Source organism: Gambusia affinis, linkage group LG03, assembly GCF_019740435.1.
Source record: "Gambusia affinis linkage group LG03, SWU_Gaff_1.0, whole genome shotgun sequence".
Classification (NCBI taxonomy): Eukaryota; Metazoa; Chordata; class Actinopteri; order Cyprinodontiformes; family Poeciliidae; genus Gambusia; species Gambusia affinis.
Genome location: NC_057870.1, coordinates 1,831,419 through 1,897,122, shown reverse-complemented (window position 1 = coordinate 1,897,122; position 65,704 = coordinate 1,831,419). Strand labels below are relative to the sequence as shown.

The window sequence follows — 65,704 nt, the reverse complement described above, 5'->3', positions numbered from 1 at the left end:
TCAAGGAGGGAGAAACATACCATCAGTGTTTGTGTTGTGTTTTTCAGATTAACAAAACCAAGCAGGAAACTATGGAAGCCTGTTTCTGCCATTCTGATAATAAAATAAAATGGTGAAAATGACGTTCCATAGAAAACAGAACAAAGTGTTTAGAAGAAAAAAAATTGTGAAATGTGTGGAATACATTAAATGTGACCAGTTCATCCTACACATAAGTTCATCTAAGAAATGACACATAATGCTCAACTTTGACACAAACCAAACAAATGTAACTATTCTGCGAGAAAAGGCTATCAACAAAGGTGTTTCCATTTAATATATAGCATGTTGTGAAAAAAGAATAAACTTGGGAGGTCAGCAGCAAACATACTTGTTCTCTGGGGGAAAAAATATGTCTACAATAATAATACAAATATTAATAATAATACAAATATAAAGCTGTGGAAATCAAAAAACACAATAGGCGTTCAGTTTTTTGATATTAACTGATTTCATCAGGTCCAGTTCTGAGCATCACAGATCTGGCAGCTTGACCTCTTTGACGATCCAGCTCCATTCACCTCACATTACAACACACTGCAATCATTTGCTCTGCTTGGAGGTAATGTACTATATTAGTACGAGCATTGGGTATCAAGCTGTGCAAACACAGCCGACAGGATGTGGAGGGATTGATCTGAGGCTAAAGGTGAGGAAGTGGTGCCAACAGGTCTGGACCCCACAGAGTGGAACCAGTCAAATTGACTAATATTTGAGTTTAAACTAAGCAAAGATTAGCACAGTTTGTGACCTTGGGAATGTCACTTTATTGTTGATTTTTTTCCCCATGATAGAGACACTTACTGATGGAAAAACATGAGCTGTGAAGCTTTCTCCATGTTCATATGGAGACATTTGAAGGTTTCTTTCTGCTTGTGTTTCACATATGCACTCACACTTTTCATCTATTGTCGGCAGGCAGATGTGAAAAGACAATATAATATCCATAATAATATAAACATATACAAAGTTCTTGTTCTGTTCTAATTGTCTTCGCATTTAAATTTGTTCATATCCCAAACTAATACCATATCTCAGAGGAAATACCAAAATGTGTTCAAAATAACCTTTATTATCTGATGAAGAGATTTTAGGGTGTAAATGATACAACAAAGACCTAACTGTGCAAACGTCTTCAGCAAACATAATGCTGGAATCAAAAAATAGTCAATGTTCAAATGTTTACTTTTTTCTCATGTTAAATCCTTCAATATAATTTAGTCTGATAAGACATAATGTACATCAACTAGAAGAAAAGTGATAAATGTTTTTTTATTATAATGTTTTTAGTATTAAAACCCTGTAAACTCTGAGTGTGTGAATTTGATAGGTACTATTAAAGTGTCTGAAGAGTCCAGTATGAGTAAAAATGTGCTACATAACTTCAGTTTGTTCACTTCCTTCCACTGCAGTGCTAGTTGCAAGTCTACTGGGGGTCTTTTAGGGTCCCCGTTATTCAATATCTACATGCTCCCACTAGCTCAGGGTAGAACAAAAAATATAATTATCTACCATAAATACACAAATGACAGAGCTCTACATTACGATGTCCCCAGTTTATTCCCATTTGTGCACTGAACAGATGCATAGAACAGATAAATGTGTGGATGTGCTATCCTTTTCTCCAGTTGAACAAAAACAAAACTGAAGTTATTATCTTTGGACCTAAAGCAGAATGATCTAGAGCAGAGGTCTGCAACCTGTGGCTCCGGAGCCACATGTGGCTCTGTGGACTGTCTTCAAGGACACACACAGAGGAAAATGTGCCCAAATTATTCTTATTATTATTTTTGAAGAGTTACCAATTTCCTAGAAGAAATGTATCAAGACTACGTAACATTGTGGCTCTAAATGAAAATATCATCCAGACTGAGGTCAAGAATGGGTCTCTGTGCTGTAAAGGTTGAAGACGCACAGCTTAATTTATGACAGCTGGAAAATAGAGATGAGCCAGAAATGTGGGTGTAGTGATGGACTCTGACCTGAACCTTCATGTTCACATGAAAAGAGTTATAAAGTCAGCCTTTTATCAACTAAAAAATATTTTCAGGATTAGAGGACTAATGTCTCAGCAAGTTTTAGAGAAACTCATCCATGCGTGTCTTTAGTCACATTGATTACTGCAACAGTGTTTTCACAGGTCTGACTGATAAAATAAATCAAACAGCTGCAGCTGTTCCAGAAAAGCCAGAAAGATAGAGCACATCACCCAGTTCTAAAGCCTTTCCACTGGATCCATGTCTGTGGAACCTCTGGAGATGATGATGCAAAGAATTATTTTTTAAAACTTTCTTGATTAGAAAAGCAAGAAAATTAAGGACAACCTGACTGTCCTCTTCATGACACTGACTTAGGAAAACAGAATATCTTCAGTCAAAAACTTTTTCAGGTTTGCTGTAAGACAGACAGGAGATCCTTCCTGTGAACTGCCATCACCATCTACAATAACCCTTTGAAGACGTTTAAGTAATGAGTTACAACAGCATTTAATTTGCCTTTGGGATCAATTAAACAGTTTTGAATTTTAATTTGAATTTGAATGGACATTGAATACTGCTGTTAGTTTATTGTGATGTTAAAAGGTTCAGCATCACAATACATTAAAGATTTGCTGTTGTTGTATCAACCTTCCAAACCTCTGAGATCATCTAGTTCTGGTTCTGCTCTCCATCCCAGAACCAGAACCAAACATGGAGAAGCAGCATTCAGCTTCTATGCACCACAAATCTGGAACAAACTTCCACAAACCTTAAAAACAGCTGAAACTCTGAGTTCCTTTAATTCTAATCTAAAAACCCTTCTTTGAACCATAAGAAATTGGACATTGACCAACAAATATGAGTCTTGCTGATTTTAACAATGGCACTCACCAAACCATAATGTTTCTTGCTGGTTTCTCAGTGTGTATGCTGTTTTGATGACTTTTTATTTTTATGTTTTTATTATGTAAATCACTTTGAACTGCCTTGTAGCTGAAACGTGCTATAAACTTCATTTGAGAAACGTAACTGATTGTGTTTCTACCAGTTTTTTTTTTTCTTTTTCTTAACTTTCCTAAATCTATTTTTGCAAAAACAAACATCAATCAGATCAGATGCAGACCATCTGTGAATTTACAAATCTTGCAACACATTGATTAGATTAGGGCCATTTCAATACATGAATATGCCTTGATCTAAACCATCCCTTTGTATCGCTGCTGTATATTGAGAGCTGCTGTGCTGATGGAAGGTGAAACTTCAATCAAGTTTAAGTCTTTAGCTAAATCCATCTTCCTACAACTGCATGTATCCAGCAGTCACTATCATGTTTCACTGTGGTGACGGTGGGAACACTATCATTTTTATATAGGCAAATGTTGAACTAAGTTTTTATTGGTCAGGGCCGCCATCCTACACATGTTTGCTTGGCACCTTACTTGACATGTGACAAGCTCTACATGGAGCTTCTTATTATTGTTTATTTTTTTTCTTCTTCTTCAATGTGAAACAAATCACACCAAATAATAAAAACAAAGTCCACTTTTGGTCCAGACCAAGGACCAGAACTAAGGATTAGGAACCTTCCTGCTCTTAATATTCACTTACACTCTCCAAAGCTTTCTCCCTGATCTGTCTGTGGTGTTTCTTGGTCTGCATGATGCTGGTTTTTCACAAATTTTCTCTAACAAACCTTTGATGCCTTCACAGAACGGATGAGGATAAACTACACACAGTTAGAAATCAGCACCTGGCAAAGCAAAGGGTCTTCCTCTGACCCGCCACAGCGGCAAACTTACTTAATGTTGTTGTGCCAAAAGAAAAATTCTTCAATTTTTCTAATAATTCATTCTTTCCTATCTAAGGAATTACGTATCTACACTCCTGAGTCAGAGTTTACTTATAATAAAGCCTTTAGGGGACGGCTTAAGTGTTATTATTTACAGCTGTAGGTGGAAGCAGAACAAGTTGCATGTTATGAGTTCATCCTTGGTGGTCTCTATGGTTAGCAGAGGCCTCAGGCTGAGCCGAGTGCTTCCAGGGAGGTTTTCTCCTGCTGCCTCTCCCAGCATCAAACCCAACCAGATGGGTTGAATTATGGATAATTAGCAGTGTGATGTAAATGGAGCGCCACTCACACACCTAGCTCTGTTATTATTACAGCTTTATCTGAGCTGAACACAGACTTGAAGCCTACCAAGTTGAGCTTTTTTAACACTTGTTTGACCACAGACGCATGAGCAAATTGTAAAACTAGATCTGAGAGCTGTAACAAAGACCGAACTGAATAAATTGTTCCAGCTCTGTGGCTCAGGTCTGGAAACAAGACTAAGGTTTGGTCACCAGTAACAGATGTGAGAAGGCTCTGTACCTCTAACTGGATAAAGGCAACAAGCAGAGACAAGCGTGTCCTGTAACTGAAAAGTGGGATCAAGTCTTGCACAGGAATGTTGCTCTTGCCCTCCCACCTTCATTTACTCTCCACCTTGCTCCCATCTAATCGTTCTCTGCATTACTTCCTTGGCCTTTTCTTGACTCCGTCTGTGATGGTCCACTTCACCCTGCTCGTAAACAATGCCCACAGTTCCTTCCACACCTTCATTTTTTCTGCCTGACTATCAGTGCCGACCTGCAGTGCAGTGGAAAACAATTTGTCTTTTGTTTTTGTTTTGCTTGTTTTTTCTTTTTTTGGCACACACATTTCAGACTAAATATATTTTAATACCGAACAAAAATCCAACTATCAGACAATGACTGTTGTATTTCTTTAAGGACCTCATGAATTAACTAAGAAAGATCAGTGATCCACCAAAAAGTCCACCAAGACCAGAGCATAAATAAATCACTTATTCTTTGCATTGAGGCCTGGTTACTTTAGAATCAAGAAATCACTGAAACGAAACCTGGAGAAAATTCCCTCTGTGACCATTCTGAGGAGTGGCCAGCCTCACAAAATCAGCACATCAAGAATTCATCTAGAGATCACCAATGAGCCTAGAACACCTTAAGCATTGCATGTGCCATGTGTCTTAATGAAGGTCAGTATCTTTCAATAAGAAGAAAGAGACTGAGCAGACATTGCTGCCATGGGAGAGCTCCAAGGCCTGAGTGTCCAGGTCCTGGGTTGTTTAAGTTGTTTTGGGGTTTTATTATTGTTCTATGTACCTTAGTGTCTTTCTATGACAAAATAAAGATTGTTTCGGTTTTACCTTAGCTCAGTTCTTTTTAGCTTATTATGTTTATTATTTCTTCTTTCTTTATTACTCTTGGATTCATTTTCTTAATTTCCTTATTGCTCTTCCTCACCCTTACTGCCATTCTCACTCCTCAGTCTGCCTTTGGCTCTCTCTCCTCATACCTCCAAGTTGTTCAATTGTCCAGCATTCACCCCAATATGACTTAAACACATCTCCTGTTCTCACTCTTCGCTGTTTTTTTCTGTTACTTCCCTTTGCATTCCCACTGTCTTTAGTCCTGGATTCCTGTTTTTTGTTCTGCTCTGGCTCCCCGTACTTCTCGTCATTTTGTTTGTTTTTCATCAAATGGATCCACCACTACACATGGGCTGCACAGTGGTACAGTTGGTAGAGCTGTTGCCTTGCAGCAAGAAGGTCCTGGGTTCGATTCCTGGCCCGGGGTCTTTCTGCATGGAGTTTGCATGTTCTCCCTGTGCATGGTGGGTTCTCTCCTGGTTCTCCAGCTTCCTCCCACAGTCCAAAAACATGACTGTCAGGTTAATTGGTCTCTCTTAATTCTCCCTAGGTGTGAGTGTGAGTGTGAATGGTTGTGTGTCCTGAATGTCTCTGTGTTGCCCTGCGACAGACTGGCGACCTGTCTAGGGTGTACCCCGCCTCGCGCCCGGAAGATAGACACCAGCAACCCTCCCGACCCCATTAGGGACAAGGGTGAACAGAAAATGGATGGATGGCTCCACTACACATTATGACAGAAGGAACCCACCTACAGGACTCAGCTGATCGGCATAATTCCCAGGAATTTGAACATTTGAAACAGACTGTCAGACACAGTGACAAGACCCTGCTGTGCCTTTTAGTGCAGCTATGATGTGCAGGACTGGACTCCTCTTCTTCCTTGATGGAGTTGATGGAGGAGGCAGAATTGGACCATCATGCAGCTCCAGCCTCTTACCCTTCGTCCTCCTCCCCTGCTGTTCCTTCCTGGTCTCTGCCTCCAGTGTCTGCGTTTCCAACCTCTGCTTTTCCGATTTCGTCGTCCTCCCAACGCAGACGTGTCGCCACCACTGCAAGCATGCCTCTACAGCTTCTTCAGTGCAGCTGCCAGCTGCCCCGACAGCCTCTCGTTGTGTTTGTAACCGTCTCCATGACCCTCAGCTAGCTCCACAGCTAAAACCTTTAAAGCCTATTTCTTGGCTCAGAGCTGCAGCAGCCTCTTCTCCATCCGTCTCAGCACCACCAACACATCCAGCAGCTTCAGTCACACCAGTCACAGACTCTCAGCCTGCTGCATCAGAACCAATAGCAGCCTCTCAGTTGCATGCAGCCACAACCAAAGCTCCAGATTCCTCTTTGTTGGTCGCTCCATCAGTGCTGGCACCCTCCAGAGTTCAGGGTCCTCCCTCGCCAGCGTCCTCCACGGTTCCTGCTCCTGCACATTAATATAACATTGACTGGAATTTGTCCCAAACACTTGATTTGTTGTAAGCAGTTGTTATGTTTAGAGGGTGATTACTTTTCACATAGGATCAAGTTGGACATTTTTTTCCATTTTGAAAATTGTCATCTGAAAACTGCCTTTTGTCTTTATTGAGGATATTACTGTGGAAAAAACTACTGGGTGATCTGAACCATCTGTGTGACAAAGCAAAGCAAAAAATATTAAATGTAAAAACTGTTAATGGGTGCAAATACCTCTGCCACCTTCAACAAAAGAAGCACAGTAAATCATATCAAACCTTTCAACAGTTTTCAGTCAGGAGACAGCAATCTGTAACAATCTCTGGAAGATGGAAAAGGCCAAGGTAAAGCTGCAGTGCTTAGGCCGTGCTGAGATAATGAGAGTTCATCGTCTAGTTTTAAACAAAGCCCAGGCTGGGTGGGAAAAATAATCACTGGTACAACCAAAATTACAAGAGAACTGTGTGCAAAGAAACAGAAAAGGGAGCAGCTATTGTACCAGTCAATTGTCTGAGTAGAAACTGATGGGGAATGCTGTTCAGATCAATGCAATTACAAGTATGAAAAGAAGGTTTTCTTGCAAGGCTGTTGCTGCACCCAGGCAGTGCACTACTTTTCTGTGTTTTCACACTGCAGAGGGAATCGTTTTCAGCTCGCTGCTCCGTCCCAGAGGGCACCAGCCGCCAACAATGCTTCAACAACGTTCAAAAGCCTCTCATCGAGAACTCCTACCCCTAATTGTCCCTGCAATGCTTATCAACGCTGCCAATCCCAACTTGAGCGGAAAGAGAGAGCAATTTCCGCATTACGGCGGGAGCAGAAAATGGAGGGGAGACAGGGGAGCCCGGTGTCTCCAGAGAGCAGCACAGATGGCTTCATCTCCAAGTTCAAAAACAGACAGGAGGGATGGGGCCGAGGGACGCCACACACACACACTCACTTTTAATGTCCTTGTGTGCAGATATGCTGCAAAGGAGGAGCTGGAATTCATGCACTCTGATAACATGAAATCAATTAGAGTCTAACCTTCTTTTTGCATCCGGTTTCTTTAACAGCTGTAGTAATGCAGAAGTAAAGGGTTCACTGAAAACGCTGCTGCGAGCTGACCGACCTTCTGCCACAGCAGCCTGTCTGTCTGACTTCTATCGGCTCCATTCCAGCAGCGCTTCTGAAATGTCCAGAGCTCCTCTCACTACAGAGCTGAAATTAATTTGATTCAGAAACTCCACTTCTTCTGCAGGCAGAAGTCTGTGCAGGAATCTAGTGTCACTGTGGGGGCCTGGTTGGAGCAAAAAATGATGTCCAGACAACATCATTGGATCAGGATTCAATGATCTGCAATCTCAGCTCTGACCAGACTCAGGTTTACTGGCTCAGACAGACAGAAATTATGGGACAAATTCTCCAGGTGGTGCTTAACAGATCCTGGAGCATAAGGAGGGGTAAAGCTCTGAGGAGCTATGCTAAGTTAGATTTATTCTTTGATTGGCTTTAGATTTGTTTGGTTGTAATAAATTGTATGTATGTAAATATTTATTGGTACCACTTATTATTTTGGTGTTATGTTTGTGTAAATAATCATTATTATTATTATTATTATTATTATTATTATTATTATTATTATTATTATTATTATTAGGTCAAGAAAAAGGGTTGACCAGGGTATAAAAGCCAGCTACTTGCTGTCATTGTGTAATGATGTTGGTGGAATTCTTAAATAAATCCATCTCAAGCTCTTTTTGTTATGCCTCCTCTTAAATATTGAGCCTCAAAGTGACACCAACCTTTTGAGGAATCCCTCATCAGGAAAGGAATTGAACTCATATTTAGAATTTTGAATTGCCAAAAGAAATCTTCTTCACTTTAGTATATCTGCTATTTTTGTGGCAAAAAACGAGGACGTCGATAAACTGAAGCAAAAGTAGGTATGAGTTTCTCTCTGCTTGATTTGATGGGCAACTTTGCATTTGGATGTTTCTGCTTTTTGTTGATGTGGTGCAGAAATGAAACAATTGGTGTAAAACAGTTGCAAAAATCTAGACTCGATTGCCCTGTTTAGTGAATTCCCCTCTCAGTGTTTGTGTGTCTTTGGAGGAGGAGAGGCAGCCAACACTGAACCCTCCCTTTATTATCAATGCAGTCATCTTTAAGAGTCTGCAGTCTGGCTCCACAAGGCTTATCATATCCTCATTGGCTTACACAATTACAGAAGACACACAAACATGCCTAGCCGCACATACAGCCAATCTTATGGCTCTGCACTTGCAGGCACATAGGTACAAGGAGGCATTAAGGACTCCAGTTAAGTCCAAAATAGGCCAAGTGAACCTTCTTGAAGCAGCAGAGTGGCTTCGCAGACCACTATAGCACAAGCATGCAGGCCTCTCAAACAAATACTTGACAAAAAAACATCAAGTGCTGACACAAACAGGGTTAACCTTCTACTCTCTCTCCTTTCTGAGGTCAGGACCAAAGATGTAACCGCAGATTAATGGTGGGCTGTTGGCCTGATTTTTTATTTTATCTTTATCTGAGAGTAACTTTGCATAAATTTAGATCTACAAAGAAAGCTCCATGGTCAGAAGTGATCAACGTTAAAACTTTCAGAGCTGCTGTATTTGTTGATATTATTTATCAAAGACATTCTTCAAATGGAACAGCTTCACCACATTGTCTGCTAGGCCTGCCTTTCTCTCCACCAACCACACACACAGAGAACACACACATCCTGCAGGTGTTTGGATGCAGATAAGAGACAGAACTGCCCCATGGTTCATGGAGGTGAGGCCGCGTTCTGCTGAGCTCTGCCCTCACCTCCATTCTGGCATTTCCACGTTGAGACCGTTCCACTGAGGAAGGCAGAAGTGACAGCGCTTATCTGTGTGGTAGCTGAAGACCAGTCACAAAGCAGAGCCAGGGGAACTTGAACTTCTGGCCTGCATCCCAGTGACTTGGCTGCCTCTGTCTGGAAGCAGGGTCACATACAAGCCAGTGGAACCACAAGTCTATCACTCCAATAGTAAGACTGAACACCCACCCCTGCTCTGAAACCATGCTCTGCCCTCCAAACCCCGCTCTGCTATGATATCTCTGTCTGAAATGCCAAACCTCACACCCCTCACTCCCCACCCCCAACACTTACACTCACAATCACATGAACAACACACTGACATTTCAGACTCTCTTCCTGCCATCAACACAACTGTTGTAGCAGTCAGTTTTTCCCAATAACAGACTGCAGAGTAGCTGGAGGATGTGGATGAGGTAATCCTAAGGTAAGACTATGTTGGGGTGAGTAATAATGTTGCCTCATCAACCAGAGGAACGGTCAAAATAAATAAATGAGTACATCAAACTCTTCAAGCTTCGTAATCACTGGCAAACAGTGAATATCATATGTTTCAGTTGAGAAGTAAAATGCCTCGACAGGATCTTTTATACTTATTTACCTCTGATCCACAAGACCAAAATGATACAACAGGTTCAAATAAATACAGTACAGACCAAAAGTTTGGACACACCTTGTAATTGAATTCAGTTACAAGGTGTGTCCAAACTTTTGGTCTGTACTGTACATCCGTAAAGATGTTATCAAGTGTGCAGGGAGGTTCTAAGTACTCACTTACTGACCAAGACTATAACATACAAAACTGTCACATTCCTAAGATTGGATTTTGGCTTTTACCTTGATCTTTTTCTCTGACTGATACATGTTCCATAGATCATCATCTAGTGTTTCATCAGTGTTCAAACCCATTGCTCAATATTTTGTTGAAACACCATTGGCGCCAATCCCAGCCTTAAGTATTTTTGATATTTCCTCCTTTCTGCTCTTCAGATCCTGATAAGGTGTTGGTAGGCAGCTTTTTGTTGGTCCTTCTCTGAAGGTTGATTAAACAAAGTTTATTGAAGAGTCTGTATCTGGCTGCTGTCATCTTATACCCTGCTGCCACAAAAAAACATCCCACACCATGATAGTGCCTCCTCTGTGTTTTACATTAAGGATGGTTGTTAGCCAGTTGTATGCAGCGTCTTTCTTTCTCTCTGACGAGATACTTGGAATTCAGGCTTTTACATTAAAATGTTCAAATATTAGGGAAATGGTAAGAGACCTTCCAAACACAAAGACATGCAGCTTGTAACCAAAGATCAATGGCCAAAACACCAGTAGAAACATGTAGAACCTTGCCTGACACTGGTTCATGTAATGCCATTAAATACTTTATCACTTTAGAAATAATTGCTGAAATCATTCAATAAATATAATATCTGTTTAAAATTGGTACTCCCTTTACCTTTAGTTTGTTAGATTTGTCAGATGCATGTTTCATTTAACAAACTTATTGTTCCAAGGAAATTAATTTTAAATCTTTAAAATTTGGCTTGACTGTTTGAATAGTCATGGTTCTTCTTTCAGCCCCTGTTATGGAAAAACCTTGGATGTATTTGAAATTATACATGTTATACATACTATACATACAGCTGAGACAAGCTGTCTTGTGATTATTAACATGTGGGGAAACATGTCACCCCAAACAAATTTCCTGCAACTAGATGTGTTTGAATGAATTTGTATTTAGAGACTCGGCTGTAGCTAACAGGTGATCTTAGCACCTGCAGGCATCTGGAAACGTGACCCAGTGAAGAACCAGACTTATAGAGGTACCATAATTGCTGGTATTTTGCATCTTGTCTGTTGATTTTAGTCTCACTAAATATCAAACAGATAACTATGCATCTTTTTATTAAGAATACAACAAACTGTTTTTAATATTCTGGTAAGTCCACTGGCCTGAATATACATAGACATGTGACATGTATTTGCTTTAAAGCATGTGACTAATTTTTTCCTAAAGCATAGAGTATAAAAGCATGGGAGTCATGACTGCAGAGGCACTTTTTTTTTTTTTTTTTTTGCATCTGTTCCTCATTAAAGCTTGCTAATAAACAGACCTGTGTTCCACCTGGTCTGGTGGGGGGAGAACATTAGGAGGGTTTGGCCTTTTCTAGTTCACCTATCATATCGACTGTCTCTAGACAAACAACCCAGTTTGATCCCCAGACATTAATATGACACCATTTTCCCTGATCCTCATCAAGGTGATGCATCAAGTCTTGCTGGTGACGACTGTGACTGTAGCTTACAGAAGAAGATTTCACCTGCAGATGAGGATTTAAATACATAGAAAAATGTTGATGTGTTGCTTAAAGCATGCTAAGTTTATCAGTGAAACAATAATTTAAGACAAACTTTAGTAGATGGTGCATTTGTTAGGATTGTTGTTTTGCAGCAGGAAAGTCCTTTTATTGAATCCTGGATTGAGGTCTTTCTGTGTGGAGTTTGCACGTTCTTCAAATAGATCTATTGGGTTCTATTCATGGCCCAAAGACATGCATGTGGCCTCTCAAACATTCTGAGAGTACTTAGAGAACATCAACATCAACGAACAAAACAGGATCATAAAGTAACACACCAAGCAGGTCAGGGAAACGTTATCAGCTATGTTACAATGAAGTCCACCAACCATACTGAAATATGGTGGTGGCAGTATCATGTTGTGGGGATGCTTTTTGTCACCAAGGACAGTGGAACCAATTTGAGTTCATGGGAGGTTGGATTGAGCTGAATACAGAGATTACTGACCAAACTGTGCCATGTGGGTTGTTGTGACAAATTTTTAAAATGCATTCTTCCTTAATGATGCTTAAGGAAGAATGCCTGCTAACAGATGAATATACTTAAAACCTGGCATCCCAGAGGTTTTTCTGAGTAATTCTTTCTAGATCCAATTCCAGGTTATTCATCCCAACCAATCTCAAAGCAAAGTGGGTTGAGGGATTTGGCTTTGGCATCAATTAGAATGCGACTTCTTTTTGAAGAGGTTTGTGTCTCTACAAAGGAGAGTGACTGAGATTGCAACAGACTATCTTACTTTCTCAGGTGTGGAGAGAAATAGAAAAGACCAGCAGGACGGCTCAGAAGTGTGATGTACGCAGGATGGAAAACAGAAGCTCAAACGGCAGCCGACATAAGACATGTTCAGGTGGACATGTGCAGCCCAGAAAGTTGAAAGTGCTTTGCATCCACATGGTCTCCAACAGATCTACTCAAGGATGTGCAAGCGTCACACTGTACAGACAGAACACACACTCTCTCTACCCAGACGTCTTTGTTAATATCAGACTTTAGCTCTGGCTTTGACTCCATGTGAGTGGCGTTGTGCACTCAAACTAAGGTGAGTGTGTTATTGGGAGGGCGGGGAGGTGGGTAGCAGGCGGTGTTAAGTCAAGCAGGAACCCTCAATGTTGCTAATTTATTTACAGATTTAATTAGATGGATAGAGCCCTCACTGATATAAGAAAGAGAGGAGAGATGTTGCCAGCGTTACAGCACTTTAATTATGGTAGCAGGCTCCTGATCCCTGCGCTCTGCTGTCTGGGGAGCCAGTTAATTAAAATCCTCATTATTTTACTTTTAATTAGTTCCCCCCTCTTTTGTTTCCTTTCACCATATGGCCATGTTCCGTGGTCAAATTAACGTAATTGAGCTAATTAAGCCGATCACTTTAATTATTCAAAGCGTTCCGATTGGCCAGGAGAACTTTTCTCCCTCTCCCCTCCCTGACATTCCTGAATGAGGCTCTGAGTTGAAAAGTCGCCCTCTTTGTCATCGCGCTCCTCTGCTGTGAATTATTGCTGCAATAGCTCAGTTCCTCCGTGTTCCTAGACTGTCTCATGTTTCACTGCCACACAATAAGGGGTGTGCAATGCAGCCTTGTGGCTCTCAGGGTGTTCAAAAAGGATTCTGAAATATTTGGAACATTTCACACACTACGGTATTTGCTACAGCAGTCATCTGGCGCTTTAGAATTGTACGTTTCAAATAGCTGCAGCAGCTTAAGAAGCTTTGTGAAGGGTTGTCAACACAGTTAAGATCTTTCAGCAACATGCTACCTGCCGGATGGTGTTTTTAGAGGATGTTAGGGAGAGTGCAGTGCCTGAGGGTGGATGATGCCTGTCTGTCAGCATTCTTCTAGGGTTAAAACAACACTTGTGAGGTGTTCTTTGATTGCATCATTTCTTCTCAACCTGCTTGCTTGCTTTGTTTTGAGGGAAGTATCTGACTGCAGGGCCCATTACCTCTTCATTCATTCTTTTCTCTCTTTTCCTTGATAAACCTAATTTTAAACTTGACACCTACTTCTAACAATAACAGATGAATTCTATATTACTTATTAAGCTTCGCACATCTATGAACTGTAACAGATAATGGATAGGAAGGAATGCCATGCTTGAACCAAAAGAGAACCAGTCTCAGACTCTATTTCCCAAAACAGGAGATATGATCTTCTTGTTTAGGGATGATATATGTTATTTGCTCCAGTGTGATTACTCAAAGTGTTTTCCACCAAAATATTCATGAGAAAGATCCTCAGACAACAAGCTTTGGACATCTAGCATCTCTGGATTGTTTGCAGGATGAAGCTGGAATGAATCGTAGTACATCATCAAAATATAGTGTTGATTTAACTCTGCAGAATTTGCTGTGCAGCATCACAGCTGTGCGGACACTCAGAGGGTCAGTCCAGTCCATCTAAATATGATTAAAGGTTTCCTAAATCTAGTCATTTTTCTTAAAGGGGTAGTATTATGTAAAATTGACTTTTGTGAGCTTTATGTTATGTTCTTTCCTCATCCTTGCAGTAACATTGCTCAGGCTCTGCTTGTAACACTCTTGTTGGTCTGTAGGGGACCTCAGTGGTGACCTGTGAGTCTTACATCAAGAAGTTAGCGTTCCTTCTAGCTTACCTTTTATACAAGGTGGCACAACAAAACTTTTGTTGTGCCATCTTGGTTTTAATGATATAAACTCAACAAACATTCACATGAAAGACCTTAAGTTGAAAATTTCAGTTCTAGATTATTTTCTTGGGACATTTGTTAATCAAAGTTTCTTTTTTACAATTTAATTTACGTTTAGTGACAAACTAATCACAGAGGTGTTGTCAAGGCCGGGACATCTCCTGGTTCACTATAACCTAGACTCTTCCACTCACACAAAGGAAGGCAGAGATGTTGGCTCTTCATCACAGGAAGTGCTACCGAAAAAAAAAGGAAGTGTCACTGGTCTTCTTCTTCTTCATTATAAGCACATAAAAATACCCTGGCATCTTCTCGAGTCTTCACACGGTGTGAGGTGAAGGAGCTTCGGCAATTACACTCATGCATGTGTTAATATGATTAATTAGCATGAATAAACACTTTCCTATGACACAGGCTACATGGTGAACCACACACCTGCAGAAGCTCTGATAAAAGACAACGCCTCGTGGCAGAGAGCTTTTTCATGAGACCTGCTAATTGGCATGTGAAAACGGTCTGGCTAATTAGGAGGAGGCAGATGATGCTTGATTAGTTTGAATGCAAAGTGTAACTTGTGGTGCGTTGGGAGTGTGCCGAGGTTGTATTTTTTCACCATCCCGATACAAAGATAATTGTAATTGTGATCATTTGCATACGTTAATGAATTTGCGTGACGCTTCTTGATCAGACGTGGAATAAATAATTGATGCAGCATCAGCCTAGACCATGACAAGTGGGACGGTTTGAAATAGCTAAGCGCATTAAAAGGGAAGTTTGATGGCAAGCCGCACACCCAGGCAAGGTGTGAAAGTAGAGCAGATGCTATCGCTTGGTTTCCTGCACGCAGTGTGCTCTACCACCGCTATCGCCCAAAGATTAAGTCGCAACCTCGGATGGTATGCTGGGGCTTTAACGTTTGCACGCAGCATTAGAAAGGCACAAAGCTGAATTAGGTGCAGCTCTTGGAAATCATTTTTCAGAAACCATGCAGAGAGTGGCACAGACCAAAGGGCGCTGTGCGACCAACCAAGCCAGGCTGTGTGGGAGTTCTAATTGAAACAAGATAAAAAGTAAATACATCAGATTGTTTCAAATGCCCTGGCTGTTGGGGGGACTTTGGGGCCCTCCCCTTTAATTAGCCCCCTTTCAGATTAGGCTTTATTAGAGGCAGCCAGCCAGTCAGCCACACAGCATATGCCCCAAGATCAGGCTCCCAGGAGCTCCAGTAGCACAGATACAGGGCTCATGCTTAATTGTTTCTGTAAATGGTCAGAGCTCAAGCCCCCTAAATCCATTCCTCGGGGTAATCAGGCATGTTTTCACCATACAGGGCTAAAGAGGGCGAGAGAGAGAGGGAGAGAAACATCCACCATGCCAGGTACCAAGCAACACAATGGCGCACTAATGCCGCAATGACCTCAGGTCGCTTCGTGACATGTTACAGGAAAATTGTTTTAATAGGATTTTTGTTTTCATACCCACAGCCCCCACCCCACCACCCATAAACACATTACACAGGCATCTGATAGAGAAACTGTACAGAAGGAAAACAGTAAAACCATCACAGGGATATTGCACGTCTTTGTGCAGAGTCTGAGGCATGGATGAGCCGTTTATGGTGAGTACAGCTCTGGATTACATCCTTTAATGGTTCCCTACGAACGATCACTTTCAGTTACACAAATCATAGATCCCATTCTCAGTGCTTGGATCTCATGACCAGCTAGAAAGATTAAAAAAAGAACAGAGGAGGCATAATATGACATGGCAAATGTATTCAGTCACTTTCTGTAAGTTCACAGCAGTCCATCACACTTCTACAGTGATGTCTTTTGTTCCCTCTGCAGTTTTATACAGCTTTTCTGAGTCACCATTTTCCTCCAGCTTTGTTCAGTCCTGAAGGAGACTTTTTGCCACCGCAGCCCCCACATAGTCTCAAGTCTTTACACAGACCACTTTGCCATTGAGTGTTAGCAGAATGGAGATGCTGTTCTATAGAAAGCCTCTGAAATAGCGAGGGAGAAGACATCTTACAGGAAAAAGTGGAGCCTCGCTGGGAAAAGTGAGACTGGAGGAGGAGAGTAATGAGGCTCCCCAACAACAAGTACAACAGCGACAGTAGCAGTGGAGGAAGAATACATGGAGGGAAGGAGAAGGCTGAGAAGGGAAGGAGACGAGGTCGCTCTGGATTCTTCCCGCTTAGCATACCTGGAGATGGGACAGGAGAAGGGGGAATGGGTCACAAAACGCAGCAATGCTAATCTGTAAAGCTCTCTGATTGGATACAGTCATCTTTATTTAAGCAAGATGAATTCAATCACACAGAACATAAAAAGTAAAAATGTGATCCAAAGAATACTATTTAAAGCTTAAGATGACAGTACACAATTTTTTCCCCAAAAAAAAGTAGCTTCCAAGAACATCCATAAAAAAGGGTTTCATAACAAAATAATGGTAATAATTGAATATTACTTCTGACTTTAAGGGTCAAGTAGTCCCTTCACCAGTTTGAACCCTCAGCAACAATTTCATCCCTCCATTCTTTGACTTGGTAAACACCAATTTGGCAACCATGTGTTAAAAAGTGGTTCATTGTATTTTCCAGGTCATCGGACTTATGAAATATGACCGCTGATTAAACCCAAATGAGGGGCGCATGATTGATCTGAAAGTCATTTGGTAGTTTTTAATACAAGAAAGAGCCCGGTGCTGCATTACCAAACCGGCAAAGGAGAAAAATGGCAACGAGGACAGAATGCAACCCACTGTTCCAAATAAACGCCTTGCTTTAGATAAATGGCTCCTGCCAGAATGTCGCAGCATTGTGAGCTCAGTACTGGAACCAGTTAGCAGAACAAGACTGCATCAGGTCAGGATGGAGCACTATCTTTTGTTGTGTTAATATGTTTAATCTGAACCAGTGGTAGAGGGAAGGGATGACGTTTCTTTGTAAAGTATAAAGAATAAATGTGAGAGAAAAAAAAAATCATTGAGTTCCAAACTATGTTCCTTGATATACTTTCCAAACTCATGTAAAAGTTAGTTTTTCTTTCATGGTCAGTGTTAAAACGTGCATCCAACAGACTTTTCTTTCCCACTGGCGTTAACTTAATGTCTGTTAGTTTTCTCTTGCTGCAAGGCTCTGAAGAATCATCTCAGTAACCCTTTTATTTACCTTCTGGTCCGTCAGCACTGAGCTGCTCTGAAGTGGGGCCAGGTGGCTGTTGTGCAAAGCAGCGCCAGGCCTGTCATGTTCGCAGAAGATTGTACCGTTGATGTAATGGAAGCGATCCCCGGGAATTAGTCTGTTTCTACAGGTGGCACAGCTGAAACACTGCAACGGAGTATTGGGGGGGGGGGAGAGACAGAGTCTGAATGAATAATAATAAAGTCAGTAAATATATTACCAGCAGAGCTTCATCGTAAATGAATCAGAAAAAAAATGGAAACAGCTGGTCTGCAAAGTCAGCCAAGGTGAATCAGAATAAATCAGACGACTGAACGTCACGTAAAATACAACAATAAGTCCGACCGTTGGAAGGATTAAGCCAGGGAAAAAAGGAATGCTGTTCCTTTTGTGTTCGCACTAAACGCGTGTTCTATGTAGCAGGAAGCAGAGTAATGCAGTTTAGAGATTTACCTTGATGTGGTAAACATTCCCCTGTGCCCTCATCACCATCTCGTTTGCTGGGATGGACTGACCACAGGCGCTGCATGCCCCAAACAGCCTGGAAACACACAAACACACTGCTTTACTTCGCTGTACGACTACTGAAACCAATCTAAAACAGGCAGCACCATCTCTCCTCTGCCTCCTTCTTCTCACTTGATGTAGTCACTGCGACACAGAATCATGCCCCCTTTGCTGTAACAGGTGGTGCCAATGTCCCCCAGCTGGGCCTGGCAGCAGGAACATTTAAGGCAGCGTGTGTGCCAGTAGCGCTCCATGGAGAAGAGCAAAAAGCGGTCTGCGATTTTCCCCCCGCATCCGGCACACGACCTGGGAGCTGGTGGGACACTTGACGTTTGGCTGTTCACCATCTTGACGGGGCCCTCAGGCTCCTGGAAGAGTTCAGACAGGTTGATGACTCTATTAGGTTTACTTTACAAGGATTATACTGAAAATACATACAGTAAGCTCATCATCCTGTGAGAACTGTTTCATTACAAGTTATCATAACTTGCAAGGATGACTAGTAGATTAACTTTTAAATTAATCTTAAATTTTTTAAGATTTTTGATTAATGGCAGCAAGGATTTAACCTTTAACCTTAAACATGGAAAGCATTCCAAATGACTGATATTGCTCCAGTGAGAGGCTGATTTAAACTTCACAAACCGATACAGCTTTTAATATTTAGCCTTATGTCAATCAGTAAATGCACTAATGTAACACAAGAAAAAGCTATAAACCAAAACCTATTATTATTATTATTATTATTATTATTATTATTACTACTACTACTACTACTACTAACAAACCAAACCAAACCGGAGAGACGGGTTTTGCTTGTGTTTATGACCAGATAATTGAGTGTTTTCTTTCCATGCTAACAGTACGTAGCTTTGAAATGTGTGGAAATTTCAGTTTAGAAGGAGTGCGAGCTCGTAGAAGCTGCACGCTGGAATGCGCGCGAGGACTGAAAACAAGAAAGAGCCGCGTTACCTTATTAGGACAAAGCGTTTCCTTCTTCCGTCACAACTTTACAGAAAGTAGAAAAGTGTTGAGATAACCTTTGGCACGGTCACGGGTGAGTTGCTTTAAGATTCCGCATCCACAACTGTACCCACAGACTTCCATATAAAAAATGAGACAAAAAGGACAAAATATATAAACGAAAAGCACGACAGCGTTGAGAAGAGGATGACGCGGTGGCGGCGGTGGTTCAGCTGCTTCTCCGTGGCATCCGGCTCTACGGATTCAGAACTAGATGGAACTAGGCGGAGGAGCCATGCCGCGGCTGCTCTCCTCTCTCCCAGCTGCCTGTCTTCTACAAGCCGTCCTCTTTCCACGCATCTGACAGCGACTCTATTCATCAAATTGCGCAAGGGGCCGTTTAAATGACCAAAAAGGAGAGGACAGCCTATAGAATGAAAGCTGCAGCCAATCAGAAAGCAAGAGGCGTGTCTCCAGTCAAAATGACTTGTAGGTTTATAGTAGCCGTTTAATGTGAACTTTAGATCTCTTAAACTTGGCTACATGACTTTAGTGAGACTCAGTAAACATCTATTAAATATTATCTAAATGAGAGAACAAGATTCTAAAACAAGTGATGGAAAATTGTTTGAATCGTTAGTTTAAAACAACTATTAAATCATTAAACTAAGTCGTTTAGTTCTAATTTTATTGCAATTCTATTAACTGAAGAAGGAAATTTTATTTTCCACCACACTCAGCAGCACTTATCTGACCTTTTTTCTCTGTTTGACTACAAAGTAAATATATAGAGAATAATCACTAGTTACTTGCAAAGCATTGTTTACAAATAGCCTTTCTTTCTTTTCTATGACTTGTGGGGTTTTGTGAAGCACCCAGTGCAATGCATCTGAAACACATCAAATTCTCTTTTCATGAAACATATGAATTGTTATGGCATTTATGGGGCTTAATCCCTCTTTTAATAGATAAGCTTTTTCTTCTTGAGGTCTAACCGTGCCTTTGGTTTTCAGTTTCCTCAGCTCTGGAATCAACACCCTGAAAATAACAAGATACACAAACTGTCTATTCCTTAACATCAAAACTGAAAACATTGTTTCCTGCAGCTTTCCAGTAAATGTCAAATATAATTTTATCAGTTTATTCTCATCATATTGTAGGTTTTAATTTCAAAACAACACGGATTGCTTTGAAAAAATGTATATCACTTTTCATAAAAAATTGCTGCAAAACAACCAAATTTGGCTGGCTTATTGTTATAAAAACTTGTGCATTTGTCATAAATGTGTATATGGAACAAATTTGAATACTTTTATCTCCTAATTTTTAACAGTTTCTTGAATGTGTGGGGATTTTCTAAAACAGGGATGGGGCACTTTAATAAGTGATCAGTGTTGGAGGAAGCTGAAGCCGGTCCACACAGTTTGGCTGTCAGAAGGGCCAACAAACACACAAACAGCCGTACGTCCTGCAAAGCCAAGTATAGAATCACTAAACAAGCTACCATCCATTTTCTGCAATACAGACAAAATCCACAGATGTAATTGTGGCTTTGTTACAGCAGTGTGAACTAATAAACAATTTTATTTCAATCATTTCTTGTATAATATGTATGAAGGCGTATTAGGGGCCAAGTTGTGGGAATTTTTGTTTAATTATGAGGACATAATCTATTAGCAGAATAAAGACAATTTTACCTAATATTATGATGTTATTCTCTCATGTTTTACACAGCTATAACATTTCAAAAATGCCTGTCCCTAATATTTTGTCATAGAGTAAACCTGAATTCAGAGTCCAAATAAATGGAAGTAAAACATCTCAAACCAGATGGTGGTCTTGGGCATGGTGAAACAAATTCCTAAATTTTCCAAAAAATTTAATCTTCAAAGATTTGATTAATCAGTAAAATTGATTTATCGGCCAGGCCTAGCAGAGTTTTATTTACAGGTCCAACATGAATCTTAAAACCATAAGAATTGTTTGAAGATTCTTTTTCTTCTGTGATGAAGAAAATTCCACCTGGTGGAGCAACACGTTGCCTTCCATGTGACACCTTCACATGTTTTTATAGTTATAACTTTAACACAAAGCATTACATTAAAATAGTGTTTATTTTAATTGTCTCCCTAAGGTCAGAAGTATTTACAACATAAGCCTGAGAACTTAAAAAATGAATCTTTGAGAACTTAAAAAAAAAACTTTGCAGATCCAAAACATCCCTTCTTAAACAAGAAGGGATGTTTAATTTTAATAATTTATTTGCTAAATTTCTTTGATAGGGAAACTCTAACATAGACAAACTGAATAAAGCAGCAGTCCCATGCCTGTATCATGGTACTTGTAGTGTAAGCTAATTTGCAACACTTGTCTCTAGATGGACTATTCTAAACACTACATCTAAAGCAGGAAGTGGAGCAGTAATAATGGAGTAAAATAATAAAAAATTTATATTAACAACATAAACAAAGTCACACACATGAAGTAAAAGGATTAAAATAACTGTTGGAATTTAGCTGAGGAACTCATGGCATTCAGAGCTTTGGCTCCATCCAATCTATCTGTACTATTTACATTTTTGTGAGAGACTAAGGATAAAATTGGGATTCATCCATCTTGAAAGGTAAATTCTAATTATATACTAATTAGAATTGGTTTTATGCTTTGAATTGAAATAGAAGGTGCTGATGTGTTACAGTTCCCTATTGTTGCCTCTAGATGGGAGTGAACATTCCCAATAAAACAATCCCACATTCAGACTATCATGATGATGAAGGCATGCTGAGTGAAAGAAAAACTCTAATACCCAGAAACCTCCAACAAACCAGAAGAATGCCTTGTGCTCATCTGTGTCAACCTGGTGTACTGTATCAGTGTCTTATGTATGATATGGAGGGCATGCCAAATTACAATAAAAATACCTTTTATTTGTGTATTTACTGTAATTCAGCACTGTTCACGCTCTTTACTATGCTGCCACCTGAGTTAGTGGTTTATGTGTCAGCACAATGAGGAATCAGAACTCCAGACCCCTGCCTGTGTGGTACTGACTACAGGCATCACTGCCAGTCTGTATTTCTGTTTTACTCTCATACTAACGTACAGCATGACATTTAAATGTGCTTCACTAACAAGTGAATATGATTTTGATGTTAACTGTCTGTTTATGAAACTCATGGTGAGATATGTGAACATGTATTTGATTTTGTGACTTTTGGAATAACTCTCAATGTCGATTGTCATCTAAACATGTTATCTTAACAGACAATATAATGTTTGGGCTGGATTACATAAGTAAACATGAAGAGTTTAAAATACATAAATAGCCAATTTTGGAAAATATTTAAGAAAGGCCCATTGCTATTCAATATGCAAACTGGATATATAAAAACATTACTTTACTGTAATAATTAATAGTTGTTAGATTTTCATGCAGATATGTTTATTTGGTTAGTTGATTGTTAGCTGGGTGAGCAGTTCACACTACCTGCTCAAAACAATTCTAACATGTTTGTTTGGCTTAGACTGAGGACAAACATGGTAGGCTCCTGTCTCACTTACTGACTTCAGTCTTCAGCCACTTTCACTCTACCAGATTGTATTACAGACTCACAATGCAGGGGAAACTTTCTGCAGTGTCATTATAGCTCTTAGCCATGTTTTATTGAGCTGTGAGAGGACCTCATGTAGAAAGACCCCAGACCTAAAGCCTAGTCAAAGTCAGGACCTTTATGCCACAGGACAACAGGTGCACTGCCTTCACATTTATCCCCATTTAAAGGGGCCATGTTAGTTTAGTAAGACCAAATTGAAGTGTGGTGTACGTGAGTGTTGGGGGACTTAAGATTGTTATGAAATTATTGGGGGAAAAAGAAAAAGGATGATACAAGTCACAGCTCTCTGGCTGAGATAAGACTTTACTTCAGTGAAACCAACATGGGATCAGCTTAGTCTCTACTTCAGAAATTAGGGTTGACACAAAAAAAAAAAAAAAAAAAAAAAAAAAAAACAACACAGGGGAACCCTTGGAAAACTAGTCTCAACCAAGCTGTTTTGGTCAGGCACAGAGAAATTAATAATTAGACAAAAATCTGTAATTACTTTAGATCCCGAAATACAAGTCATGAGAAGCAACTACAGTAATAAACAGAGCAAATAGTTTTGGTATTTTCTACCAACAGAAACTAAAAGTTTTAGAAATCTTCAAAGATGTGTATTTTTTCTGTGCCTAAGTTAACTGGATCCATCTATGGATGGTATGCAAACCCATCCATGGATATAATGAAGATAGAAAGAAACTCTGGTCATACAGGAACTGTGTTTTGTGCTTTTATGGTCTTCTTAGATATTGGCTATTTAAGGATTAAGCTGAGATGGAGAAACTCTACAGAAACCTTTGGTTCTTCGCTGGTCAGAGCTTTATGGGAGAGAGGCAATGAGAAAAGCTGAAATTGAAAACTCAAATCAAGGCTGGACTAGAGGTTCCCTTAAAGCCATGTGGGAGACTCCAAAGTCAAGTGGAGCAGATTTAATGATGAGGATGGGAGTACTGTGTTTTTTTTAAAACACTACTACATATTCAGCTGCATTAGACTAAATGTTATTTTGAACTCATAACATTCCTCAAAAGCTGTTGGAAAAAAATAATAAAAACTTGTATTGCAAGAATCATTTAATGACATTTTGGAAAGACAGGCTTACCAAATAATCAGAAGGGTGACATCCAGTAGCTAAATTCCTGAAGTCTCCATTATGAAAATGCTCACATGGAAAAGTTTAACATTCAAAAACAATACAAGGTCGGGGCGATTACTTCTGACGAGAGCCGTTGTTAGTAAAACTGTAAAAGTTCTGTTCTTAAAAACTGTATTGTCACTGTCGTTTAAAACCCTGGGAAGGTCATTGATGCTGATTAAAAAACTAATCTGATCTGCTAAGTGCTATGTAAAAAAGAAGATACTCAACAATTTCTGTAAGAATTAAATAAAGGGATTCGATTGTTTTCTGAAGTGTTTTGTGGACCAGAACCAGAGCTTCTGAGGCAGCAGCTGAACCACGGAGACGTGCCGCCTGCTCTGCTCAGTCCATCGGTACAGCGTCTCATCACATCTACAATCACGGCTGATTCTGGCTTTGGGAACCAGGACGGGATGGTGAAGTCAGCTCAGCCAGTCCAGATCCTCATCTTCATCGTCCTCACCGAACAGAGGCGCCGGAGGCGGACGGCCCTTTAAGCTCTAAAAAAAATAAAGAAGGAAACAAAGTATTTTTACTCCCGAGTCTTAAAGACAAAAGGTTGAGAAGATCTGTTCTTCCTGACCATGTCATCCTCCTCTTCCTCTTCGTTTGCAGAAGCAGGGGGCTTGGCCGGAGGGGTGGTCTGAAAAAAGGATTCCTCTCCATTTTCTTGTCCTGATCCTCCAGCCAGACTGAGAACAGCAGAGAGAGGGTGAGACAGAACACTTCACCTGGATAAAAGGAACTTAGAGACCAATTAGCTCTATGAGTCAGTTAACAGGAGGAAAGACACGGCCAGCTGAGGTCAGAAGATTCCCTCAGTCTGGGCATGAATATTGCTCCCTATCTGGGCTTTTCATGATTTATGTGGAAAATTCTTCTGCCAAATTGGAATGATTACAGAAAACAAGAGTTGGAATGAATTTTAGAATCACAAAAATGAAAAGACACAAAGACATATATATATCCACAAATGACACATTTTCTTTTGTTCCAGCTTTATTGCAATTTTTTAAAATCTTCCCTAAAATTTCTCCATACAATTAACCTGCTAAGACAATGTGGTTTTGGCAGAATTTGTGGTTTTTGGTAAGTTTATTAAAAACAAAAAGCCAAGAAGTCCCATTTGTAGAGATATTCACGACCTTTTGAAATGAAGCTCCAATTGGAGCCATTTCCACTGATCATCCTTGTGATGTCTCTGTAGCTTAAATGGAGTCCACCTGAGGTCAATTCAGTTAATTGGATTTAATTTGAAACGACTCAGATAAGCCCATATGAAGTCCCAAAGTTAACAGTACAGGTCAGAGGTCAAACACCAAGCATAAAGTCAGAGGAACTGTCTGTAGATCTCAGACACAGGATGATCTTGAGGAAAACCCAGAAACATTTCTGCTGCTCTGGACACAATGATGGAGGTCATTGGTTTTACTGACCAATGACCTCCATCATTGCTCAGTAGAAGATGTTTGGAAGCAGCAGGACCCTTCTTGGAGCTGACTGAACTGAATGATCGGGGGGAAGGGCTTTAGTAAGGGAGGAGACCAACACCTGATGGTCACTCTGTTAAAGCTGCAGGGTTCCTCTGTGGAGAGAGGAGAAACTTCCAGAAGGAAAAGCAGGTGAATTAAAAAAGTACTAAGGTTGATAAGTGATCATAGACAGCTTTGATCAGAGGCCTCAGGTGAGGTAAGGATATTTATGACCCTTGACCTTTAGGTTACTTCGGGATAAGTATTCTAACTTTGCTGTTTATTCAGTAAGTCACTGGATTGTAAATGAGGAGCACACGTCATGTGAGGAGATCCTTTGGTTGTTACGGGTGATGAAACACATTCCCTCTAGTTTAGTAGAGAGGTTTTCTGACATCACTGTCATAACTTGGATTCTATATCTGGACCCAAAAAGATGCTAGCATTACTATATGTCTCAGCTACATTGTGTGTGTGTGTGTGTGTGTGTGTGTTGCCTACAGCTCTATCTTAGTGAGACCCAGCATCCTCTAACTCACAGGTGTCAAAGTCCAGTTCTCAAGGGCCGGTGCCCTGAAGTTTTTAGATGTGCCACAGGTACAAAACACTGGAATGAAATGGCTTTATTACCTCCTCATTGTGTAGATCAGTTCTCCAGAGCCTTGATAATGACCTAATTATTCTATTCAGGTGGGGTGCAGCAGAGGCACATCTAAAAGTTGCAGGACAGTGGCCCTCGCGGACTGGAGTTTGACACCCCTGCTACTAGTCCGTGGTTTTCCATAAGTGGCTTAGAGTAGGACTGTGGTAACGGAGGACTTCTGGTCGTAGAGATCAGACAATGCCACCAGAACTCACCTTGTGTCGCCTGCAGAGCTGTTCTGTTCAATAGTTGGAGGTGGAGGTGGGTTAGTTGGGGGTCCAAATGCTTTCGGAGGAGCAGCAGGTGTTTCTCTGACCTGATCTTTGTCTTCCACCTCACTGCTCGCTGCAGCCTCCTCCTCTTCCTCAGGTAGAGGGCTCTCACCAGGTCTAGTATCAGCACCCACACACTGGTTCACTTCTGATTCTTTAGTACATGACTCAGAGGCAGCCGGCTGCTCCTGGTGCTGCTGGACTGCAGGTTCTGCAGGTTCTGGTTCTGGGCACTGGGATGCAGGCTCAGCACTGGAAGCTACATGGAGATCCAGAGTGTCCAAAGTCTCTGAGTCCGCCACCTGGCTGGACGTCTCAGATGTAGATACCGGTTCTGGTTTCACCTTCTGAATCATCTGGGTCTCATTGTCTTGGTGATGATCTGCATCGGTCACATGTTCCTCCTCTACAGTCTCTTCCTCTTTCGCTTCCTGTTCCCCGTTCACATGGACATGAGATCTGTGCTCCAGTTGTTTCCCATCCTCCCCTTCACCGCCTTCATCATCCTCTTCCTTGTTATCCGGTTTCAGAGAGGAGCGATCCGCACCACTGAGCAGCTGCAGCGTTACATTCTGAAAAACCATCAATCAGCCATTATGAAGGAAAGGTTTCACTCATACAATAATTACATTTGGTTATCCCTCGAGTCTTTATGAGTTGACAGATTAGGTCAACATGATAACATGTTTGGAAACCACCGCTTTAGGCAGTTTGCACTGAAGTATGAGACGTCTATATGGATCCAAGAGAACTTCTTTGTTCTTAAATTTCTAAAGGTTAAGCAGTTATAGCTTGACCCCTTTAGGTCTGAGTTGTGATTCGTTCTTCTACTACTTCTTGTTTAATAGCAGATGGCAAAATACTTAATAGAGCATTACTGCCACCAACTGGTAAAAACTGTGAACTGAGGGTGGGAATTTTTCACATTATTTATTATCATTTGTTGTGAAAATCTTTATAGCAATTTAGATTTTTCCTTTCAATAAATTTTCATTAATGCTCCAGTATGTAACATTTATAAAAAAATATGTTTTTTACATATTTGCTGAACCTGTCACTATGTCATGACAATATGGCAGGCAATCTAATAACACTGTCATGACATGGCGACAGTTTTAACAAATATGCAAAAGAATCCTTCTATATAAAAGTTACATTCTGTTAAAAAAAAAAAAAAACAGACATCAAAAATGCTATTTTTTTCTTTTTATCCATAGTTTGTTCCACAAGAGCATCAGTAAAAAGTGAATTTGAAAATATGATTCAATGTAGCCTAGTGATATAAATGATACTTCTTTAACTGGCTTTATGAAGAAGCCAGTTTAAAATGGGAATGTTTCTCAAGAGCAGTATTTGAGCCGCTCTCATTGCTGTGCCATGCATTCACAGCCATACGGTTACCTAAAAATTTATCATTATCACATTACTACCACAAAATATTGCGTTAAAAATATCACCACTAGCGTGAACCAGGTTGCCAAAAATAACACCTCATATCCCATCATAGAAATTAAAAAGTAGAATAGGTAGATTTTACTTCTCCAGTCTTTCTGAAACAAAATCAATAAGTTCTAGTTTTTACTGGTGTAACATGCCTAACTTTGTTCATATCAGAGAAAATTGTCTGGATGGACTAATTTCATTGTGTCTGTTTCATTCCACCATCACTTTACACCAACAGAAACTCTTTGTTAGTAGATTAAAGTGAAGGTTTACCTTTATAGTGGTGACGATGACCCCCAGCACAGCCTGGCCACTGTAGGACTCACTGAGGTCAAACTCTGCTCTGAGGGAGTGAAACACTCCATTCATCACTCGCTTCACCTGCAGCAACACAAACCTCGTGTTCAGCTCCATAACCTGACAATTTAATGTACTTCAACTCACAGGCCTTCATCTAAATAAATAAAGAATGCTTTACATTGACCACACAATTGCACAAATTGGAATTACGGAACTAAGTTTGCTTAATCAGAAACATGCCAATTTCAAGTAAGCTCAAATTTTTTAATTTTATGTTTTTGCACCAACAAGGAGTGGTTTCTCCAGCTTGTGTGCTTTGCAAAACTGCAATTAGAACACTTGTTTGTTTGTAAACAGCAGTAATGAACTTATTTGCAGGCACTAGTCTATTTGGCTCCACTATAGAGCTCACTACAGAAGTTATTAACTGACTTGGAAATAAATTCAGGAGCGGCATCTCTCTATAACCAGGCAAGTTTTATATCACTTTCCACCAAGAAAGTTTTCTCGCTTAAATAAGAATTTATTTCTAAATTAAACTCTTCTCTCAGCATTGCACAGTTCAAACATTAACTTTGTCATTCATTTTTGATCCATAGCTCTTCTGTAAAATCAGACACTACAATTTGCCCAAAACGCAGGATATATATGTAGCCACATATTATATATTATATATTATATATATAATACATTATATATTATACATTATATATTATATATGATGTCACTGCAACACCTGAATAAAACGCCTGATCTTCTCTGATGAGTTCTAATGCCATGGCTGAAATATAAATATATCTCATGAGAGTTTACATCCGTCTCCTTCATAATAACAGAAGCAGAATATCAGAAAATTTTTGCACACATCTTTAATGGATTCAGTTGATCTGCAGTTTAGAGATGGAGCAGCAATGGTCAGTAAATCTTCTGAATCCGTCCACTATTTTCATCAGTGGACGGTCCTCCAGAGAACCAGTTGTGACTCCCTTTATGGACGTCTCTCATCAGGACAGAAATCAGAGCAGCTGTATTGAGGGAACTCTGGTTTGCTTAGTTTCTTCTGTCGTTTAGGACTCCTCACCTCTGCTGCTGTGTCCTTTGAACTCTGCTGCTCTTCCACAGTCCTCTCCAGGTCAGCCACTTGTCTTTGCAGTTGTTCCTTCACAGCGCCTCCATGCCGCTCCAAGGCTGAGTACTTCATGAGAACACAGAGATGAAAGATAATCAGGAGCCGCCAAGTTTCAGAGATTTAACAGCAAAGCCAACCATCTGTTAACAGCATTGCTGCATCAAAGATATGACGTGCACCTTTTCTTGCAGTCGAGTTAGCTGATCCTGAAGTGCTTCCCTGCTCTCTGCTAACTCAGACAGCTCTCTGCGGTGCTGCTCTTTAGCTACGGCCAACATCTGCTCACTCTTCTTCCTCCATTCTTCCTCCAGCTCTGCCTGCAGCTGCGACAGCTGTGACATAAATCAGGACATCTTAATGGAACAATGTAGTGGAAACATTTTGGTCACCTGAAAGCATTGGTCCCGCCGACTCGATATACGACCAGATCCCTCCTCCAGGACGTACCTGCTCAGAGGCCGCTGAGTCGCTGCAGGTCCTGGCTTTACGCAGCTGAGCTCGCAGGCTGTCCAGCTCCTGCTGGCTGCTCCTCCGGAGCTCCTCCACCTCCTCATCCCGATGCTGACGCTCTGCCTGCCACTTCTTCTTCCTCTCAGCTAGAGCCTGAACATGGAGGAAGCAAAGCACTTACCAGAATGGCCCATTTCCAAAACTCCAGCCTGAAACAAGTTGGTGTTACAGGGCTGGGCGATAAGTCCATGCTTTTGAATCTTTGGAGAAATATTTGGAAAATTTTGGATTTCTTTTTACCAATGCACAATTTTATTGTAATATAGGAAGAAAAAAGTAACTTTATGAGAACTCAAAACAAAACAAATTACAATGTGGAATGTTGAGCATTTTGTGAAGGTATACTTTGGTGTAAAAGTTTTACAGATAATACTCTATCATTAAATTGTTGTAAGTCGCAGAACTGAGTCGATTTCAAAGAAAGAACTTCACAAACTGAGCTGCTCACATCAATCCCGGAAACTATCCAAGCTTTGTCCCTCAATACATTTTTCTCATAATTTTAAGACATTTTGTCTGCTAAAATTGCATCCTTATTCTGCCAAAAATTATTAGGACAAAAATTTCAAAAATTAAAGTAAAATACTAATAGACCCAGCACTCCACCATACAACTCACAGAAGAGATGACTGAAATAAAAGCCACTTTTTGAAAATATTTTCAGTCATTTCTAAATTTTTTTCCAAGAAAAGAAAGTAAGCGAAAAAAAAACTCTAGAAATCACATCTGGTATGAAGAAAATCTGAAATATTATTTTGAAAACATATTGCCTAGCCAAAGTACTGACCTCTCCTACTTGGGAACATATTGAATGTACATCAGGACAATTACTGGAAGCTTATGGCATTAATTGGAGGTTTGTCATTTTGTCTACTTTCACTGAGATAAACATGAGCTGGACATACTCTTCCTAGGTTCTCTTTATCAGACTTCAGGTCCTGTAATTCCTCTTCCACAGCACCGACTCTCAGCTCCATCTCTTTGCGTCGTTGCTTCTCTGAGCGGTACTGGTTCTGAACCCGCTCTGCCGCTTCCTTCAGTTCTGAAAGTACACAACACAAAGAGAGTCCATTGGATCTGGAACATGCAGAGGTGTTTGATCTGCAGTTGTCATCAGCAGAACACACTCAGAAGTGCTGAATGAAAACAGGACTCCTAAGTCAGCTGTGTGTCACTTTCACTCAAACTGCACACAACATTTTCCATGGTCATGAACTCATTTCATACTTTCTTTCAGATTCTGATTGAATCCTATCAGCACGGTCTAAACCTCCTACTACAGTGAAATTATTCAAGTCTGGCAAGAAAAATAAAAGAATGTAAAAAAAAAAAAAAAAACACAATGTTGTTCTTTTAGGTTCTGCGGATTGGAATCTGTGATGCTATCCGGTCACACTGCCTGGTTTCAGTGGCTCTTTCTGCCCTGATCACATGATGCAGCTTTATTTTTTAAAGCTTAATTCAATTTTATTGGAATTTTTGAGACTGTTTGGAATCAGCTCTATTGGGGAAAAAATGTGAATATGCAGAAATGATGAATTTAAGCAGCCATTTTCTGTTTTTCTTTTTTTTTCCTCCAAGTTTTGTCTCATGAGGCGTTTCTTTCACATGAACATTGGCAGTATAGTTATGGTTTTGTTCAGGTATTATGTTCCTAAACACACCACCTGTGTTCAGGAACCTGATTGCCTTGTGTATTTAGTTTTATCTTTCCTCTGTATAAATTGTGCAAAAGCAATGAAATGATTTGATTCTCTTGCAGGTAGTTTTATTAGCTTTGTGTACCATCTGATACTGTATCTGACTGCTCCCAACACTAGAACTAGCAACACACAGTGCAACTAATCAACAGTAAAGCCTTAATAGATTAAATGAACACTAAAGATGAGGCTTGAAATGCCATTCTGTCCAGTTTTCCAGACCTTCCAGCTGGGCTTCCAGGGCAGCGATTCGCTGGCAGCGGCTCTCTCTGTCCTCCAGCGCTGAGCTGAGTTCACCCTGCAGCTTTGAAGCCTTCTGCTGGTGAGCCGAAGCTTCCAGCTGCAGCTGGGAGACCCGAGCTGTGGAGGAAGCCAGCTCCTCTGTCAGACGGACCTAGTTCAGATGGAGAAAGTGGAGGAGGAAGGTAAGCCGTCTGAATGGAAGGAAACTTCCAGAGACAACAGACTGGTGAGAAGCCTGGATGAGCGGCGACTGGTGATCATTCCTGTGGGAGGAAAATGGCCAACGGCTAAACTGATGGGAAATGAGAAACCAGAAGAAAAACTTGTTAAAATGACAATGAGGATGATGTGAGGAGGATGATCCAGTGGCAGCAAAGAGACTGGGGTCAAATAGTCTGTACCACTAAATAGATTGTTCTTCACAACTGGAGTCGAGATGAATAACTCTCACCAGAGCAATGGATGGTGCCTCTAAATCTCTGAAAGGATTTTAGAGAACATTTCCACTTAAAGGGGCGGCATTATGTATTTTCCAAGCACAAAGCACAAATAATGTTACCTTCAGTTGCTATAAAAATGCTATATACATCAAATATGACTTAAAAGAAGTGCTACGTCCACCCAGATGTTTTGTATAGCTGTATGGTTTCCATGGCGATTAAATAATTTCTCAAACATGCATGAAAGAATGAAGGAAACACTCCACGTATACTTTAATGAGGGAATAACATAAACTGAAGTAAAGCTGAAAAAGGTAATTTTTCATAATACTGCTCATTTAACAGAACTTTTTATATTCACAATTAAACTGTCATATTGGGTTTATTTTCTAAGCGCTAGTTGACCCCAGTCTGGTGGCAGAACACTGCGAAGCGGGCTCACCTGGCCAGAGCCACGGTCCAGTGGCCGAGCACGCTGCTGGGAAGAGAGAGCAGTCAATGCTAGATAGTAGCATCAGCAAGGCTAGCACTTTTCCAAAGGTTTCACACGCCTTAAACCTCAGATTTTATCACATAATACCAACAAACTAATATGAATTTTAATATTTTTTTGTGACAGATCAACAAAGTAGTGCCAATTGTGAAGTAGAAGGAAAATACATGGTTTTCCCATTTATTTTACAACATATTGCGAGTTCTGCATGCATCAGTTTTCAACCAATTCAACTCTTAATATTAACAGATGATCATGAACCATTGAATGAACCATTTCCCCTGTTACAAGTCTTTCCACAACTAGAAATGGAAATTTTACTTATGATTCATTCTCGAACAGAGACTGACTGGACAGAGCATGTCAGTGACTATCAAACTTCAAGTCATGCAATATAATTTCAATTGTGTCAGTCTGGACTTTGACTGGGCCATTCTAGAACATAAAAATGCTTCCATCTAAACCATTTTATTGTAGTTCTGCTTGGATGTTTCAGCTTGTTTTGCTGGTAAATGAACCTTTGCCACAGTCACAGGTTTCTTTAACAGCTTTTCTTGGCCCACATTCTTAATGGTGGGGTTGGCGTGTCAGGGCAGTGGTTCTCAAAGCCCATGATGGGGTTAGGGGGTTGCAAGGACCTTCTAATACATTTAAGTAAAGAAGCTTTATAAAATAACACTTTTAAGACTTCACAGTTCTGAAATCTTAAAAGTGACTTCAATCTGTATAGCTGTATACAGCTGTATAGTACTTTGTGGTTACTTTGTGAGTAGCCACAACTACTTTGTGTTGATGAATCACATAAAACCCCAACAAAAAACATGGACGTTTGTGGCTGTAACATGACAAAATGTGAAAAGGTTCAAACAGTATGAATATTTTTCTAAGACACTGTAAATACTGTAGATGTAAAAAGACTAAAGGAAGTCAGCACAGTTCCCTCTGAGAGTGGCAAACTAAGTATGCACAGGATTTGAATATTTTAAGAAGCACAGACAGAGAAAGATTAAGGTGCTGTTAAAACCGTGGTTCTGAAACGTCAGCTTCTTTTGAGCAAAGCCAGGCTTTTGCCTTTTTATCAGGAAAACTGCAAGTTTATTTAGGGCTAGTCCTATCCTGGTTGGCAATAAACGAAACGACAACAGCCCGCTGTTCAGATTTTCATCAAGTCTCTGGAGCTGTGTGAGGTTCTGTCCAGCTTCAAACACTCCACCATCATCTTGGCCCCCCAACAGTTGCTTTATTATGGGCTTAGACCACTACAGACCTGTTCCCATGACATCTGTGGTTATGAAACCCTCTGAGCAACTGGTGTTGAAGCATCTGGATTAGAAATGGGTTGACAGACGATGCAGTCAACTCCTGGGGACGTACTCCAGGACGGTGTTTGTGGAATTCAGTTTGGCCTTCACTCCCATCAAACCCATCAACCCAGAATCATCAGCAATGGCACCCCCCAGTGGTGTGTCCTTGCCCCCTTCCTTATCTGTGTGTACAAAAGATCGCACCTCAGCAGACTCTTCTGTGAAATCCTGTTTCAGAGGACACCACCGCCAATGGACAACAAGTGTAACTGCTAACATGATGTGGATCTGAGGGTCTGCTAGTGTGGTCAGAACCTCAACTATCCTTAGATTGCTTTTTGGCAGCATTTGGGGGTTGATAAATGGCAACAGAGGGACAAAGACATGAACAACATGCAAGAACTGCAAGTTCTTCAGGTGCTGAAAGCATCACGCTAACAACCAATGGGTAGCTGTACATTGGGCTACATCACAATAACACTGGTACACCATATCAGCAGCAACGAGGAAATGGTAAATGTACGGCAGGCCATGCTAAAAAAGAAACATCACTTTCTGACAAATGTAAAACAAAAATAGAACAAAAATTTGCAGCATAAATTTGATTTAAAAATGTAATGTAAAGTACTATTAAAATCTTGTCTGTGTGAACTCTTTATTCACACAGACAAGATTTTATGGATTGTAACAAAGTCCCTTCTCATACATGGAACATGTACAGTTCGAGCTGCCACAGAGAAGGTTTGTTCCTCAGGCTGTCTGAAAACACCAACGACTCCCACAGATATCAGGGATATTTGCACCAATTATGCAGGAGGAGCAGCGACTCTCACCTTGTCCTGCTCGGCCTGCAGTAGCCGGGCCTGGTTATGTTCACTGGAGGACTTGAGGGAGTCGTTCCTCTGCTCCAGCAGCTGGTGGCTCTGCTCCATGTATCTGGCAAACCAAACATCAGGCACCACATTATACTGATCACACAAACCATAGTCTTTCCCAGGAAATTCATTGAGCAACATAATGCCCCCAACATACCCCATCCACATTGCTGTGGAATAATTCTGGCCAACTCTCCTTTACAGAATTGCTTGAACTTTTCCACAGTGGGGGGGCTTTTAAGCATGAACAACCTGTTCAGGGTCTTTGGCAAGGCCACTCCAGAAGTCCTCATCAAGAGTTGGACTGTGTACTGTGCTTTAGATTGCTCTAATCTAATTAAAGTTCAAGTCAGATGTAATGAAATGAATGCCTTCTGCCGACCAGTCCAGAGGATATTTTCACAGGAGACTTGAGGAACATCAAGGTGTTCATGGGGGAAAAAAACAAAAACAAAGAGACAGTAGGCCTCTCTGTCTCTGGTCATCAGTAGTTCTGGTCTTGAAGGTCTCCCATTTTCCCCGAGTCTCTTTTCTATTGTTGAATCATGAATTCTGATTACAACAGAGGATGGTGAGACCTGAAGAGCTCTAGATGCTGTTCTAAGTTCTGTTGTGACCAGAATGAGTAAATTAATAAAATAATCATTTGAAAATTGCTTTTGTAGTTACTCAGGTCATCTTAGTCTGAGAATACAATATACAAGTACAAGCCATTTACAATTTCTTGTTAATGTTCAAGATTTTTTATGGCACTAACTCAGTTGCAGTATATTTTTAATGGCAATTTAATGTCTTAGTATGCGTTTAACACTAGGGTTAATCGAGATGATCTCCAAAGGAAATCTGGACAGTGTGACTCAAATCAGAGTCTATTTCACCCTCTGAGACTCACTTCTGGTTCTGGTTGATGAGATCCCCGATCTTACGGTTCTGCTCCTCAATACGAGAGCTCTTCTCAAACATTTCCTTTTTCAAAGATTCATTTTCCTAAAACCAAAATGTGAGCTATCAGAGCAAGTCAAGATAATATGAAACGCAGTCAAATGAAAAACAAAAGACCACTGCATGTGTGTACCTGAACAATTCGGCTGATATTGTGCACAATCATAGAGGTTTCCATCGTCATACCAGAAACACCAACAGACTGAGTTCCCTGCTTTTCAAGATCACTAATCTGTTAGAGTGAGAAAAAAAAGTCAAATATTAACTTGATAAAAAATAAAAATCAAACAGGATACCATAACTATAATTATGTTCATACCTTGGAGGCTAGTTGATCCACCTTATCTGCTACTTTTCCTATGCTTAACCTGATCTCCGTGTTCTGCTGCCGAGCCTCCGTCATCAAGAAGTTAGTCAACTCCCCAGAACCTGGAAATCAAACTAATCAGTTGCATCAAAGTGGTTTTGGCTGAATTACTGAAATTATAACATCAATAAACTACAGAGATCTACTTTTTTCCTTCATGAAACACAAACCTGCTCCCTAAATGTTCAGATCCTTTAAAGCCAGAGAGTTAGCTACAAGCAGCACTTTGCTCCAGTATGAATCAGTCCAGATAAACATGGTGAGCTCTCTTACCCATGTATGGGACAGTCTGAGGCGCGTAGACCTGGCCGACAGCCTGCATCTGAGATGGAGCTGCAGAGGGCTGTGGGTGGGAGGTTTTCAAACATTATTATCAGAGAAGTTTCTGTTCAGTTATAGGATTTTGTTGATAGATGTGAGCAAGCATCACCTGGAAAGGATGGCTGCTAGCTGGCAGCCCAGGATACGAGCCGACTGAAGGAATGACGGGAAGTAAGGCAGACGACGGAGCTGTGTGAGGAAGAGGTTGGGCTGCGGGGGAAATACTACTGTTAGATTATTCTGATGTGCAGTGAGATGAAGCTGGGCCAGCTGGAAGAAACAGACGAAGGAAGCTCACCGTGGGCAGAAGCAGGAGCGGCAGCAGTGAGGGGCCCCGGAGGAGGAGCTGCAGGACCATCCTTCACTCTGCTCATGCTGGTATCCTGGAGATGAAGAGGAAAGAACGAAGAAAAACACAGCTGAGACTGAAACTATTCATCTGATTTATTGCTCTGAATTGATTAATCATCAGCTACTTCAATAATCCACTAATCATTGAGTGCTGAAGTCCATTGATCATTTCAGTAAATGACCAATAGAATAATTGATTGATAAAATAGCCGTTGGTCGCTGCCCACAGAACATTACAAAGGGACGCTGATGGATTTGATGATCTAGTGAGATCAGAGGCTGGGGTGATGTCATAGCTCAGCTGAGGTGATGGTGGGTTCCCCTCATGTCTGCCTGTGTCGTCTAAAAGCGTGTCACGGTGTAAACAGAAACAGAGGAGACACCCTCAGGGTCTTACTGGCATCACATTCTGCTGACCAATGCAGTTCTCACATTAGAATGTGGAGGATCAGAAACTTGTGCTGCTCTCCAGGAACACACAGATCATGTGATGCTGCTACTGTCCATACTTCACATCATTTGATTCCATCGCACTGGGTAAAATGTCTGAAGTGCATCTTCCCCACAGACAACGTATAACTGCTTCTTCTGATACCTTTTCACCAAATCTCTCTGGCCACAGAGCTTTAGTAACGATAAACTCTGACAGCTTTGTCGGAGGTAAAGGGTGTTTGTTTCCGTACAAATTGTGACTGCTGATTGGTCAGCTGCTGACAAACCCATTGGATTGATTGACAGGTGGCGTTTTGCTAACCTATTGTCCAGTAAAGGTTGCTATGGTTACAGGTGTAACCACCAGCAGAATGGCTGCAAGTACCAACCTCCAGCTCAGAGTCACTAGATTCAGGCTGGCCTGCAGCTCCGGTCAGGAAGGGCAGCATGGGCTGTCCCATCTTCGCCATGCGGGAAATCAGCTTGGCTTTGGTGGCGTCCGGGTTCTGCTGTTCAAACAGAACAATTTTTTATTCAGCAAACCTCCACAGTAATTAAAGATTCTAAAAGTTGAATGCAGTGAGATTTTTACCCCCAGCTGTTCGGTCAGAGAGTTGGACTTGGCTCTCAGTGGCGGCTCCCTTGGGAAAAAACAAACCAAGGATAAAATCAGTTACAACAAAGTCATATAATAGTTGATGTTGATGCCTCATTCTCTGCAACAAAGTCTCACCCTGGTTTCCCCGAAGCCAATGAAGGTTCTGAGATCAGACTTTCTACACTGGGGGCAGGAGATGGTGCTAGGGATGGAGCAGCAGATTCTCTGGAGCTGGAGCTGGCCTGATCAGAACCACTGTCTTTGGAAAACTTCACCTGCAAGACGAGCTTAATGAGCGTCTTCACAGTTCAACATGAGGGAACAAGCAGAGAGGCTGTGGAGCTACTGAAACAAGTGAGGCATAAAGCAATACCCGCCGCAGCTCCACTTCAAAGATTAGCGTGCTGTTAGGTGGAACTCGGTTGGGAACGCCCTTGGCTCCATAAGCCAGGGTGGGTGGGATGATGATGAGACGACGGCCGGCTTTCTTCATCCCCAGCATTCCTTCCTCCCATCCCTGTCCACACATTCACCACAGGAAGAGAACTGATCAGCTGGAAAACCATGACATGTTGATGAACACTTATGGAGAACCTACATACACAGTGCTTGTAGGTTCTCCAGTGATCAACCTACATGCACTGTGGAATCCATCATGTCTTCATTTTATTTAGATATGAAGGATTTTTCTCTTCAGTTTTTAAGATTCTGAATTAGTAACCTTAAATTCAGCATTAGGACTATTCACCATCAAAGCCACCTGAACTACAAAGATGGCGGCATCCAGTCATTAAAAGTGGCCTCACTGGAGCCAGAACCCTGTAAATGATGATGTTAAAAGTCAGATGACAGAACTGCTGCTTCATGTCTTCTTTAAGCAGCTCCTGCCTTCATGAGTTGGTCAGGAGCTGCAGCTTCCTTTGCTACAAGGGAGTTGTCTTTAGTATGGAAGTTTTTCCTGAGTGAAGAAGGCTTAATGTTAGCCATTTGAAATACTTGCAAGGTATTAAAAGTCAAAGAAAGACCAACAAGCAACCATGTGGGAATGGAATAGGATTATTTATCCATCTGTCTGTAACAAATACAGGATTTATTTTAGAGCATCAGATGGTGATTAGGAATATACCTGAGGTCTTTCAAAAGAAAAATAAAGTTATGGATATTAAGATAAGACGTCCTTTCTGTTCAGTTGGATGTTATTTACACTAAGCATGTGTTCAGTAAACTGGACTCTTTGATACAAATACAGAAGAAGATCCATCAGACAAAGGAAGAACCGACTTTAAACCTGTGAGCCAGAACCTCACAATGGTTGGAATATTTACTAAAAACTGGAATTATTGGATATCTAATGGTTATTGATAATACCTTGTAGGCTTCAGCATTTATGGCACATTGTTTATTTATGGTGATAAATTCCTTGTCATAAGATTTGGATTAATATTTATCACCATAAATTCCAATTAATGCTTAAAACTCCTTAAACCATCCATATTCTGAGGATTGTTATTTTTACTATTTTTGCCACTGTTTGTTCATTAAAGGTGTATCAATAGATACCAATAAGTTTGGACATACCATTAAATGCAGATAATCTGTGCATTTTAATGACAGAAATACTTCTTTATGTGACTGTTGTTCAAAAGAAACATATTATAAACGGCCATTTTGAATCATGTTACAGCTTTATTTATTTTGTGTCTATTCTTGTAAAGATTCTTGACTAACAAGAATGCCGACTCACCTTACTGCAACCAAATCTACCTAATAGTAAAATCTGATTGATTGATTTGATGTTTTTCAAGAGCAGTACTTGTGTTTGTGGTGCTGTGATTCATACAGTTGACCAAAAAAAAGTAATAGTTCTTATAATCACTTTAATTGTTATCACAATAGTACTATAAATTATCATGATAAAACTTTAACCTATATAACGCACACCTAATTCCTTGCATTGCATGGTTTATTACAACTAAACAACAACTATTATTACTATTCTATTTGACTTTGTGTCGACTCACCTTGATCACTTTCCCAGCTCCAATTTTTAGTCGCAGCAGCTTGTCTTTGTTCTGGTTGGAATCAAACATCTGAAAGCAGACACCAATGCCGGTCAGTTCCATCAAGCCACTGCACCGGTGCATGCTGAAAAGGCTTTAGAGCGCCACCTGTCCGATGGCGTGGTTCTGCAGCAGCCAGCCCGTGTACACCACCTCCATGGAGTCTCCGGTCTCCACTGCTTGACCCTCACCGAGAATCACATCCTGAGTCACCACAGACTCCAGAGAGGAGGAACTGTTTGCTTTGGCCAGACACACCTAGGAATCAAAAACAAACACTGAATCATTTTATACGTAGAAGAAAAGATTTACAACTATGAAAAAAGACGACCTTGAGCCGCCACTATAAACAGCTTGCTTACTTGTGTTGATCAAGTACGGCAGACTGTACTGTTAATGATTTGTAATATTTTACACATAAACCATCATGCAATATAATCCATAGCATGTCCTCAGAAATTAAGTGAAAATAGCTTTAGAACAGGTATGTTCACATCCCTCCTCAGCACAGCGTGTACAAGATGCCAGTTTTCTGCTAGTGGCAGAGAAACAACCTGAGGTTACAGGAAAACTATTTATCCATGGCCAGGTGACTAGGCTAGGCATCTGTAGAGCTACAAGGAGGAGGTAGAGGAGTTGGATTTCGTTCAAAGATTATTTGTCACATTTTAAACTGTCAGGACGTGGTGACAGTGTTAACAAATATGTAAAAAAACAACAAAAAAAAACAAAAAGAAACATTTTCATAAAATGTACCTCCTGCAGGTTTAGGTTCAGTGGAGAACCTGGGATGCTGTGGGCTTGTCTCTCTTGGAAAAATCAGGAGACTTGAAATAAGTTTAGTGCACTAATCATCCCCGGTGCTCAAGCCACACTGCCCTGCATGTTTCAGAGGTTTCCCTGCTGTAACACACCTGATCCAGATTATAAGGATAATAATTTGGTATTATTATTATATATATATAATAATACCAAAGCCTGTTATCAGTCACCCACTGAAATCAGGTGAACTGAAGCAGGAAAAGGTCTAAAACATGGGATGTGCTGTGTCAACAGGAGCAGCAGGAAACGCTGCTCTACAGGAACTGAGGACGGGCGCTCACTCTGTGTTGCTCACCTCTTTGCAGAAGTCTGATACGTTTTTCTCTGAATCAAACATCAGTGACCAGTTCTGCCTCTGGTCATCATAAAAAGTGCAGTAGTTATTTAGCTGTACCTACAAGAAAAGGACAACATTTGAAACCAAGTTTATGTCATGCTGACAGGAACTTTCTGGTTAAAACACCAGAAGTTCTTAACTGATTCTAAGCTTGTTCATCTTTCAGGACGCTACTGACCGTAAAAGTGAAGCCCAGGTGAATTCTGGCAGCAGTCACTTGTTTCTGTTGGCTCAAATACAGCAGAAGCTTGTACTACAAGAAAAAAAAAAAAGAAAGAAAATCATTAAAACAAGAAGTCCCATCAATAATCTCCAAGGAGTGACTTGAGATCAATGCCAACCTCTTTAGTAGCGTGGTTGCCCAGCACGGCTGCCCCCAGCTTGCCCTGCTTCATGTATTGTCCATTAATACTGGATGAGACAGGAGCAGCAGAAAAGAACATAGAGAGAGAGGATTTGGTGAGCTCTCACTTTAATTTGAGAATTAAACATTTCTACTATTTCAAAGCAGACTTAATAGGAAAACATGAGCTACTTAGAGATGATTATACTGACTATTTAAAGGCCTGAACTGCTGAGGCCAGTAGGACTGCAGGACCTGCAGGCTGCTTCTGGCTCTCTGCTGCTGCAAGGATGAAAAGGACAGCGTCAGTGCAGCCTCCACATCACACATCACACACATACTGAGTGTTTGTTCCTCTGATCTTACCCTGAGCGGTGGTCTTCCTGGGCTGTTTGGGGGCTGTGTACTGGAAGGATTCATTTCCTTGACTGGATTCCTGGTCTAGTCCAAAAAGGGAAGCCAGCTTGGCTCTATGGAAACAAAAATGTGAGAAATTTCTAAACATGGATACTTTCATTACAAAATGCATAAACTGCTGTGGGCTGTTCTTTCTATTCTTCACTGTAATGGTCAGAGGATGAAAACCTAACCTTTGACACAAACAGAAAGTAAAAACACGCTCTTGTCGTTTTTCTGTTCATGATCAATAGAAAGAAAATCCACTTCTTCTTATTACATACCTAAAGCAGGAAGCAGGTACCACTAACTGCAACCAGTTCATTTTTGTTTCAGCATCCCAATTTTTGTTGGGAATATTGTTGTGTTCAAGTTATGCTAAAAGGAGTTAGCCTGTCAGTAAATTTAATCCAACCTCAAACAGCATCTCAATGCTAAACATGCAGCTGCAGCAGCACAGACATCAGTGTCCACAGTCCACATTACTGAAGACGTTCCACGAATGATCAGGAGTTCCTGAAACACTGGAAAGTTGAATGTCTAGAACAGATTAAAAACTACAAATAGCTTTGTTGTTGAACTCGTATGTCTATTTATTCAATAATTTAACCGCAAAAATGGTTTTTGAATCTTGCTGATATGTAGTTTGATGAAACTGTAATTAATTGATTACACACAGACCCTCACAATTAATTTGATTTAAAAAAAAAACATTTTATTGAGTCCCGCCACTGACTAAAACTAGCTTCATCTGTGTCGTTGCTCTTCTGCCTGATTACCCAGCGCTTCGTGAACGCCTCATACTAACCCCTGGAACTCCTTCCACTGGTACTCATTGGTGTCTCCCAGAACAGACATGTTGAATGTCCTGAGGGCCTCATCCCCGGTGGTAAAGACGACGAGGGGTGAGGAGGGACAGCCCGTTTGCATGCGTGAGCCAGAATCTTCGGGCTGCTCTGTTCCAGCGCTTTGGTCCAGGGCTGCCACCGCAGTGGGAGATTCAACAGCATCGCAGGAAAGGAGTGGAGCGGGAGCGCTGCAGCTTTAGAGCCGGGTCTAAGCTGAGCAGACTCAGGCTACAGAACAGGCTTTCTCCTTTATTCCACTAACAAGTCGCATGTGAAAGGAATTAGTTTGGGGAAAAACACTCCCCCTCCTTCAGAGCTGGAAATCCACTGGCTGACAGTGGTCATGCTGAATGCCCGGCCCTATTCATGTCTGAGAATGTGGCAAAGCTGTAACTGAGTGTCTCATGGCTGAAAGGGGAGGTGTATTTATAGCAAGTTGGCCTGTCTCATAACAAAAGGATTGCTTCACTTATTATCTGTGACCTGAGGGCCACAGCAAGGCTGAAATGCCCTCAGTCATGATCACTACATGGCAGATGACAGTCACTGAGGCCATGTGATCACTCATCTACCATAGAGGATGCTCAGGTTAGCATCCAATTCCATTCACTTTGCACTTGAGTAAAGGGCGGTTTCACAGTTTTTAAGCAGCCTGGACCACCTCAAATCAGCTCTAGTGCTGAATCTAATGAACTTTAAATAGTCTAATCTGAACTGGAATATCTACAGAGACTTTAAAACTGGTTGTGATCAAAGAAACCTTTCATTCATTAGCAAAACCAAAGACACAAAAAGCATATTTATAATACTTTTATGGGGGAGTAGTTAAACTGCACTGATTTCATATTCTATAAACCCTGTTTTTCAAAAACCTCTATTTTACGCATGTAATGCAATTTTAGCGTTCGAGCTTCCTTAATTAATCTAAAACCAATATGATCTGACCTATACTACACTGGATGAAAATTTCTGAAAATATTTTATAACTTTCTCAGGAAAAAAAAAAGTTCAGTGTTTTTAGAGTTTTTTTTTAAATCATCTTCACAAATTTAAATCAAGTCCATCATTATTAGCTGAAATCCTATAGCTGACTCGGTGTGAGCCAGTTAAAGTTGTCACAAAAAAAGCAGAACTTTAAATAGTGAGTTGTGCAGATTAATAAACTTGTCTAAGAACTGCGGTTTAGATTAGCTTTGTTCTCTGAACATCAGCAAGTCACCAAGTGATGCTAAGCTAATAGGCTCGCAGGCTAAAGAGCGACAGCAGGATTCAATGAAACAAACTCACCCTCCTGTGGGGGACAGAAAGTCTCCGTCTTCATCTTCCCCGCCGAACATCTTTTAACTTTGAACTCTTCTCTTATCAAGAAAAACAAACGACTTAGCTATATTACCATGTCTGGTTGGTCACTTCCCCTTCCTGTTTGGGGTAAAGTCAGCTGACTTTCCACCTGACCCCTCTTCAGATAGCACCTAACAGGGGCCGTCGCAAGAGGGCGCGATAGACCTACAAGCTCCCGAGGCTGCGCTTTTCAGAAAGATTTAGTCAACAAAGAAAAGACTAATTAAGGTCACTTTGTGTGAATCTGCATACTTTGAGGATGCTGTTGCACCTGAATTTCCCCACTCTCTGTGGGACAGGAAAGGATATTTCTATTCTATTGACTCAGACATTGAATTAACCTTAGTAAATAATTTGGTACAACCCAGCAGTATAGAGCTAAAAATAACAGAATTGTCAAATCATTATAAAGTCTCCTCAACAGTACAGAAATTCTGTCTATGATTTACACTTAATTCAAGCAAAACAAATTGAGTATGTTGTAATAATAAATTAAATATTTGATGCTGATTAATTTTCTGTCCACTAATTAATTGCTCACTCATCATTTGTGTGTAGAGTTTTTAACTAGAAGAAAAATCCTGATGAACATTTGACATGAAAGAAGTCAACGAAATAATATCTCAACTTCCCCAGTGGCCAACACATCCATAAATATAAATTCATTAGCTTTATTCTCTGTCAATATTTACACAATCATTTTACAGAAATATTATTTTACTTTTATGACATTTAAGTCACAAATATCAAAAATATACAAAAATAAAACTGCATCTGTTGTTCCTTTCTCACAGCTTGAGCCAGTCCATTGCTTTGGCTGATTGTTACTCAGAGGTATGTGATTTCCGATTCCGCTTTGCTCGACCTGTGGGCGGAAAACGGATGAACTCAAATTTGCTTTGGTCCGTGTTGGGGAAGTGAGGCGGGCCCATGTGGAGCCTCTTGATGAAATGGACCTCTCTCTGGTTCTCCCTTGTCCTGCAGGCTTTGATGGGCCTCCCCTTCCTGGTGAAAGCCACATACCAGCCTTCGTACTTTGCATTCTGCAGGGCCGTGTAATTGTTCTCCAGGACAATCTCAGTGAAGATACAGTCCCTGCTGCGGCCGTTGGGCTGTGTGTGAGAGAGAAGAGAATATTTTTGTGACTGTTAATGTTGGAATAATCTCTTAAAAATATTTTCAGGTAAATAAACATCAAAAGGACACATAAGGGATTTCACAGAACTACAAGCAGCTTTGTCACCAATGTACAGTTCTGAAACACAAAACTGAAAACGATGATTAGATATCTTGTATCTTATGTGATAGACCAATAAAAAGTACAGCAAAATTGTGAAAAAAAAATAACATGGTTTATGATTTTATTTAATTTTTTATGTACAAATCAAAATCTAAAAATTTTGGCTTTCATTGCAAGTACAGCTGCAGGTCATCCGATGTGTCTCTACCAGCTTTGTACATCAAGAAAACAGACTTCTTTCTTTGTCTTTTTTCTATTTTTCTTTTCTTTGTTATGTCTGCTAACAGGTGTTTCTGGACTTTGACTGGGCCAATCCAACATAACATGCTTTCATCATCCCATCATATCTCTAGCTAAGTGTTTAGCTCTGTTGTGGCACTGGAAGGTGAACCTCTTTCCCAGTCTGAAGACTCCTGCATCTTTAAAAGGTTTTCCAGAATTTCCATGCCTTTAGTTCCATCTATCATACCATCAACTCTGACCAGCTTCTCTGGTCTTGATAAAGATAAGCACCACCCAGCATCACACCACCCCCACCATGTATTAAAATGAAGATATATGTCTAAGGCCTTGCCTTGTATCCACATCATCTTCTTTCAGATGCTTGCTGTGTCAGCAAATAGCTGTTTGTGGCGAACTGCAAATAGCAACCACAATTAAGTAATAGATTAGTGATGCAATAGATAGCATAACTAATAACTGTCCTGTCCACAGGCATTAAGGTACATTTCAGTGTTCTTCCATTATAGCACAGCAAGTTGTAATTGTTGTTGTAACATCAGACTCATCTTAATTGTATTCTGGCTGCATGTTAGAAAACCAGTGAGGTTAAAAAGGTTATACTCAGTGCATAATGAATTATGTACTACAACCATATTTCACAAGTCAAATATTACTTATGGACTATAGTTATTATTGTTGATGTTATTGACAATAATATGTCAATAATAACCATTTCCAATGGTTATTATTGTCGATGAAGAAGAACTGTCTTTATAACTCCTTGTTATGACACTGAAAGTGTTAGAGGTTTCCAACTGATAGTGACCGCCATATATAACCACCAGATAGCAGATATTGATAACTGTCTCATAGAAGTGTTTTTTATTATATTTCAGGAGGAACCTCATAAAATCATTGGCCACAACATATGTGTGCATGTTGTTATATTGTTCAAAAGCCTAAAAGTTATAGATTTATCCTATTCACAATTAGAACCATTTGCATTTTCCACCAGACGGGTCATTGCCTTTCCACACACTGACTCTCATCTCCCCTTAGTGGTCTGTCTGGAGTTTCTCCCACTGAGGAACAAGCCAAGCAGTGAATAGAATAAATGCAAATAAAATTATTATTATTATTATTATTATTATTATTATTATTATTATTATTATTATTATTATTATTATTATTATTTTCTGTACTGTTTCAGAATTTAGCAATGGCAGTGGAGAAAATGAAAGTGAGTGTTTGCCACACTTCCAAATATGCAGTTAACACCACACTGTAAAAAAAAAAGTCTCTAAATTAGAGACCAACCACAGTGGTAAACTGTTCAGTGGCAAACTTTCCAATGAACATAAATGATTCACTGGCGAACGTCTCTAATTTATTTAATTTAACCATAGTTGCCAGACTTTTACCAAAGTATTTATACGGTAAAATTCTGTGCTTTCCAGAATTTTACCATATAAATACAGATTTTTAGTGTTAATGTGGTAAAATTTGTGTAAATATATGGTAAAATTCCTGCAACCACACCTGTCGGTGTTTTACTATAAATTAGAACCAAATTTTTAAGTGTAGCAGTGCTGTCATTCAGCTTGGCTCTTCTCTCTTCACAGTAGAGGATGGTTGTTTACAGGCAACTTCCAGTAAGCTTTACGGTGTCGAACTGGTGCATTACATGTCACACCCAAAACCCTTGGGAACTATTTCAAAATGCCTATGCATAATTTCTTCATACCTGGGCTCAGACCACCTGGATGAAGCAAATAGCAGAGAACAAGGAAATGCTTTTTACCAGGCTAATCTTCCACTAGTTAACTTAACCCTCCTGTTATGTTGACCCGTTTTAAAGTTTAAAATTTTTTTAAAAATAGTTGGAAGTATTTTTTTTTTGCATTAAACTTTTTCTATTTGTCTTAATAGGTACACTCTACAAATAAATAGAAAATTCACTCATTTTACTCATTTGTACCAACCCCTGGATCTACTTTTTTACATAGACACTGTTCGGGTCAACTTGACCCAGCAGTGAAGTTAAAGTGCAAAAAAGATAAAAAATGTCCAATTCTACATGTTTCCTTACAGCTATGAACCATATTTCACCACACGCACAAACACACCCCACCACACACATACATGCGCATATGCACGCACACAAACCCACTTTCTCACTATTCTCTTTACTTCACTAGGAATCTGCAAGAAAGCAGGAGTTCATACAACTTTTGACAGGAACATTTTCTGTTCCCGTGGATAAACTCCACTCACTCGGACAGACACTCAGCTGAAGTGGAGGAAAACATAAATACTCTCTGCATGACTCATTTGTCTTGATTTTAATCAGCGGATCAATTTGACCCTGAAAAGTACGTATGTCTCAAGTTCAATTATTAAGATGATCCATCCATCCATCCATCCATCCATCCATCCATCCATCCATCCATCCATCCATCCATCCATCCATCCATCCATCCATCCATCCATCCATCCATCCATCCATCCATCCATCCATCCATCCATCCATCCATCCATCCATCCATTTTCTATTCACCCTGTGTCCCTAATGGGGTCAGGAGGGTTGCTGGTGCCTATCCCCAGCTAACGTTCCGGGCGAGAGGCAGGGTTCACCCTGGACAGGTAGCCAGTATGTCGCAGATAAAGATGACCCATTGAAAAAAAAAAAAAAATTAATATGAAAAAAATTACCAAAGATCCATTTCAAGGAAATTATAGTTTTTTTGTGTCTAGGTTTTTTCAGTGGACATAAAAAAACATAAATTCCATTTTTTATGTCCAAATGAGTAAATGAGTAGGTTATCATCATTGATCCTTAATTTCTGAGAAATAAAAAACATTATTACACAAATATTGATTGAAATGGTTAGTATTGGAGTTAATACTCAGATACAAAAATGTTTTGGAGGAATCTTTTGGTTTCTGACACTATTGCATGATTAAACACTCCACGGGTCAAATTGACCCACGAACATTTTTGCTGTACCTTAGAAACGACCATAACAGGAGGTTTAAGCCTGCTGTGATGGTATACTGATATCAGCTTTCTGGTCTCTGAGGAAAATGGACAGCAGCATAAGAAACTGCAGATTGTCAATGCGCTCTGCAGTTTTACAAATTGACATAACTGGCTTGTCTTTCTATGTATGAGCTTATCTGCAAACAGGCAGCAGACACAGTCCCAACATTTCACCACAGTGATGCAAAACAAATTTATGGCTGGTCACTTAAGAAAATATGAGTCCATCTTTTCCGTTTCCACTGAAGGAAGGGCAGAGCTGACTCATGTCCAAACATCCATGGGCAGATCATAAGACTTTCCCCTCAGACTTATCAGCCTGGGCCAGTAAGCCTGAACTACTGTCAACCCCTGGAGATGTTCCTTTTTTAAAAAGCACAATAGTACAACATGGAGGAGCGCTAACACTTATGACACCACTATGACAACAGATACACAGCAGTTTGAAGTCGTATCTTAGTTTGGATTTCAGGACAATGTGATGTGTGAAAGTGCACACTGCCTAGGGAAGGTTGGAACCTACAAGTCGTGTATTTCTATCACTTTCAGATGATCAGTGATTATATTTTTGTTTGCTTACAATGCAGTCTGATAAATATAAAAACATAAAGAAACAATGAATGTTTAGTTTAAAATTGAACGGCAGTAAATGGAAGTATTGTTCTACATCATTTGATGTTTTCATTAAAATCAGCTTTAGTAAAATCTGTTTGTTCATGCAATCATTTATGTTCAGAAAACGCCAGAAACCAGAAACTTGTTCTGTACCTTTCCAACAAGTTTTCCCTTCCGGTTCATGCAGAGGTACAGCCCACTCTCTGCGCCTTGTATCCTCACTCGACTGCCAAAGGTGTCAGTCTCCACAAACAGGCGAGCTGCAAGGAAAGACGGACAGAGCTGACGAGCTGAAGAAACAGCAACAGCAATAAAGTTTAAGTATTCTCTGCGCGATTAATGTACAAAGACCCTGTCAAATAAATAAGTTATTTTTCCTATAGTATTGTGTCTTCTAACGCTATTAAAAAAATGCATGTTGACTGAGGTTTTAAGTTCAGATACGAAAAGCCACAAAAAAAAAAGATTTTTCTTATACAAGGAGTATTGAAAAATATTGTTACATGTTCCAACTTTTCATCCAGTCTGTGTATTCCTGTTTTATCTAGGATAACTATGTTGGCAGTGTCTAGTTGCTAAGTGCTAGATGAGTCACAGAATGGGAAGGTACTTCCATGTCTTTGCCTGTCATGATCTGCTTCTGACCATCCCAGTTAAAGACTCTGTCAGACAAACAGAAAAAGGTCATCCCACCGGTTGATTAAACAAATGTTATCTCTGTCCATTAACCTGGAAGCAGAATATGCACTCTCAATTGACTTTATCCTGCTGTTAATTACGTCTTTTGAGCATTACAACAGACTTGTATATTGGGCCAAGGACACAAAGGACTTTTCCTTATCAGCTGCTAATTTGCCAGACGATGGCCTTATGGATACAGCAGGGAGGCAAATTAACATACAGTCCTGAAAATCTTCCTCTAATGAGAGGGATGGGCAAGACTGGGAGTGCTAGTTTGGTCAGAGGACATTAGTCCCCAGCAGTCTCTGTCCCAGAATCACTTCAGTCTTCAGCGGACATTCCTTGATATAATTATGGTGAAGTGTCAGCTATAAAACTAGAAAGGTGCGTTGCTGCTACTGTTTCAGAGGTTTTATTCTCATCCTGAACTAAATAACAGGTGAGTTCTGCATGCAACAGTGTTTAGCTTTAAACCTAGAAAGTACCAGCAGAAGGAACCTGTGACCAGTAAAGTAAACAGGAGAACCTCAAAATCAATATGCAAAGAATAGAATGAAACAAACAGCATCAACAGCCAATAAATTGCTTTTATCTGTGTCTAAGTGCTGTTTGTTATCCTTTCTTATTTTTACAGCATAATTACACCAATATATTTATTATTTGATTTCTTTTCTAAAGACCACCACTTGATGACTGGGTTTCCCTCAGTGGGTTCCCTTTGATAATACTGGTGGATGTTTTAATACTGACCCTGAATCAAACTGGGATCTTTAATCTTTGACATATTCTGGATGCTGTTTCCTCTGATTTGGGCCGTTCACATAATTTCACATGATTTCATACAGATATCATCAGTATTTAAAATAATAATAATAAACACTTTAATCTTTACAAAAACAGAAGAACATTCCTAATTCCCTGGCAAAAAAAAAAAAAAAAAAAAAAAAAAGCAGAATTCGATTTGAGGATCCGCGCCTGAAAATCCCGCGGTGTGTTAGGAGTGTGAGAACATCAGCAGGTCCCGGCTCACTTCTTACCGTACAGGTTCCCATCCTCCGCAGTGGCGCTGACTCTCTTCCCCTGGATCTGGACGTGTTTCCCGCTGGTTCGGCTGTAGAGCTGGTAAACCCGGACCTGCCTGCGGCTGAGCTGGTCCGTCGTTGCGCCCTGCGTCCTCACATACTGGTTAAAATTAGGAGACGAGTGATTCTCCCCCTTTTTTATGCGAAGGGAAAAATAAAATCCATAATTGTGTATGTCTCTAATCTGGGAGGTATCAGTGCACTGTTCATTTCAAGAACCAATTTATGGCCCTTGGCTTTTTAAAATTAAAAATCAAACTACTGATATCTGTCCAGCTGTTATTACTCTAACGACTTTGTATTCATTTTCAAACGTTTGAAGTTTTCTCACCTGAGCGTGACACCACAGAACAAAAAAATTAAATGATCTGCAAAAAAGGTATAAAATATAAGTTAGAAAGACAAAAAGACCCTGCGGCATCAAATTACATTTAGAAAGGCAGGAGACTTACATGTAAAAATAGCGCTGGTTTATTCCATACATCCTCACTTCTTATTTCACCCGATTAATCGAGAGATTCCTGAGGCCGATAAATGCCACAAGGATGAAGTAAATAAATCCAATGGCTTCCCAAAAGTGGCATGTGCACTTTTGATGTCCATCCACACCAACAAAGTATTCCCAAGGCAAGAAAACAACACGGACTACCCGCAGAAATTACCCAAAGACTTGACCCAGCACAAGTTCATCGATAGATCCACAAAGCGCATCAAAATTAGTCAATTCCATGATGTGAAGCCTGATGGAGCTGTGTCTGCGTCTGCGGAGGGATGTTCAGCTGCAAGCAGCGGTGCGTCTGCCTGGACCGGGTCCAGCTTCTGCCTCCCCGGGATCCGACTGCCCACTGGTGGAATGGTGCAAGTCCCTCCCTGAAATCTCTGCTGAACGTGGGCACACCACAGGGACCCCAAATCTCATTTATTGCAAATGCAAACACGTTCACAAAACAAATCAAAGTGACACAAGTCGTCAGCATTTCAACCATGAGGGCCAATACTATCCAGTCCACCCCTATTTCCCCTCTGTCTGATCTGAGCTCTGACTGATGAATTTTATGTAAAAGTGAAGAAGCGTGGGGGGTGTGGCAGCTGGGTGCAAGCCCAACACTAATTCTCTCTCTTGTAAAATTCATCAAAAGAAATCATCATCAAAAAATGATTAAAAGAGCAGGTCACTGAGAAGAGAAGAAGAGATAAGAGCTGGTTTACTTTTTAAAAAGTGACCAGGTGAGGCAACGTTTGCAATATGGAGCTTCAAATGCATTACCCATTACACTGTGGCAACAGCTTGTGTTTGACAATTCTAAGTTGCTGTGTTTCATTTGAGATCTTGGCTGTCAGATCTCGGAAATCAATGGTCATAATCAATGCATTTCAGTTACAAGTTGCTAAAACCATTGAGGCTCCCAGAGATCATTTACAGCATAGATCCCTGAGGTTGCAGCAGTGTGATGGTGTCTGGTTCATGGTGTGGAGCAGCAGGGCACCAGGGCCTTGTCAGGCATTGGTCAGACTGGAGCTGAAGCTGATCAGGGATGTGGGTCAGAGCTGGAAGGGCTGCGGTGTGTGGATGAGACTGGCTTCAGGCTGAGCCAGGGCAGTGGTGGTTGCTTTAAAGCAAAGGTTTAATGACAACTTTAAAACGTGTGTTTTTAAAAAGTCTTCTATAAAGTCACTGAATTTTGACGACTCTGGTCTGGAAAAGACCATAAGTTTGAGTTCATAGTTAATTCATACAACCTGGTTTTAATATTTTTCTAAAATGTTAAAAACAAAGTGGTATTAATGGAAGCCATGACACATTTTTTCATCATGACACCCCTGCTATTTATGGAAGACTGTTGAATCAATGTGTATAGCATAGACTGAGACAAATGATCTCAGTCCATGCTATAACTTTTTATACATAACTTTTTATACATTACAATATTGTGCCACCTCTTCTCCAAAGTTCACGTAATTGACATAAAAATTAAACACGATAAATGAGTAACTGGCTGTAAAGGGCCTGTGATAGTTCCATTAATGTTGATAATACCAGGTGCCTAAATTGCAGCTCAAGGTCCCAGTCTAGTTTTATTAAGTTGAACAGTGCAGCAGCAAAATGATTTAAAATGAAAAATGAAGCTTCTTTGCATGTTTAATCCTCAATGGGACTGCAGACAGTTGTTCTGTTTTAAAGGATTAGTAAGTCTGAACTGATCAGAACGACATTCATGATTTAATTAGCAAAGTGTACAAGTTCATTGATGAAACCGAAAAATTATTTAAATGAATTAAAATATGTGCAATTGTTGATTGTGTAGAATAAGTGCAGATCTCATGCTGCAGCAGAACTCTGTCTTTCTCTGAGTATGTCTTGCTTTAAGTTGTTCTTTCATCTGAATCAGTCTGACAGGAATCAGTTTGATGCCTGACCTCGATGCCAAGTTGATTTCAGCATTATCGCTGCTGATGTCTTTCAACAGGAGACAAACCCAGCTGGAGTTTGTCTTGATTTGTCTTCTTGTTTGGTTGGTGGTATAAAATAATCTTAAATAGTTTGACAGTGACTGACATGAAAAGACAAGCAGACATAAATTGTTCTATGTCCAAATAATTTGCCTAATAGGTTGCTTACAAGTGAAATGTTCAGTCTGTGGCTGTAGGAGCCAACTGGGATCATTCTTTTAACCTGATGCTGTGGCTCACTGTTGGAAAACCTTTGCATAACCTGCTGTCATCACCGTGGGTCCCTCTGAGCTGCAGTTATGCAGTGTTGTCAGCAAGATGTTTAGGTAACATGATACAAAGGGAGGAAAAGGACAGCATAGTTAAAGTTCATGCCATGCTGCCTACTTAACTCCACTATGTCACCAGCTTCTCACATGTCTTACATACCAACACTATCAGACAGCTTGACATGGAGCAATACACTGAGCAGTTGACGCTTCATACCTTCACATTTTAATGAGATAAGAACACATAGACAAGAACACAATATGCAGTTTGAAAATTACTCTTGTGTGCAGAAACACAGAAACTCTTCAGACTTCAGTCATATTAGACAAGACGATCAGTTTGTCAGGAACAGCCTGTAAAGCTTTGTAAATCCATCCATCCATCCATCCATCCATCCATCCATCCATCCATCCATCCATCCATCCATCCATCCATCCATCCATCCATCCATCCATCCATCCATCCATCCATCCATCTATCCATCCAAATTGGGCTTCTGAGAAATACTTTTGGAAAAACATACAAAGGCATGACATCATCATAGAAAGCTTAATAAAACTGACCATACAGAAATAATGCTGGTGAAATTCTCTTTATTTTTCACACTTTAAGATGTCACTTTGATAAAGAGCTCTTTATTTTTACATAGATCTCAATATGGGCATATCTATGAGTTTATATAAACAGTATATTTCATCAAACAGATTGCAAAAAAAGGTGTATGTGTCTTTCTTTAGTGTATGCAAACTTCTGGTTTCAATGGTATTTGCTATGAAATCTTTTTTGGGGAATAAGCCAACCAAACAACAAGAACTGGGACTAAAACTATTTTTTCGTTGACCAAAGTTGTGTCTATATTCAGTAAAATTAGACTGTCTTCAACTGACTCCATTTATTGTCTAAAATCTATCAGTAATAGTAAAGGAATTCCAAAATTGTGATGGACACAAACAAATGCAACATGTTAATATTAGAAGGACAATTCTACTATATTTACTCATGGGCAGACTTCAAAGGAGTAAAGTTGACTTCTAATGTCCCCGGGACTACAGTAGCTGTGACAAGTGAAAGGAGAACTGGTGGTCTCCAAACAGCTTTGACCACATCGTAAAAATCTCTGCCATAAAGACCAACTGGCCCCTCACACTGACCCTCCAAAAATAAAGGCAAGGGTTCAGGAGCTGGGTGGTCCCTTTTATGGACAATCAAAAGACAAGAATAGTTTTTACAAAGGAAAATAAAAAGAAGAGTCTCTTAAAAACCACAGTACTTCAGCAGCTGGGCTATTCATGTGCTTCCACCTCGATGAATGTGCTGCCATGTTCATCATTTCAGCTTTCAGATTGCTGATGGAGCAGTTTCTGTGGACAGGAAGTCATTCCTGACTGTATGTTGGTCCTTTTAGTCCTAGAAACCTTCCATTTTATACAAAAAGATGTGAAAATATACAACTTTTTGTTGCGAAAGCTGCTGACCCTGAGGTATTGCCCTGCCATTTGCAGCCTGACCATTTGAGCTTGCCAAATTTGACACAGCTGACTCAGGCAATAAATTTGAACTAGTTTCTCCACCCCCTTTATCCATGATGAGAACTGCCCTTCCAAGCTTCTGAACACAAACACACACACACCCCCACGCATGCACCCGCACACTCACCCACACACTCACCCACACACACATGTTCATATGAGAACATCAGCAATTTTAGCTTAAGAAACATCTGATGTGGTTGTCTTCCACAGCAGACTAAGGGAATCAGGAAAATAACAAATCTGCAGATGAGTTAAACAGTATAATTGAATCTCAACATGGAGTAGTAGATTAGATTTATGTAAGATAAATTATTGGCTATGCAAAATGCTAATGGATGATGTCCAACTTTACAAGGGTAACCAAACAAATTGATGTCTGGCAGGTGAAACTCAATCTGCTAATTCATGATCAACACCGAAGAGCTGCAGACGACTGCTTTATTTCAGGGAAAAGACGCAGCAACATTTGTGACCATAGACTTAGTGAGTCCCATGGTTGGGATTCTTACTGTAACAAACACTGGTTGTGTTTGGGTGGCGGTGCCGGTGGAGTGGGGAAACAGTCCTAGCATTTGTGTTATGTTTAAGGAGCAAAATGTCAACGAGCAATGAGCATGCTCAAGGCATAGCTAGCAGGGTTAAATGTAAGGTCGTGCCACTGTCACTGTGCTACACCAAAACAACAATTATTTTAATGATGAAAGCTTTTGATTCCCCCCCTCCCCCCAAAGTTCTTTTCTTCAGATGTAAACTAAGCAAAAACTCACTCAAAGAATGATACCTATGTAAAAAAAAAATATTTTTTTTTTTGTTGATGAATAGAAATGAAAATGTTAGTGGGAGAATGAATCCAGTCATATATAATAATATAAAAGACGGGACTAATTCGGAAAAAATAGCTAATGAGACTAAATTTTGGGTTGTAGAAGTTAATGTTATGGTTAGCGAGGTGGTAAATTTAGAGGTTTTGTGACTAAACAATGCTAGACAGATGCAAAAAGTGACTAAATAAATTCTGAAAATGACAGGAATGTAAAATGATAAATATAAAATAAGAGTTACATGATCATGTTGTTTGAATATGTTAATAACCCAGCCTCATAATTTTGTTCGAACAAGTTGAATAGAAAATCCATATCTGTGAAACATCTAGAAACTGGCAAAAGTCATAATATGAAAGTAGTGAGCAGTAAACACTGTTACTTTGCATCAAGGTTCTGGGTTTGAATCCTGGCCCGGTGTATTTCTGCATGGAGTTTGTTTCTTCTCCTTTTGCATATGTGGATTTTCTCTTGGTACACCGGCCTCCTCCAACAGAGACTTATTGGCTTCTCTATAGGGTTCCCTGTGTGTGTGTGTGTGTGTATGTGTGTGTGCATGCATTGTTGCTTGTCTTGTGTGTCTCTATATTGTCCTATAATGGGCTGACAGGTAGGTGTGCCCTGTCTCTTGCCCAATACCTGCAGGATACATGAGTTTAGATAATGGATTGATGAAAACTAACCAGTGAAAATCAGACAATGCTTTTGACATGTGTTTCAAAAGAATCATTAAAATAAATTATGAAACAGGGCAGGGCAAAAATGATGGTACCTGTAACTTAATATATTGTTGCTCAGCCTTTTGACGCAATCAAACAAATTCTAACTCTCAGAGAGACTTCTTCACCTGTCCACAGGTGTTCTGGTCCAGTCCTCATGGACAAACTACTCCAGGTGTCTCCAGTTGAAGGAAGTCTTCTCCAGATGTTTCAGCTCCTTCCACAGATGTTCAGCAGGATTTAGATCAGGACGGATAGCAGGCCTGTTCAGAATAGTCCAATGTTTTTCTCTTAGCCATTCTTTGGTGTTTCTAGTTGTGTTTTGGGTCGAGACCCATGACCTGCAACTGATACCAAGCATTCTGACTGTAGACAGGACATTTTTCTGCAGAATGCCTTGATAGTCTTGAGATTTCATCGCCTGCTACACACATTCAAGGCACCCTGTTCCTGATGCAGCAAAGCCTCAGAGCATAACTCAGCCTCCTCCATGTTCCACAGTGGCGACAGTGTTCTTTTCTTGCTGAACTTTGTTTTTGCATCTGTGAACATAGAGCTGATGTACCTCGTCAAAAACCTTCAGTTGTTTTGCAACTGTTCTAAGGATTTTCTCTCACAAGGCTTTGTGGCTCGTCACTATGCAATGTGGCAAACTCCAATCTCACTCATTTGTCCCTTACTCTCTTGAAGACTAATTTGGCTCAAACAAATTGGACTTTGAGCAAAACTAACAGATGATTGCAGTTTGTTACCCTTGTAATAGTGCAATCTGTCACTAACATATTTTGACCTTGAAGTTCACCTGTATTTCTTTGAAGGCTGGGCTCTTTGGTCCATTCATATTGTCCTTCTCTTTAGTTTGTCATCTGTTTTCCTGCTGTGGCCTCAGTGGTCGACTTTAAACTTCTGAATAATATGCACAGCTGTGGTCACTGAGATCTCAAGCTGCTTGGAAATGGTCTAATAGCTTTTACCTTTAACATGCTGGTATGTCATTTTCTTCCTAATATCCTGGAACAAATCTCTCCCTCACTTGTGGTGGTTCATGTTCAGAGTGGTCCACGCCATGTCACCAAGCAACTCAGTGTCTATTTGTCATCCTTTAGATAGGGCTGATTAGAAGCTTGAAGACACCTGTGATACTAATTAATTTACCATTGTGGGCTTTTGCACATAAACTGAGGGATACCAATAATTTTGTCCATGCGCATAAATGCCAGGTCTTCTAAAAATATCTTAACCTTTTTCAGTAATGTATTACAATTAATACTACTGTCCTTTCACAGTAGCTTTTGTGTAGGTAGACAAGGCATATTTACATGAGAAGTGAGAGCTTTATCAAAATGGCACAGTTTGAAGTCTGATAACCAGGTATGTTTGTATTTGAAGATTCTGTTAACCTTGCTGTCCTCTAAATCCATTTCTTTCTGGTTGGAACCAGTCTTTTAAAAATTATGTTCTAACAGGATTTGTACTTGATTTCAGTAAATGGTGCTTGAGAAAGTGGTTAGAAGAAATTAACTGGATGCACAGTATGGGTTCTAGAACATCAAGTAAAGAACGATACCAGTGTTGAAGTATTGGAGTGAGAGGAGAAAAGCTGCCTTCTTAGCCCAACTTGGAGCATTCTCAGAAAACAAGTACACTAAACCTCCAAGTAGTTGAAAAGGTTTTCTGTCTGGGGTTTCTATTGTCTTAATATGAGGAGTCTTCATTTCCCAATCAGGTACAGAAGAATGTGACTGGAAGGACCAACTTCCCACATATAAACTGAATTAGTGTTTTGTTGTAGGATTTCTGTACCTAATCGTGTTTGCCAATAATGAACACAATGCATAATTTCAGGGATATTAAGAAGTGCAAGCAGCAAAATAGCACCTTTTGTTACAAGAAAATAGTTGATCTGGTAATTGTCATCACATTTGTGACTGTATGTCTGAAAGAATGTGAGGAGAGAGACTTTACTTTTGATTGCAAGCTCCATTTCTTGTTGAGAAGAACGATAGCAAGAACAGTTCTGAACTTGTTCATTTTGGTTTAATGAGACAGACATCGCCCACACCTGGATAACCATTTCTAGGTTTAGTCTCCACTCACCATGTAGAGTATTACCCCAGGAGAGAAAACATTCCCAATTTTAAGAAAACAAAGAGAAAGCCAGTGCTTCCTCTTTGCCAATCTGAGCAATGGCAAACAGGAAACTGTCCTGTCTGTCTATTTCTAAACACCACCATTAAAAATTCAGTTTAAACATGTTTCATTGTAATGACTGGCTGACATTAAATTTGCAGAGCAAATGTACAAAATCAGTTTGAGCAGCATTCAGAAATGCCAAAATGTATTCTGCACAATGTGTGGCAAGGGCTGAAAAAAAAAGAAAAAGCATGCTAAATATTTGACCTCTGAACACCAGCAATGGGAACAGGCTCATTTATTAGAAATTAGTTATGGTTGGAAAAAACATTTGACCTTCTGCTCCCCAGGGACACATCAGACCATTATATCTGACTGGCTTGGGAATTCAGTGACTTATTGGTAGCCATTTTCAAGATTAATTCACTAATCAGATGAAAGCTCACCAGTGAAGACACACTGACCCTCAGCAATCCCCTAGGGAATTCTTCTGTGAAATGCTTCCAAAACAAAATATGTCCGGGACAGAACCTAAGGAAGATGTTTCGTTTTCTCCTCAGAACAGATTACAAATTCTGCTAATTGTCCTGTACCTGTTGGACATACTGTCTGTCTATCCAGAGAGGGATATCTGCAGTCACTTTTGGTCATTAAAGTATAAACTTTACATCTTCCCCTATAGAAACAGTCTCTTAAGGTGCTATGTGCTCGGGACCAATCAGTGCCAAACTGCAAAAGGTTTTCATGAAAAATGTAAGTACATCCCATTGTGGCTAATAAAATGAATAAGGGGCATATGTGACCACTGCTGTAAAAGCAGGAGTTTTGGCAGATCACTGGTATGGAGCATATAGGTGTGTGTTGGTGCCACAAAGTAGTATGGCTTGATAGAGCCTTAGTGTAGTGACTAGGTGACTAGGAGAAGATGAAAGGAAGTTCAAAATGGAAGGAGACAATTGAAAGAAAAGAGTGAACCTTGTAGCACAGAGGAGAAGACTGACTTTTAAGCCACATGAATTGATTACTGGAATGTAGTGAGTCTCAATACCAAAAGCTGAACCTCAGCAACAGAAGGAAGACTAGAACAAGTTACACCCAGAATGATGACAGAGATGAGCAAGAAATCACAAATGAAACATTAATAAACCCTAAGAAAAAAGGTTTTGAACTGAAGTTTTTGAACTTGGTTTTGACTAATAAAACCAAAGTATCACAGATCATGACTCTAAGAAGTTTGAGTTCAATAGCTCAAACTATTTAATGTTTACCACTCTATAGAGAGGGAGATTATTTATGAACAGAAAACATCCAATTATTTTTACTGTAATAATACCAAAGTATTATTACAGTAATTATTACAGTACAAAGACAGCAGGCCAATGCTAGGAGCTTAATAACCGACTTAATGAAATCATTACAGTAAGACAGTAAATGTTGTAATTATTGAAAACCGCACTTATTCTGTTTGTTTATTAAACTATGTTATTTATACTTTAGGCAATTTTGCACTGTCCTTTGTTGCCTGTCATACTGCTGCCAACAGAAAGTCTTTGTTTTGCCTTGGACATACAATGACAGTAACCGTTCTATCTATCTATCTATCTATCTATCTATCTATCTATCTATCTATCTATCTATCTATCTATCTATCTATCTATCTATCTATCTATCTATCTATCTATCTATCTATCTATCTATCTATCTATCTATCTATCTATCTATCTATCTATCTATCTATCTATCTATCTATCTATCTATCTATCTATCTATCTATCTATCTATCTATCTATCTATCTATCTATCTATCTATCTATCTATCTATCTATCTATCTATCTATCTATTTATCTATCTATCTATCTATCTATCTATCTATCTATCTATCTATCTATCTATCTATCTATCTATCTATCTATCTATCTATCTATCTATCTATCTATCTATCTATCTATCTATCTATCTATCTATCTATCTATCTATCTATCTATCTATCTATCTATCTATCTATCTAATTTTTGAATGATCCACACTGCAACTACTCTGAGCAACAGTGATGAGGCTGCATAGGCCTTTTTTAAAGTAAATGTTAAGTCTCTATAGATTTCCACAGCTGATGATGTAAAACATAAAGACATCATTTGCTTTAGTACAAATGAAATTTATCCTTTTTTTATTCGTATCTTGGCTGTAATAACATCAAAGTGTGGCTATGAACTTCACTTTTGTTTTTTTAGTTTTTTTAGCTAAAGGTGAGAAAACAATGCCAAACATGTCATTGTTAGGTTTTTTTGTTTTTTTATACTGTAGCAACAGATAAAAACCACACACACTTTAAACTGACACGTTAACCATTCAAATTGAGCAACATCCTTCCTCTGTTATGGTGAAGAAGTTTCAACTGGGTGAATCAGATGAAAGAAATGCAGAGACAAATTATAACTTGGTGTAATTTCCTTCGTTTTGTGCCAAATTTCCTTTGGTAAGTGGTGCAAAAATGATGAAGCAGACTTTGGTGGTAAGAGTTTGGGCTACCCGTTACCAGCCTTGGGCCCCAGTCTCAGTTGGGGTGCCACAGTGGAGGCGCTTCAGCTGCACCAGCAGCTGCTTTGCACTTCACACCTGATCAACAACGACGACTGCACTTCAAACAGGAATTTTCCATTTTCTATTTTCTGTCACACAGCATGGCTCACTTCCTCCCCCACCTCTACCTCACAAGAGCTACCAGACCAATAGACAAGTGGTACTTTACAAATGAGTGAATGGTGTCAACAACACCCACAGCAGACAGAGATACAACAGCAGGCCTGGTATTTCAGGACTGCTGCCAACTCAGCTGCTTTTGCTGCTCTCTTCTTTTGCTAATGTAAGACAGTGAAGCTACAAAGCGGGGATGAGGAGTCAGTGTAGGAACACCATGCAAGCCTCAGAACTGTCAAATATATGTGGGAATTTATAGCAGTATGCTACTTTAAGAAGTAGGCATTATTTTTTTAAATATAGAGATTTGTTTGAGCCCACATTCAAAAGTTTTCTTTAGTTTATTAATGTTGCTTTAACCTCAGACTTACTGTGGCTCTGGTGTCATTTCCTTGATTCTTTGCCTTTCTTTAATGCTATTTTATTTAAATTGATATCAGCCATCAAGCGTTTGTTTAACTGCAATCATCTGAATCAGCTGTATTGAAGCATGGGAACTTCTACAAAATGGAGGGCAGTGATCCTTGAGGACCGTGGTTGGGAACCCCAGTTAAAAGAATGTCAGCAGATTGCATGGATTTGCCATGGAAGTTGGAACTTGGGTCTGCTAGGGATATCACAGCCATAATGTTTTTTCACTAGGGTGAAGTGGGGGTTTTGGCTGAATCAAAATTAGTGTATTTTGCCAAAGTCCAATGGAAAAACTTGTTTTCACCTCACATGAGTCATTTGATCAACAACTGCATTTTATTACTGGTGGAAAAGATGACAGGAAGTAGTTGGAGGAGAATAACTCAGCAGGTTTTTCAGTGACTCAAGGCATGATTAAACTTATTAACATGTGACATGTAACATTGTTGATTGGGTTGTTTATGTAATAAAAACACCACAATTATGAAATTGTGTTTTGTCGACAGCAGAATATTGACAAAGTCTTGAGTACATTTGTAACTGTCAAACCCAAATTGAACAAAAGAAGCTTCTCAGTAAGGACGGTCTGGTGTGTGTATAATCTCCAGCTTTCTTGGTCTTTCTGTGGCTCCTTCCCTGCAAATAAAGTCCCAGACTCTGTTACCTTGTTAACTATTGAGAGTAACTCAATAGTCAGCCATCAGTCACGAGCTTCTCACACACTGACCAAAACAAACAGGGCCTGGTGTTGCTTCAAGTGAGAGGAGGGAAAACTGCCAGTGTGTGGTGATAGCAGTGACATGGAGATCAATACATGCAAATGCCTCGTTATTCTGGTCTCTGACAAGTTAATCAATGAATCATTGGCCTATTTGACACTTATGAGTGGAGCCCAGGCTATTTTCTAAAGTCTCCAAAATCCCATCACTCAACACAATCTACAAATAATGTTTAATCTACAAATAAACAATGAAAAGTAACTTTTTCTCCTATAAAAAAAGGTTACATATGATGACTGAAGAGTAAAAAAATAAATAAATAAATTCTTAGTTTTTAGTTTGCCAAAAGACTACATGATCAATAATGTTTTTCTCTTTCTTTTTAAATTTCGGTTGATTAGACAGTAAAAAAAAAAAGTTATGGATTTTTGTCTGAATTAAGTTTTGTTGTAGTTCATCCATTTTACCCTAAAAGTACCACCCAGATCCATCTACCAGTTTCAGGACCCGACCAAAACCCCTCAGTGTCATTACTTTGAGAAATAATGAGATTTGGTTAAATATAAAACCCCTTAAAAATGATTAAATGTTACCAGTCATGGAGGTCATGCATATTGAACATACAGAGTGACGTTCACTGTCCAGCGCTGGGCTTCACTCAGCTCACCTGACGGGTGACACCAAGGGAAGCAAAGACTGTAGCGTCCTAAAGATACAGTTGCATAAAAATCTAAATATATTTTGACTGAGCTAAACTCTGAGTGTTTCAAGAGCCTAATTCTGAAATGACTTTACATATCAGCAAAACGGAATCTTCACTGACTTTTGGAAACCCAAGAAGCAGTTGGGAAGGGACAGGAATGGGAGCAATGGAAGGACATTTCCACAGACAGCGCTTAAACACTCAATCCTCTGACAGCGCCCCAACACTACTTCTCTTCTTTATGCTTTCCACAAGATCCAGGACCAGCACAGTGCTCAATCAATCTGCAAACACCTCACTTGAGGTGTTTGCAGCTTCTTCATTGATGAGTCATCAATAAAGAAAGGACTTTGCCAATCCACAATTTTTGATAGTCAATGAGGGACAATTCAACAACAATGTGTCACTAATAGATTTTAATAGGCTTTCTGAAGGCAGGATCTCTCTGTTTGAAATACGGGTGGTGAAGAGGCTTTGTGTAAGCCTGCTCTGATGACAGCATTTGAGCTTATTTGGCTGAGAGTAAAGCAAACACCAGGCTATGGGGGGCGGGATGGTAGGGTTGAATGCATTTGGAGTTCTAACACCTTCGTTATTGATGTGGAGATTTCAGAGGGGCCTCAAACAGGCATTTGCAAATAAATATTAAGTAGATAACTGACTGGATTATAACTTACTATGGAATTAAGCTGCTGTCCTGATGACTTTCTGGGTTGGCATAGCTAAAGTATAGAATAATTTTTCTTTAAAACGATAGAAGACTAACATTCCTCTCCTGAACCATGCATGATAGGAAAACAGAGTGAGTCTCCATGATGTGTTAACACACCATGGAAGAATAGCAAAAGGCAAGGTCCCTACATGAGGAAGGTAGGAACGAACAAAGGATAAAATGAAGGGGGAAAGGAAAGACAATGCTATCCAGAACTGGAAAACCCAGAAATTAAATTCTAAACGTTTCCAGAGTAGAAGGAACAGGTGACAAGTAGAGAGAGTGACTAAATTAGTTTTGAGAGGATGATGTCCTAACTTACAATACTGCTAACTTTAACAATAAAAAAGAAACTCACAGGAGAACACAGAGAGCACTATTTGGATGGGCAAAGGAAGGAAACTGGCTTGAACAGAGGAGAGAACGGAGGGAAGTGACAACTTCTCCATGGTCAGGTCTTACTGTCTGGTTTCCTTCTGGCCAAACTGGGTGTGTCTCCATTGACAGTGTGTTCCTCACTATGTGGTCATGAATATGAACAGGAATGTGTGTGAAACACTCCACTGATGTCATTTGTACGGGAACCCTGAAGCAGCCGTTTTCTCTGAAATCTCTCTATGGTTGCAGTTTGCGCTGTGCAGTTGATTCACACACACAGCGCTCTTACACCACAACTGATAAAAAGGTTTGGGCATCAAGACTTGACACAAACCTGAGCGCCGACTTCAGTCAAGTTGAAAACAACAATACAGATAACTGGGGCTGGGAAAGGTGAGCAAAGAAATGATGCTCTACATGTATGAAAAAACATGTTACACTTTAACAGGTGGGGTCCGCTCCCACAACAAAACTACAAATGTAGAAATATAGAAAATGTGTAGCATTTTTTATTTATTTCCAGTTTAACATCTATTTACATTTTTAGGGAACTATCCAAAAAGTTAGATCCAAACAGTGAAGTTCTGTAGGTTAATCATTTAAAATGCTAATTTGAAGAATATGTATCAAAGGAAATTATAATGAATTTAAAAAAAAAACAACTAATACATTTGACATTTAACCAGTTTATAATTTATTTTTTTTTACTCCTTTATATGACAATTGTCTTTTTTGCTTCTGACAAATGTTTATTCATCCATGTGTTCAACATGTTCCTGAGGGTTGCAGGCAGGGGCATCAGCTTCCAGCCGGGCTCTTAGGCTCAGACAGGACACATCAGCAGGAGCATTCAACAGCAGAGCTGAGATAAAGCCGGAGATCTGACAGCAGATACGGTTACATGTCACTTCTGATAGCTCTGAGCATTCCTGAGAAAATCTCAACCTGTATCTCACTTCAGCTCTTGCAGGTCTACATACTGAGCAGGGATACTCAGTTTGTGTGTGTGAGTGGTGGTAGTGGAGGGGTGGGGGTTGGCTCTGGTGATGGACCAGCATGAAACCACTCCCTATCAGGCTTCAATTAAAACAGGAGCTGCTCTCTTTTTCTCGGGGCTCACAGAGTGCAGAAAACACTCTGTGAGCTTCTGGTTGGGTTCTGCCTTGTTGACTAAGAAGGAGCAAATCTGTTCACATGTACACATATATAAGCAAACTGAATAAAACTGAATTGAGTATGAGACCATGTTCTGTGTAAAAACGTCTTAAATTTCATGTCACGTTATTTCTGTCCTCTGCAGATTAGTGAGTGACACTAATGTTTGCTTCCAGGCATTACCAGAAGCCTCTGGCTTATCTCCCCACT

The 65,704-nt window shown here is 40.0% G+C and overlaps 3 protein-coding genes across 6 annotated transcripts; all 3 read right to left on the bottom strand.

Annotated features, from left to right (window-relative positions):
* Positions 1 to 16,159: 16,159 nt before the first annotated feature.
* On the bottom strand, positions 16,160 to 19,586 carry si:dkey-90l8.3 (LIM domain transcription factor LMO4). Its single transcript, XM_044110630.1, has 5 exons — positions 19,203 to 19,586; positions 18,363 to 18,598; positions 18,177 to 18,264; positions 17,712 to 17,870; positions 16,160 to 16,744 (listed from the first exon to the last, which is right to left on the bottom strand). The coding sequence occupies exons 2-5, from the start codon at positions 18,575 to 18,577 to the stop codon at positions 16,736 to 16,738; spliced, it is 471 nt and encodes a 156-aa protein (XP_043966565.1). The 5' UTR covers positions 18,578 to 18,598; positions 19,203 to 19,586; the 3' UTR covers positions 16,160 to 16,735.
* Positions 19,587 to 23,847: 4,261 nt separating this feature from the next.
* fkbp15b (FKBP prolyl isomerase family member 15b) lies at positions 23,848 to 44,031 on the bottom strand. Of its 3 annotated transcripts, none has more exons than XM_044110627.1 (28): positions 43,859 to 44,031; positions 41,694 to 41,797; positions 41,540 to 41,609; positions 41,326 to 41,395; positions 41,163 to 41,237; positions 40,943 to 41,041; positions 39,934 to 40,083; positions 39,787 to 39,855; positions 38,139 to 38,282; positions 37,901 to 38,040; positions 37,760 to 37,808; positions 37,557 to 37,676; positions 36,683 to 36,767; positions 36,494 to 36,594; positions 36,337 to 36,406; positions 36,016 to 36,125; positions 35,830 to 35,928; positions 35,647 to 35,741; positions 34,713 to 34,815; positions 31,622 to 31,793; positions 30,605 to 30,741; positions 29,637 to 29,792; positions 29,369 to 29,521; positions 29,142 to 29,255; positions 28,034 to 28,141; positions 26,261 to 26,889; positions 24,514 to 24,622; positions 23,848 to 24,430 (listed from the first exon to the last, which is right to left on the bottom strand). In XM_044110627.1, exons 1-28 carry the CDS (start codon positions 43,906 to 43,908, stop codon positions 24,353 to 24,355), a joined length of 3,459 nt encoding a protein of 1,152 aa, XP_043966562.1. In that variant the 5' UTR covers positions 43,909 to 44,031; the 3' UTR covers positions 23,848 to 24,352. The 3 variants fall into 3 exon arrangements, with proteins under 3 accessions (XP_043966562.1, XP_043966563.1, XP_043966564.1); XM_044110628.1 differs by having other exon boundaries at positions 37,557 to 37,673; XM_044110629.1 differs by having other exon boundaries at positions 41,540 to 41,606.
* Positions 44,032 to 44,594: 563 nt separating this feature from the next.
* fgf17 (fibroblast growth factor 17) lies at positions 44,595 to 51,590 on the bottom strand. Of its 2 annotated transcripts, none has more exons than XM_044110625.1 (5): positions 51,245 to 51,590; positions 51,124 to 51,160; positions 50,748 to 50,925; positions 49,183 to 49,289; positions 44,595 to 45,024 (listed from the first exon to the last, which is right to left on the bottom strand). In XM_044110625.1, the coding sequence occupies exons 1-5, from the start codon at positions 51,274 to 51,276 to the stop codon at positions 44,737 to 44,739; spliced, it is 642 nt and encodes a 213-aa protein (XP_043966560.1). In that variant the 5' UTR covers positions 51,277 to 51,590; the 3' UTR covers positions 44,595 to 44,736. The 2 variants fall into 2 exon arrangements, with proteins under 2 accessions (XP_043966560.1, XP_043966561.1); XM_044110626.1 differs by having other exon boundaries at positions 50,748 to 50,892.
* Between the last annotated feature and the right edge of the window lie 14,114 nt (positions 51,591 to 65,704).

What these genes read in the sequence shown, in the direction of transcription:
- fkbp15b (XM_044110627.1), bottom strand. Translation starts at nt 43,908, where the DNA reads ATGTTCGGCGGGGAAGATGAAGACGGAGACTTTCTGTCCCCCACAGGA. An exon ending in TATCAGACTTCTGCAAAGAG is followed by an intron (nt 40,084 to 40,942) that starts GTGAGCAACACA and finishes TTTGATTCCTAG; the next exon opens with GTGTGTCTGGCCAAAGCAAA. An exon ending in CCTGGAAGCCCAGCTGGAAG is followed by an intron (nt 30,742 to 31,621) that starts GTCTGGAAAACT and finishes GTGTACTTTCAG; the next exon opens with AACTGAAGGAAGCGGCAGAG.
- fgf17 (XM_044110625.1), bottom strand. Translation starts at nt 51,276, where the DNA reads ATGTATGGAATAAACCAGCGCTATTTTTACAT. An exon ending in TTCTGTGGTGTCACGCTCAG is followed by an intron (nt 50,926 to 51,123) that starts GTGAGAAAACTT and finishes CGCATAAAAAAG; the next exon opens with GGGGAGAATCACTCGTCTCC. An exon ending in GGAGGATGGGAACCTGTACG is followed by an intron (nt 49,290 to 50,747) that starts GTAAGAAGTGAG and finishes CTTTCCTTGCAG; the next exon opens with CTCGCCTGTTTGTGGAGACT.
- si:dkey-90l8.3 (XM_044110630.1), bottom strand. Translation starts at nt 18,577, where the DNA reads ATGGTGAACAGCCAAACGTCAAGTGTCCCACCAGCTCCCAGGTCGTGT. An exon ending in TGTCGCAGTGACTACATCAA is followed by an intron (nt 18,265 to 18,362) that starts GTGAGAAGAAGG and finishes GTGTGTTTCCAG; the next exon opens with GCTGTTTGGGGCATGCAGCG. An exon ending in GGAATGTTTACCACATCAAG is followed by an intron (nt 17,871 to 18,176) that starts GTAAATCTCTAA and finishes ACTCCGTTGCAG; the next exon opens with TGTTTCAGCTGTGCCACCTG.